Below are 72,089 nucleotides of genomic sequence, written 5' to 3' on the forward strand. Positions count from 1 at the left end.
TCATGTGGAGTTTGGACCAGCTAGGGTTTCATGTCCTGCTGGCTGCCCTCCCCCTCAATACTGCTCCCCAGCCTGTCAAGGAACCAGTTCCCTCCGATGGACTCTGCCCAAGCGTTTCCTGCCTGGAAGGAATTTTAGAGATCGCCACCTTGCCAGTGCTCGTGCGCATTTCTTGGACACAGTCAGGCGACAATACCTTTGTTCCTTGGGATGTAAACCCTGAGCATTGAACCACCTCTGCAGGTGTAGAAGGCCCACTTTGTATGCTATGCCGTTGAATGCAAAGCGCAGGAACTTCCTGTGAGCCGGGTGGATCGGTGTGTGGAAGTAGGCCTCTTTTAAATCGAGAGTGGTGAACCACTTGCCTGGGTTGATAGCCTGTAGGATGCGAGATGGTTGAGAGGCCTCAAGTCCAGGACGGGGCGAAAGCCAGCATCTTTCTTGGGGACTAGGAAATATAATCCATAGAACTCACTGTGCTGTTCTGATGGTTCGAGTTGTCTGATTGCATTCTTCTCCAGCAGGGAGGCAATCTCAGTTGGAGAGCTTCTCTTTCCAAGGAGTCGGCTGTTGTAGTTGACCAAACCCCTCTGAACGATGGTGGCAGGCATTGGGACTGGAGTTTGTACCCCTGTAGTACTGTATCCAGCTCCCAGGGGCACTCCACAAGCTCCTACCACTTTTCCCAATGGGCTTGGGAGAAGAGACCGATGCCGGGGCCACACCCATCAGGATGACTGAGGTGGCCCGTCTTTTGTCTAGGTCATTAACAGCAAGGATGGAGATAGCATCAGGATCCTGTCTTAAGTCTTCAACGGAGCCTGTCGGGCTGAGAGAGCGGACCTGCGAAAACAGAGAGGCTGCCTGGGCCTCCAACTCATCCAGAGTAGGTCCCCTGTCCTTCTTGGACTGCTTGGTGGGAGGGCCCACCGCTGGGGAGGGTTGTTACGCTTGAGACTGCTCCCGGAGCCTCTAGCATTTGTCTCCTTCGTCATAGCTAATCGTGCATCACATAGGCGTCGGCCAAGAGTAGCACAAAACATGCAAGCCAGCATTGCATTTATCGCAAAAGTATGGCATGGATAATCTTCTCCTCGTCTAGACATAAGCAGAAATACAGATGTGTCTTATAGACCAGATAATAGTCTTAATACCACCCATTTAATACTATACCAGGAGTAAGTATAAAGTAGTTCTGCTCTTAGGGCAATATGTGAGTTAAGTAATAATATATTCTATGGATATCAGAATACATTTGAGAAATTCCACTCACAATGCCCAAAATGTATGGATGTGAGGAGCCAAACACAACTGACATAGTAACAGACTGTGTGAGGAGATGTCCTGAGAACAGACTGGCCAACTCTTGCGAGATTACGGAGGCGCCAGCAAGAGAGTATGCTAGCTAGGATGCGAAGCCTGGAAATTAAGGTGCAACTCAGCAATCATCAGTCCTACTTCTGGAGAGCAACTGTGTTTAGCTAGAGCTAGATAACACACAGAGTTTCCCCTATCCTGGGTAGGTGCGGTACCCAGCCTCAATCTCCAGAGAGAAGAGACTAGCATCCAGCTGAAGCTAACAAGCAACAGGTAACGCAATTAGCCAGGAGGCTAACATGCGGACAGACAAGACAACTGAGCCTAGTGCCGTGAACAGGTTGGCCCAACCCGTTCACCCTACTTCGTAGCACGGTGTCGACCTGTAAGAAAAATCTTAACTGACGACAAAACACTGCAGAGCACTCCTGGGAGGATTAAGCTCTTCCCAGAATAGAGTATACTCTACACACTCAACAAAAACTAATCTACAGAGTCTTCATCCACTTCTCACTCTCCTGTGTAGCCGAGGGAAGAAAAGAGGAAGTAACGCTATGCGCCCAGGTATTTATAGGGGGCACGCGCATCACACCCGTGGCACGGAATTACTCTGATATTTATATCTCGCCAGGCGGAAGGATATCCCATGTCCCTCAAGCTGAATAGAACTTCTCTTTAGTATCCATTTGCGTGACGATATACTAGGATATACTATAATCATAATTCATGTCGTTACTCAGCTATCGATGCAAAGTCTTGTCCAGTATAACTTCAATTTCACGAAAATACATTTCACTGCCGGTGCAACCACACATGCACAAAATGTAGCATCCAGGTCAACTTGTGTTCTCCAGCATTACAATGTACACTGAACAAAAATATAAACGCAACATGTAAAGTGTTGGTCCCATGTTTCATGAGCTGAAATAAAAGATCCTAGAAATGTTCCATACACACAAAAAGCTTATTTCTCTCAAATGTTGTGCACAAATTTCTTTACATCCCTGCTAGTAAGCATTTCTCCTTTGCCATCTGTGTGGCAAATCAAGAAGCTGATTAAACAGCATGATCATTACATAAGTGCACCTTGTGCTTGGGAAAATTAAAGGCCACTCTAAAATGTGCAGTTATGCCACAGATGTCTGAAGTTTTGAAGGAGCATGCAATTGCCATGCTAACTGCATAAATGTCCACCCGAGCTGTTGCCAGATAATTTTATGTTCATTTCTCTAACATAAGCCTCCTCCAACATTGTTTTAGAGAATCTGGCAGTACATCCAACCGGCCTCACAACCGCAGGTCACTTGTATGGCATCATGTGGGAAAAGGGGTTTGCTGATGTTAACGTTGTGAACATCAGCAATGTTCACAACGGGGGTTATGGAATGGGCAGGCATAAACTATGGACAACGAACACAATTGCATTTATTGATGGCAATTTGAATGCACAGAGATACTGTGATGAGATCTTGAGGCCCATTGTCATTCCTTTTTTAAGATATCTGTGACCAACAGATGCATATCTGTATTCCCTAGCCATGTGAAATCCATAGATTAGGGCCTAATGAATTCATTTCAATTGACTGATTTCCTTATATGAACTGTAACTCAGTAAAATTTTGAAATTGCATGTTGCGTTTATATTTTTGTTCAGTATACTTCTAATGTTTTTGCAACGACATCTGGATCAAAATACATCTTAGGAGTCTTTTCTCCTCTGAGTCAAATAATAATATTCAACCAGGCGAAATAAAAAAAATGGTTAGTTGAAATTACGCATCAATATTGTATTGTATAGATGTTCAAAATATAGGCTAAGCACAGAGGAGACGACGACCAAGAAAATGATATTGTCCCAATAAATTATTTCTTATTATTGCGGTTTACTCCCACTGCCACAGGGAACTAAGCATGCCACATCCATCCAGCGGCGCAATCAGATATCGTTCAGTTACTGCCTCTCTTCGCGGCGAGTAGGCCTACATCCTATGTGATATGGAGCATTGTGGCCTTAATTAAATGGGGAAATTGACGAGCTATATAATTTCTTATTACTCATTTTTGTAGAGATGCCACTCCATTAGTGGGTGTGCGTCAAATATACGTTTTCTCCAAATAGGACAAAGGACGCGCGCTACAATAATGGCCACGTACAGCTGTGCTGATACTGTTTCAAATCTGCCCGTTCATTGTCGAAGTCACACTGTTGGATTGATGTTAACAGTCGCCCGTGTCGTTCCTCAATTCGGAATGTAAGGACTGACCACGACTTTTGTGGACTACAGCAAAAGTAATATCACAGAAAGATTGGAATAGTCTGCGGGTGGAATCTTTCATAAGGTAAGAATACAACATTATCCTAAGCATCCACGCATAATTCACGAGGCTGGGTGATTAGATTAATTTAGCAAACCTATTTAAATGATTTATGAACCAGATAAGTAGCTACTAATGCTGTTTATTAAACAAAACATAATTGCGTATTATTGCTAATTCAATGCTTAAGGTAAACTGTATTTCTCTTCACTTACATGTTGATGTCATGGCGAAACCAACCCTACAGCAAAAAAAGAGTCATAGACTAGAAAACCAGAGACTAGAATTTATATGCAAACCTCTTGAATAAAATATAGCCTAAACTGTGCCTACATAGGAGGTAAGCCTTAACTGTATTTTATTAAATGGTGATATGCCTAATTTGATGAACAAGACAGTATTCGAAACGAATTAACCGTTATCAATTGACAAGGCACGAGCGCTGTAATCATTGGAGAAGTCATGGCTTACTGTACATTGCCTGCAGTCAGAGTGAAGAAGCTCTATCTATGTATGATTTCATTGCAAAAACTCGGTTCAACTGTTTAAAATTAAGGGCTTGAGAACTTCTGAGTTTGTGAGAAGAAGATAGAAGACAGTTGTATGGTTTTATGAATTACATGTATTATGTATATGGAAATTGGATCTCAGAAAATACAATGCTTTGGCAGCATAGAAAACAGTAAATTACAATACAGAAATGACTAGAAAATGGATGCATCTGTGGTTAGGTCTACAGCCTAACACCCAAAGCTTCTGGCATAACGTGCACATAGCAGGTAGCCTAACTGTTAAGAGCGATGGGCCGGTAACCTAAAAGGTCACTGGTTCAAATCCCTAAGGTGGGCATTCTGCCCTTGAGCAAGGCAGTGAACACTGAACAACAACTGCTCCCTGGGCATTTGATTAAGGCAGCCCCCCCCCCCCACCTCTCTGAATCAGAGGGTTAAATACGGAACTGACTAGGTATCCCCTTTCTTGCACCTCTTCAATGTATCAACTACAATGGTGTCTTATGAACATTATCAATCATTTATATCAGGCACATATTCATCCTCAGGCAGAGACTGTAGTACTTTGTCTCAACTTTTTTAGTTTCCTATTGAATTGCGTAAAACATTTTTGTTGTGTTTTTGTTAAGTTATATCAAGCTTTTGTGTCTAATGGCAGGAAATGATTTTGCATGTCTTGGCTCTGCCGTTGCGTTGCTTTGTGGCCAGTTGTCTGCACCAACCTAATCATTGAAGTATTGTCTAACAGGGCCATAAGGAAAGGGACTGAGGAACTGCTTATTGCCACCACTTTTGTCTGTAGATTACCATATATTACACAACTGACAGGATATTGGAAATTGGTTGTCGGTGTGACTGAAGACCAACATTTGCCTACTGAGCTAAACCTTAGACATTATCTCTGAGAGAGCCAATACACAATTCTTTAGGTCTCTGGCATGGTGTCAGAAGAAGCCCGTCTGGTGAACTGGCTCCACTACATTCACTCTTCCTTTCAATCTTGGCACCAGTGTTACTGACCATGTATCGTCCCGGACTGCAATAACCTGCTAAGCAAAAGCCGAGACGTTGGGTCGTTCAGCCCAAACACAAAATTACAAGTATTCAGGTCTCCGGCAAGGTTACTCATCACATGAAACAGTTGAATTAGCTAACTCATATACCACATCTATCTATAAATCACTGATAGGCCTACATCTGAGCACCAGTACAAACCCTTACATACACACACATGAACATGAGTACATCAATATACTGAACACAAATACTATTTACAAATACACATTCAGGTACACACTTGAATACAATTATACATGCAATCATACACCAAATGACATGTAGCCTATGCATTTGCATATGACTTGAGAATATTCCATATCATACACACCTGAACAGAAATTAGATGGTTCCTAGTCATTCAGTAGTATTAATTAAGGCAGCTTATGAGTCATACACACAAGCTTGTCACCTGCCGCCCCTCTGTTTAAAATATTTTAACTAGGGCATTGCCGACTGGGATTCTTTTTTAGACGTGTGAATTACGGGGTGCAGGTGCACCAGATAGCAAGGTTATTATAGTAAACTAAAACTGAAATTCAAGCCAAAACTAATCATGAAAAAACTATTCAGTAAAATGAAATCAAATAATTAACTTGTTTAAAAAACTAAAACTGTTCTGAAACTATTATCTTCGACTCCAAAATAAACTAAAATACAATAAAAATCATTATGAATTATGTTCAGTTTTAGTTTTCTTTTCTAAACTTTGGGCAAAAATCAAATGGGTTCTCATTTAGGTTTTCAAGCTTTTGGGGGGATTTTCAAGCTATTGATCTGTCTGTCAGGAAAGACGCAGGAGACGAGAAGCAAGTACAGGGAGTGAACATTTAATGAAACACGGACAGGAACAGAATACGGACAGCATCTGGACAGGGCAAAACGAAAACGATAATTCTGACACAGGGATCTAACAGAGGAACAGACAGATATAGGAGGGGCAATCAACAAGGTAATGGAGTCCAGGTGAGTCCAGCGAGCTCTGATGTGCGTAATGATGGTGACAGGTGTGCGTAATGATGGGCAGCCTGGCGCCCTCGAGCGCCAGAGAGGAAGAGCGGGAAGAGGCATGACAGTACCCCCCCTCCCCCTAGGGGCGCAACCCGGTGTCCCACCTGGGCGAGCCTGACGGGCCGGCCGAGATGTGGGCGCTGGACAAGCCGGCTGAGTCGTAGAAGCCCGGCGAGCCAGCTAAGGCGTGGGAGCCCGATGAGCTGGCAGAGGCGTGAAAGCCTGACGATCCCGCTGAGGCGTGGGACCTTGACGAGCCGGCTGAGGCATGATGTGGGATGTGAGCCTGATGAGCCAGCTGGGGCGTGGGAGCCCGACGACCCGGCTGAGGCATGACGTGGGATGGGCACCAGCCGAGCCAACCGAGGCAAGGCAACCTCTCGAGTCGGTAAAGGCGTGGAAGCCCGATGAGCCAGCTGAGGCACCCCCGGTTCCTACGGCAGCGGCACCCGGACCCGACATCATCAACAAAAAACAAAACCCTCCCTGATGCTTCAAATATTGTTGTCAGCATTCTGTGAGGACAGACGCTAGAGACGAGAAGCAAGTACAGGGAGTGAACATTTAATGAAACACGCACAGGAACAGAATACGGACAGCATCTGGACAGGGGAAAACAAAAAGTCCAGGTGAAGTCCAGGTGAGTCCAGCGAGCGCTGATGCGCATAATGATGGTGACAGGTGTGCGTGACACTGTCAGGTCGAGCGCCAGAGAGGAGGAGCGGGAGCAGGCATGACACTGTCAGGTAAATGCTGCTAGGAGATGGTGATGTTTCAAATAGGCCTAGCTTGTGCATCACTATCACTAGCTAATCTCAGTTAACCTGGAACTAAAGTATTGCGTAATTGGTCAGCTGCTAGAACAAGGAGTGGAACTGGAACGAGAAGCTCCACCCTCTCTCTTTGCATGTTTGGGGCCCGGATTTCCCTTCCCCTTCCGAAATTCAAAAGATGCTAACACCTGCGAAATCGTGATTTGTCAAAATAACCAGTGACCAAAAAAACAACATCGGAACTACTGTAGCTCGTCATTAACTTTGTTGATATTTTTATCAACCTACTGCATACCTATTAAAATATACATTTTAGTGTGCAGGGTGTGCTACCAGCATGCTAACACTTATTAAGACAGAGCGGTAGCATCGCTAGCATTCACTGGTTGAAGTTGAAGTAACATTTGAGTGTAATGGAGTTCACTGGTGACTATGACATGAATATACAGGTAACTGCAAAAATAATGGAAACACTTGCGTAAATGAGGGATACAAAGTGTATTGAAAGCAGGTGCTTCCACACAGGTGTGGTTCCTGAGTTAATTAAGCAATTAACATCCCATCATGCTTAGGGTCATGTGCTGGGCAGGCCATTATTTTGCTTACCATGGCTAAGCCCCAATAGGATGAAAATGCCCCCATCCACAGGGCACAAGTTGTCACTGAATGGTTTGATGAGCATTAAAACTATGCAAATCATATGCCATGGCCGTCTCAGTCACCAGATCTTAACTCAATTGAACACTTATGGGAGATTCTGGAGTGGGGCCTCAGCTGAGATAGCGTTTTCCACCACCATCAACAAAACACCAAATGATGGAGTTTCTCGTGGAAGAATGGTGTTGCATCCCTCCAATAGAGTTCCAGACACTTGTAGAATCTATGTCAAGGTGCATTGAAGCTGGCTCATAGTGGCGCAATGCCCTATTAAGACACTTTATGCTGGTGTTTCCTTTATTTTGGCAGTTACCTGAATATCATTCATGACATTTGGACAGGAGCTATAATTACGGTTATAATACAACAAAATCTGTATGTCGTTATTGCTTGAATTCAGGAGTGGCTGAACTGTTTTTAATGGGGAAAGGTTGGTGCGTACCCCGCTTCTGTGATTTTCGTTGAAAGCTCTGCTTCCGGTGCGTGGACCGATTACTGCCGAATATAAAACAAAGAAAAAAACACACAAATATAATAAAGTTGGCGGAGATGACACTTTAGGACAGATGGAAGGTCAAAAAATTAAGCCATGACAACATCGTGGGGAATCATTGTACATGGATGAGGTCTGCCAAGTTTTTCAAATGTCAAAGGAGGGCTCTCACAGAAAAAGTGTGAATACCACTGCCAACCAGGCCACTGGCCTTACCACACGCTACTGGCAAATACTTGACTCCATGATGGTAGTATATGAGTCATTCTACAGAAGTGGTGCAAATATGTCGTCCAACATATATTAGGTAGACATACAGAACCAGTCAAAAGTTTGGACACACCTACTCATTCAAGGGTTTTTTGTTATTTGTACTATTTTCTACATTGTAGAATAATAGTGAAGACATCAAAACTATGAAATAACACATATGGAATCATGTAGTAAAACCAAAAAAGTGTTAAACAAATCAAAATATATTTTATATTTGAGATTCTTCAAAGTAGCCACCCTTTGCCTTGATGACAGCTTTGCACACTCTTGGCATTCTCTCAACCAGCTTCATGAGGTAGTCAGTTATTTGTCACATGCTTCGTAAACCACAGGTGCAGACTAACAGTGAAATGCTTACTTACGGGTCCTTTTCCAACAATGCAGAGTTAAAGATAAAAAATGTAATAAAAAATAGAAATAGTGACACGAGGAATAAATATCCAGTGAATAACGAATAACAATAATGAGTAAAAATAAGATGGCTATATACAGGGAGTATCGGTAGGGGTACGAGGTAATTGAGGTAGCTATGTACATATAGGTAGGGGTTAAGTGACTAGGCACTTAACTTGTCATGCTCTCATCTTGCTAGGTCTGGATCTTGGAAACAATGTCCTGGTATATATATTGTTCTTGGAACCTGGATATAACCTTAGTTTTTGGTTTACAAACCATAGGCAACCCAATTTGAAGAAGACTCCAGCCACCCAAGTCATAGACTGTTCTCTCTGCTAAATAGCTAATCATAAATGGCTATCGGGACTACCTGCATTGACCCATTTTTGCACTAACTCTCTTGCACTGACTCTAGTATGCACACACACTGGACTCTACTCACGCACTCACAGACTTACACTGACACCCCAACACACACATACAGTGCATTTGAAAAGTATTCAGAGCCCTTGACTTTTTCCACATTTTGTTATGGTACAACCTTATTCTAAAATTGATTAAATCGTTTTTTACCCTCATCAACCTAAACACAATACCCCATAGAGACAAAGCAAAAACAGCTTTTTAGAAATGTTTGCAAATGTATACTTTGATGAAGCACCTTTGGCAGCGATTACAGCCTCGAGTCTTCTTGGCTATGACGCTACAAGCTTGGCACACCTGTATTTGGGGAGTTTCTCCTGTTCTTCTCTGCAGATCCTCTCAAGCTCTGTCAGGTTGGATGGGAGCATAGCTGCACAGCTATTTCCAGGTCTTTCCAGAGATGTTCGATTGGGTTCAAGACCAGGCTCTGGCTGGGCCACTCAAGGACATTCAGAGACTTGTCCCGAAACCACTCCTGTGTTGTCTTGGCTGTGTGCTCAGGGTCGTTGTCCTATTGGAAGGTGAACCTTCGCCCCAGTCTGGGGTCCTGAGTGCTCAGGAGCAGGTTTTCCTCAACGATCTTTCTGTACTTTGCTCCGTTCATCTTTCCCTCGATCCTGACTAGTCTCTTAGTCCCTGCTGCTGAAATACATCCCCACAGCATGATGCTGCCACCACCATGCTTCACCGTAGGGATGGTGCCAGGTTTCCTCCAGACGTGACGCTTGGCATCGTGTTTCTCATTGCCTTTAGGTGCCTTTAGGAAAACTCCAAGTTGGCTGTCATGTGCCTTTTACATGTGCCTTTTACTGAGGAGTGGCTTCCGTCTGGCCACTCTACCATAAAGGCCTGATTGGTGGAGTCCTGCAGACATGGTTGTCCTTCTGGAAGTTTCTCCCATCTCCACAGAGGAACTCTGCAGCTCTGTCAGAGTGACCATTGGGTTCTTGGTCACCTCCCTAACAAAGGCCCTTCTCCCCCTATTGCACTGTCAACTGTGGAACCTTAGAAAGACAGGTGTGTGCCTTTCCAAATCATGCCCAATCAATTAAATTTACCACAGGCGGACTCCAGTGAAGTTGTAGAAACATCTCAAGGATGATCAATGGAAACAGGATGCACCTGAGCTCAATTTCGAGTCTCATAGCAAAGGGTCTGAATACTTATGTAAATACGGTATTTCTGTTCTATTTTAATACATTTGCAAACTTTTCTAAAAACCTGTTTTCGCTTTATGGGGTATTGTGTGTAGATTTCTGAATAAGGTTGTAACGTAACAAAATGTGGAAAAAGTCAAGGAGTCTGAATACTTTTGGAATGCACTATACACACACAAACACTACATACGCCCACACACACATAACATATGCACAAACTCACACACACACTTTTACACTCACCACATTTGCTGTTGCTACTGTCTATTATCTGTCCTAGTTAAAGACCACATTTATAGTAGAGTACATTACAGTACAGTACAGTAAAGTACAGTAGAGTAGGTTACAGTACAGTATAGGGGTGTGAACTTTTAAACGTTAAAATGTTTGAGCAAAATTGGGACGTTAACATAAAAATAAATCCTTAACCAATGTTTTATTTAATTTTTTCTCACAAAATTAAAATCCCAGTGCAGTTATTACAAAACTACCACTAACAGGTCCTGATCATCATAATAAAGGGAAAAATGTAAATTAAACAAATGCCTAACACAGCAATACTGTAAAGTTGGCATCTTTCAAATTATTTACCACAGATATGAAGTGCTCTGCACTTTATCACCATTAAGTTGGAGAAGTGGCAGAGAAAGGCAAGCGACAGCAGAGAACAGCCTGCTCTGCTCTGAGTCAGTATATCGAGTCTGCTGCTGCGCTGTGCTTTTATCTGACCCAATGTTACAACGATTGGTGCTTTGTAAACATGCTGAAGTACGGACTGACTACTGGGAACTTCATCAGCAAGCTGTCAAACTATTGCAAATGAGTGACAAGCTACACACTGTTTATCAGTGCAGTGCCAAACATCCTTACACTCTTAGAGAAAAGGTGCTAGCCCCATAGGACAACCCTTTTTTGGTTGCAGGGAAACCCTTTTGGGTTCCATGTAGAACCTTTTCTACAGAGTGTTCTACATGGTACCCCAAAGGGTTCTACCTGGAGCCAAAAAGGGTTCTACCTGCAACCAAAAAGGTTCTCCTATGGGGACAGACGAAGAACCCTTTTGGGTGTAGCTATTGTAGCTCGCTAAAGTTCTATCCCTGTGTACAGGTTAGCGTTTTTCGTCATCAATCTTGTTCTGGAGGCAGCTCTTCAGAGTGGTCACTAGCTGGCACAGCCACAAAATCATAAAACCTAATCCTAACCTTAACCCTGACCTTAACCATAATGCTTAGCCTCCTAACCTTAAATTAAGTCCAAAAAGCAATATTTATAGCGAATTTTGACTTTGCAGCTCGCCTATCTAAGGGGAAGTCACTCAGTTCTGCTTCCAGGACAAGACTCGTGACAATAAATGTCAACCTGCCCCTGTGTTTGTCAGTGAAGCTAGCTAGCTAGCTAGCAGGCAGGCTACAACAAGCTAAATCAGCTGAGGAAATCACTGGTGGCCGACATACTTGCACATATTTTGTGCATGAGTAGAGAGAAGTAATTTTGTCATTTTATTTTCTCACTGTCTATCAGAGTGTGCGTCTGTGTCTGTCTCAGTGCCCGTGTTTCATAGCGAGTGACCTGCACAACAGGTCACGGGAGACAATGCTAACAAATGAATTTAGAATTTTGTAATATTGCTACGTGGCAGTTGGAATGTTGAGTGACCAAAACCACTATCAAACTATTAAACAGGGATCACTATAGAAAGCGGCCACTTGATACTGGACTTAGGGGCCAAGTTTTCGGTTTGAGATTCAGCCTATGACTGAATCATTGCCCCATAGCGGTCAAATGCAATAGGACCATATTTTAATCCCAAAACCGTATTTTACATATTTCTTGATATATTAGATGTTCGGCAGTGACACTTAAAAATACATGAAGATTTACCAACATGCTCACTAATTTTCTCCAAAATGTTTGCAGACAGACTACTCACCATGTGGCGATGCTGGAGAGGGATGCAATCCCATCACCTGGTAATATTTGTAGGAGTGTTGCTTAAGGCACATTCATTCTACTGTCTTTTAATGTGTGTGTTCGGCGTTGATTTCAAAAGGTGGGACAGGATAAAACAACTCCTAATTAGATCAGTATATTTCAATGTAATAACAGAACAACTCAAGATGTTTGATTGAAATAATGGTGTTAAAAAATTGCTATATTTTCAAACAGCCACCTCTCAATAGAAATACGTTTATAAACAATGACTTTGTACTACATTCATTTAACAATGAATATGTGTTTGTTATTGCCTTGGATTGAATTAGAACATATCATGATGTTAATAAATGTTTAAGTTTAGAGACTTTTTTTATACAGTAGTTTGTTTTTATTTACCCCCAAAAATTTGATTTGAATATATCGGTTTTTTTTACAGCACCTTGTACTTTCACCCTATGCATTCTTTTGAGCATGGATTCAATTAAGTATATTATTTTTGCATCTCGACCTCCTTGGGTTATTCCAATTCATTGTTTTGAGTCCGAATACCTTTTGAACTCCCCAAAAATATTTGTCATAATTCGCTCTTTTATGATTTCTTAATCAATAGAGACTACACCAACGCACAGAACATACTTTTGCTCTGTGCAAAGTTGAGGATTTGATCATTCATTTACTGTCAGCGTGTCTTCAGCATGACCTCCAGTCCCTAATGACTCAATCAAGTACTTCATCAACCTGGAATGAAGTGTTGCCGATCACTCTGCATCAGAGATATCATATTGGGATAATTGTTTATCACAAGTTGATTATTCGTCATTCACTGAAGATGAGTCAGATAGATTGCATCTTGGCTTCTGAAGGACTAGTTCATCCCACTTGGTGAGAGTGCTGTGTCTTCACATCTGCTGCCTGCCTGCCTGTGGTGGATGACTCAGCGGGCCACGCCAGCTGTAATTCCTAAACTGTCTCTGACTCCCCCATCCTGGAGACAGGCTTTGTACTCCATGACACTACAGTATTCTGCACTATTCCAAAAGGGGAAGATCAGTTAATACCTCGGAATAGTAAGTCCCACTCTGCTTCCATTCAGGCCCAGTCTCTCACATGGACAATGGGAGTGTCAGATATCTTCCAGTAACAGATCATGCTGATGATGGTAGACTGAAGTGGGCTGTTTGTATGCATGGGAGAATGACACTGTAGTCAGCCATTTGATAGCACTCCAAGAACACTCGCCACAACACTCCGAGGCCTTGTACTTGAAACAGAAAATGTCACCCCTAAAGATGTCACGATTGTACTATGTATGTACATGGTCTGAGAGACCCTATGACCTAACCTGTGTCATTAATAAATTGGAGACCTGTGTCTCTTAAACAACACAGTAAAAACAGGCGAAGGGTAATCTGATCCTAGATCTTTCATTCAGGGCAACTTCTGACTAAGCTCTGCTATATCTGGCTCTTATTTATCAGCTGTTCTCCATTCACTTATAGGAGGCATAGTGTTGCCTTCGTGATAATGTCATAAGCATGTCATAATACTCCATAACGTGTGAATTATGTCAGTAAGCTGCCGTTAGTTTCTAAGACATGTTTGCCAGCGTTCGTGACATTATTCAGACTCATATTTACATTGTATTTACATTTCAGCAATACATGTTATTAACTTCCTAATGGGACCTCCATTATGGCAGTTCACTCACGTCACATAGAATTGCTTGGAAACACAAATGTACTACTCTTTATTGTATTGTTCTGGGTTTTGTGGTTCCCTTTCAGGTTTTCACTCGATGTTACCACAAAATGGGAATACCAGCTTGGAACCACTCCCTGACTAGACAAGTGACTTCTCTTTTTGAGTGTGGCATTTGTGCTATTTTAGCTCACTTCCCAAGCGGTAGGTGAAAACCTCTCTTTGGATGACCAGAGCCTTTCAGTGACTTAATGAGTCTCTCCTGGGGCCAAAGCAAAGTGCTTGTTGGGTTTTAGGGTCGCGAGGCTTCACGGCTACGAGGGTGTGCAGGCGGCGCTTCCGGTTTAGACGCTGGCCTGCTGCGGCACGGAGCGTTCATCTTTTCCGACAGCTCTGGAGAGACAGGCGCTTTCGGCCTAGGCCGATGCATCGTGCTGATTGGCAGCAAGGCACCGGGGGCATGAGCAGCTCTCCCACCCCAACTTACAAACCAATGGGGAGATGTAGGTCAGCTTCACATTCAAACACACACACCTCTGTTCTGTCTCTCCAAACACACTGACCTGTCTATCTGTCTGCATCCTATCCTTTTGTGTGATATGCTGTCTCCATCAATCTACTTTATATTCTATTTATTTATTTCTCTCTCTCTCACTCTCATTAACTCACACACTTATTCACTTACTCTCTCTCTATATATATACAGTACCAGTCAACATTTTGGACACACCTACTCATTCAATGGTTTTTCTTTATTTTTACTATTTTCTACATTGTAGTATAATAGTGATGACATCAAAACTATAAAATAACACATATGGAATCATGTAGTAACCAAAAAAGTGTTAAACAAATCAAAATCTATTTTAAATTTTAGATTCTTCATAGCAGCCACCCTTTGCCTTGATGACAGCTGTGGTAGCCATGCTTGTTAAGTGTGCCTTGAATTCTAAATAAAGCACAGACAGTGTCACCAGCAAAGCACCCCTACACCATCACACCTCCTCCTCCATGCTTCACGGTGGGAACCACACATGATCATCTGTTTACCTACTCTCACAAAGACACAGTGGTTGGAACCAAAAATCTAAAGACTCATCAGACCAAAGGACAGATTTCCACCGGTCTAATGTCCATTGTTCGTGTTTCTTGGCCCAAGCAAGTCTCTTCTTCTTATTGGTGTCCTTTAGTAGTGGTTTCTTTGCAGCAATTCGACCATGAAGTCCTGATTCACACAGTCTCCTCTAAACAGTAGTGGTTGAGATGTGTCTGTTACTTGAAGTCTGTGAAGCATTTATTTGGGCTGCAATCTGAGGTGCAGTTAATTCTAATGAACTTATCCTCTGCAGCAGAGGTAACTCTGGGTCTTCCTTTCCTTTGGCATTCCTCATGAGAGCCAGTTTCATCATAGCGCTTGATGGTTTTTGCGACTGCACTTGAAGAATCTTTCAAAGTTCTTGCAATTTTCCGGATTGACTGACCTTCACGTCTCAAAGTAATGATGGACTGTCATTTCTCTTTGCTTATTTGAGCTGTTCTTTTTATAATATGGACTTGGTTGTTTACCAAATATGGCTATCTTCTGTATACCACCCGCACCTTGTCACAACACAACTGATTGGCTCATACGCATTAAGAAGGAAAGAAATTCCACAAATTAACTTTTAACAAGGCACACCTGTAATTGAAATGTATTCCAGGTGACTACCTCATGAAGCTGGTTGAGAGAATGGCAAGAGTGTGCAAAGCTGTCATCAAGGCAAAGGGTGGCTACTTCGAAGAATCTAAAATATATTTTGATTTGTTTAACACTTTTTTGGTTACAACATTATTCCGTATGTGTTATTGCATAGTTTTGATGTCTTCACTATTATTCTACAATGTAGAAAATAGTAAAAATATAGAAAAACCCTTGAATGAGTAGGTTTGTCCAAACTTTTGACTGGTACTGTATATCTACAGTATCTATCTATCTATCTCTATCTGTGATGATATGATGCATTCTGTAGGGCCCCCCCCGTGTCTCACTAAGCTTCACTGACAGATTTGCAAAGCACTAAATTACTCATCCAAAGAGTAGGAGGACGTGGGACTAAATCTTGGCTCCTTATGCAACACTTTGTTTGAGACCTTCATTGAAATTATTTTGATAGGCTACTAGGCTTCCACATTGCCACAGACAACGCTGGCATTGTATTTATTTGTTTAATGAAGTGAACAACATGTTAGACAGTATGTTTATATTACAGATACAGCATCATTTGATACATCATTTGGCATCACTCTGTATCTGGTTCTTATGTCGGTGCACATCCTGCAATTTATTTAATCTATACTCAGTGATTTTATGGCTCGCCAGCATTTTCCTTGGGACATAGCCATAAGTAAACTGTATATTTATGTAATGAGTTGTTGATTAAGCGGGTCCACTGACTGGAAATATTGATGAAGCCAGACTGATATCAGATGATTTGTGGACTTTGGCTTTGGGGGATGTTTGGCCTGCAGACTTGGGCTGGCGCCTTGCTGCTTTGGCAATGTCGCCGGCACACAAAGGTCTAGAGAAAAACTGAAACATGGACAAAGAGGAGACTTTTAAATAGCACTTTGACAGTCCATCAGAGTTGGACATTTTACCTTAAGCTCCTGAATGGCTCAGACAGACAGCACAGATTGGGAGCACAGATTCAGCTGCAGAACAGCGCCCCTGGAAGATTGTAGGGCTTAAGTGACTCGCTCAAATGCAGGAGAGGCTATCTGTGATCTACCTTGCGGTGGCCAGTTCATCTCCCCTATTGTCCGCACGGGATTCAAACTGGATACCTTCTGGCTTCTGGTCCACTCCTCTAACCTCTGAACTTCCTATTGCCCGAGATCAGAGGAGATGTGAAGGAGGAAGCACCCCACTAAAACTGTCCCGTGTTTGCAACGTCAGGGTTGTGGGTTCGATTCCCACGGGGGACCAGTATGGGAAAAAAAATATATATATATATGAAATATATGCATTCACTACTGTAAGTCGCTCTGGATAAGAGCGCCTGCTAAATGACTAAAATGTAACTGAAGCCACATAATGAGAACTTAGCCAATAACCCATGTGTCTGTCCACTCCCTTCCACATCTCTGAAAAAGCCTGTCAAAAACAGACCAGGCAAAAAAGATTGTAGACAAACAATATGTGTAACTTTGACGAATGACTTACAAACTATCCTGAACAAAAATATAAAAACGCAACATGTAAAGTGTTGGTCTCATGTTTCATGAGCTGAAATAAAAGATCCCAGAAATTTTCCATACTCACAAAAAGCTTATTTCTCTAAATTTTGGTGCACAAATTTGTTTACATCCCTGTTAGTGAGCATTTCTCCTTTGCCAAGATAATCTATCCACCTTACAGGTGTGTCATATCAAGAAGCTGATTAAACAGCATGATCATTATGCAGGTGCACCTTGTGCTGGGGACAATAAATTGCCTCTTTAAAATGTGAAGTTTTGTCACACAACACAATGTCACAGTATGTCCAACCGGCCTCACAACCGCAGACCACATGTAACCACGCCAGCCCAGGACCTCCACATCCGGCTTCTTCACTTGCGGTATCATCTGAGACCAGCCATCCGGACAGCTGATGAATCTGAGCAGTATGTCCGTCTGTAATAAAGCCCTTTTGTGAGGAAAAAAATCATTCTGATTGGGTGGGCCAGCTCCCCAGTGGGTTGGCCTGGCTCCCAAGTGGGTGGTCCTATGCCCTCCCAGGCCCACGCATGGCTGCACCCCTGCCCAGTCATGTGAAATCCATAGATTAGTGCCTAATTCATTTATTTCAATTGACTGATTTCCTTTAATGAACTGTAACTCAGTAAAATTTTGAAATGGCATGTTGCATTTATATTTTTGTTCAGTATAGTTGTAATGTTTTTGCAACGACATCTGGATCAAAATACATCTTAGGAGTCTTTTCTCCTCTGAGTCAAATAATAATATTCAACCAGGCGAAAAAAAAAAAAATGGGTAGTTGAAATTACGCATCAATATTGTATTGTATAGATGTTCAAAAGATAGGCTAAGCACAGAGGAGACGACGACCAAGAAAATGATATTGTCCCAATAAATGATTTGTTATTATTGCGGTTTACTCCCACTGCCACAGGGAACTAAGCATGTCACATCCATCCAGCGGCGCAATCAGATATCGTTCAGTTACTGCCTCTCTTCGCGGCGAGTAGGCCTACATCCTATGTGATATGGAGCATTGTGGCCTTAATTAAATGGGGAAATTGACGAGCTATATAATTTCTTATGACTCATGTTTGTAGAGATGACACTCCATTAGTGGTGTGCACCGCCAGGCGTCAAATATACGTTTTTTTTCTCCAAATAGGACAAAGGATGCGCACACGCGCTACAATAATGGCCACGTACAGCTGTGCTGATACTGTTTCAAATTTGCCCGTTCATTTTCGAAATCACACTGTTGAATTGATGTTAACAGTCGCCCGTGTCGTTCCTCAATTCGGAATGTAAGGACTGAGCACGACTTTTGTGGACTACAGCAAAAGTAATATCAAAGAAAGATTGGAATAGTCTGTGGGCGGAATCTTTCGTAAGGTAAGAATACAACATTAGCCTAAGCATCCACGCATAATTCACGAGGCTGGATGGTGATTAGATTAATTTAGCAAACCTATTTAAATGATTTATGAACCAGATAAGTAAAATTCATTCCTGGCTCCCAAGTGGGTGGGCCTATGCCCTCCCAGGCCCAGCCATGGCTGAGCCCCTGCCCAGTCATGTGAAATCCATAGATTAGGGCCTAATGAATTTATTTCAATTGACTGATTTCTTTATATGAACTGTAACTCAGTAAAATCTGTGATATTTTTGCATGTTGAGTTTAGATTTTTGTTCAGTGTAATATTGCTCAATTGCTGCACCCACAATAATTTCAAATCAAGATTTCGTTAGAATTATGCTCTAAGTGCATCTCATGGGTAAGTTTGGGAGGCAGCTGTGACCTGGGTATTTGGATAAGGCTGGGTTTACATCATTATGAATGTCTGAGCCTTCTGCTTATAAAAGGACTCTAATGGCTCCAGCCTGTCTGTAGACATAACTAACAGCGCATGCTGACTGTTAGTTACCTTTGGTATACTGTTGGAGTGTTGTAATTTGTAGAAGCTTCAGGTAAGTGAAGACATCCCGGGATTCGTCATCATCTTTCTAATGGATAGCAACAATATCTTGAGCAGTATTGCAATAATCTTCCACTTATTTTGCAGGTTAACGTTAATTGGAATGAGTCTTGTCCTGGAGGCAGAACTGAGCAATTCCCGCTAGATGGGCCAATTGCAATTCAAAAGTGGCTATATTGTAAAAAATGAATGAAAGCAAAACAATTGCTTTTTGATGTTAATTTAAGGTTGGGATTAGGCACAAGGGTTAGCAGTGTGGTTAAGGTTAGAGTTAGGGTTAGGTTTCAAATCAGATTTTATGATTTAGCGGCTGTGCTAGCTAGTGACCACTCTGCAGAGCTGCGTCCAGTACAAGATTAACGACGAAAAACGCTAATCTGCATTTATTTCCTGTACCTGGGGCTTCTCCCAATTAGTAACCTCATGCTGTGCCTGCAGTACACTACCATATCGGCTGTCATCAGTAGGGCTGGGAATTGCCAAGGACCTCAAAATACGATATTATCACAATACTTAGGTGCCGATACGATATGTGTTGCGATTCTATATATATCACGATTTATTTACAATTCTATAAGTATTGCGATTCTATGTTCCTAACATATTGCTCACTATATGTCTGCTGCAGAGGGACAAGAGAGAGCCATGAGTAAACAAGTATTGATCAGACATATAGTGCTAAAAACATATTGGCTCATGTTAGGGTTGAACTGGCTATTTGTATGCATAACTTATATAATATACCGGGGAAGCTATGCTACAATATTAAGTATATAAACTACGAGTAAATCAACTGTTGAAGACAAGAAGAACTACAACCGGCAACAGGAAATGCGTCACGACGCTGGGATCAGCCTGCACGCCGACGACAGGAGGAGCAAGTTTAAACCACGCTCCTCCTCCCTCTGACAGGCCAGCATTGAGCAGGAACTAACTCTGTCAGAGAATAAAAGAGAGAACAAAGGAGGTGTCGTTCTCTTCTCTGTTTTGCCCTGCGAGGTAAAACAGCGAGACCGTATATACGAACAACCCATTTACCACACACGTGTTTGCATTAATTAAAGTACAGCTAAATCAGAAGTTACTATGTGCTGACTATTTTGTTCTGATACCAGAAACGAACTGTCGCAACATTAACACTCACAAAAAGATTGAGGCCAAGCTATAAAAGGAGAAATACCAGAGTTTTGGAGTAGGTACAAACGACTAGCCCTAGCTAACGTTAACTACCTACAAGAAGAAGAAAAAAAGAGAAAAAAATGATATACTTTATATATTTATTTATTTATTTTGAGAATCGATACTTAGAATAAATATAATCTCGTCATAAATTATATTGTGATACTCTACTGTATCAATTTTTCCCACCATCATTAGTCATCAGTATAATGACAAGGTTCTGACATTGACTTGCCTGCCTGCAGTGGTGTGCTGTCTCATAACCAGCAGTTATCCAATAAGTGCTTGCTAAATGGGAATTCAGTCAAATATCAACCAAAAGTTGATGTTAATCTGATGTCTTTACCCAGTAGTTTCCCTTAGTGTAGAATGTAGTTGGTTGATTGATTGAATGAGTGATTGATTGATTTAGATTATTAAAAACACAGTACTCTGTATCATAACATACACTATATATTCAAAAGTATGTGGACATCCCTTCAAATTAGTGGATTCGGCTATTTCAGCACAACCCGTTGCTGACAGGTGTACAAAATCGAGCATACAGCCATGCAATCTCCACAAACATTGGCAGTGGAATGCCCTTACTGAAGAGCTCAGTGATTTTTAACATGGCACCGTCATAAGATGCCACCTTTCCAACAAGCCAGTTCGTCCTGCTAGAGCTGCCCCAGTCAACTGTAAATGCTGTTATTGTGAAGTGGAAACGTCTAGGATCAACAACGGCTCAGCCACAAAGTGGTAGGTGACACAAGCTCACAGAACAAGACTGCTGAGTGCTGAAGCGCTTCAAAATCATCTGTCCTTAGTTGCTACACTCACTACCGAGTTCCAAACTGCTTCCAGAAACAAAGTCAGCACAAGAACTGTTCGTTGGGAGCTTCATGAAATGGTTTTCCATGGCAGAGGAGCCGCACACAAGCCTAAGATCACCATGCGCCATGCCAAGCGCCATCTGGAGTGGTGTGAAGCTCACCACCATTGGACTCTGGAGCAATGGAAACGTGTTCTCCAGAGCGATGAATTACGCTTCACCATCTGGCAGTCCAACGGGACAAATCTGGGTTTGGTGGATGCCAAGAGAACACTTCCACTTAATTCCAGTGAAGGGAAATCTTAACGCTACAGCATACAATGACATCCCAGACGATTCTGTGCTTCCAACTTTGTGGCAACAGTTTGGGGAAGATTTTGGAATGAGATGTACGACGAGCAGGTGTCCACATACTTTTGTTCATGTAGTGTATCTTTTTGCAATGCAACCCTGAATGTGAAGCTCATACCGAAAGCTAGCACCACAACAACAATGCAACAGCTGTTGGAGGCAGGAACTCGGATAAGTTGGCTAGCCTTTGTACGAGAGGCCTAAGCGATGACATGTCACTCATTTTGAGTGTCTCTCCTTGGGGTACGGCCCAGAGCACATCACTCTTCGGACAACAAAACAGACAGGAAATAGAAGTGAATTGACAACACTCCAGCTGCGCCAAGTGTTTTACGCTTCACTGTGGTGTGGGGGAAAACGGATCTCCTTTGTGTATTCTCTCTAGCAAGGGCAATTTGACAGAGAAAATAGCTTTGAATGCTGATCAAAGAGCATAATGCAGTGTACACATACCTGCGGATGGCTGATGTGAAAAGAGTGGCAAGTGGATTTTCTGGGGTCATTATGCTGTTCATACAGACATTTTATGGAAAACAGGGAGTTGATTGACACATTGTCATATGTCCTATTACCATACTGGCCGTATCTATTATTGGGAATAAATGTGATAAAAATGTATTCAATGCAGTAGCATCTTGGTATGCTTCTGTATTGAACTATACAATATACTTTACACCACCGCCAGTTTGAATCAGGAGCAAGAATTGGATTTCGTGTTACTGTCACCATTTCATTATTTCCAGATGGTGAAATTCCCCAAGTTGGGGCTAATTGCAGGACATGGCAGTGAATGGTGAAGCCTACCTTATAGCATCCGTAGCCTACCGTAGAGTCTAGTTTTGGATTCATCCAATGAACCTAATAGATGGTCGAAATTGTAAACTCTGCTGGAGTGTGTTGTCAAATTCTCTTTGGTTGCACATGAAATTAACCTGCCTTCGCTTGCACCATGTTCACCATAAGTGTTTTACAATGAGTGGCCTATCAGTTGATTATTAAAATTGAATTGGAATTGTTATGTATTGAAGTAATGTGAATGTAAACTATTACTCCTTTATCATCTCTCTTTGTATCCTTCTCCCCTCCCCTCTTTTCTCTTCCTTTTCACCCTCTCCAGGCCTGTTAGCGACGCTGGCTGGGCTTGGCCACTCCTCCCCAGTCTCTCCCCCTCCTTCACCCTCCCCTTCTACTCATTCTCTCCTGCTGCTGCCACCACCATGCCCTCTGTCCCCTGCTGCACCACCTATCCTGTGGAAAGTGCCTGTCCGCCCCGGTAGGATGCTCGAGTCGCCCTGCCGTGCCCTGCGCCCCCTCCTGCCCGCCTCCACCACTACCAACGCCGTTACCTCCTCCTCCGCTGTGACCTCTCCTCTTGCCGCCGCCCCGCCCCCCGATGGCGTCGTCCCCGCGCTCCGCCATGGATGAGGATGAGGTGAGCGAAGTGATCAGCACCAACGCGCTGGCCTGGCTGGTGTGCTCAGCCGTGTCCATCCTGGCCAACGCCTGGGGCATCCTGAGCGTCAGCGCCAAGCAGAAGAAGTGGAAGCCGCTGGAGTTCCTCATCTGCACGCTGGCCGGCACGCACATCCTCAACATGGCCATCCCCATCACCATGTACTGCGTCATCACCCTGCGCCGACAGCACTCCAGCTACCAGTGGAACGAGGGCCTGTGCAAGGTGTTCGTGTCCACCTTCTACACCTTGACACTGGTCACCTGCTTCTCAGTCACCTCACTCTCCTACCACCGCATGTGGATGGTGCGCTGGCCCGTCAACTACAGGTATGTGTGGGGAAGAACTGGCGTCTAGTTTGACTGCTTCTCTCTTGCTGTGTGTTGTTGCAGGCTGGTGGACTCTCTTGTGCGAGTGGCCCATATCTTTTCCATTGGTTTCTTTTTTTTAAATAATTGTTTTTTTTTCCATTTTATATTTTTCTCACTCCATATACAAACTTATACATACGAACAATAACTTACAGACGCACACAAACAATGACTACGTTTGTTTGTCTGGTTTCTACAGATGCTGTGAAATGTTGCACGTCCAAAAGAAAAGTGGAAAGGCATACAGTGCATTCGGAAGTTATTCAGACCCCTTTACTTTTTCCACATTTTGTTACGTTACAGCCTTATTCTAAAATGTATTCAATTATATTTTTTCCTCATCAATCTACACACAATACCCCATAATGATGGAGCGAAAAAAGGTTTTTATACATTTTTCCAAATGTATATAAAAAAACAGAAATACCTCATTTATATAAGTATTCAGACCCTTTGCTATGACACTCAAAATTGAGCTGAGGTGCATCCTCTTTCCATTAAACATATCATCCTTGAGATGTTTCTACAACTTGAATGGAGTCCACCTGTGGTAAATTCAATTAATTGAACATGATTTGGAAAGGCTCACACCTGTTTATATATGGTCCCACAGTTGGCAGTGCATGTTAGAGCAAAAACCAAGCCATGAGGTCGAAGGAATTGTCCGTAGAGCTCTGAGACAGGATTGTGTTGAGGCACAGATCTGGGGAAGGCTACGAAAACATTTCTGCAGCATTAAAGGTCCCCAAGAACACAGTCGCCTCCATCATTCTTAAATGAAAGAAGTTTGGAACCACCAAGACTCCGCCGCCAGGCCAAACTGAGCAATAGGGGGAGAAGGGCCTTTGTTAGGGAGGTGACCAAGAACCCAATTGTCACTCTGACAGAGCTGCAGAGTTCCTCTGTGGAGATGGGGAAACCTTCCAGAAGGAAAACCATCTCTGCAGCACTCCACCAATCATGCCTTGATGGTAGAGTGGCCAGACGGAAGCCACTCCTCAGTAAAAGGCACATGACAGCCTGCTTGGAGTTTGCCAAAAGGCACCTAAAGTACTCTCAGACCTTGAGAAACAACATTGAACTCCTTTGCCAGAATGCCAAGCATCACATCTGGAGGAAACCTGGCACCATCCCTACGGTGAAACATGGTGGTGGCAGCATCATGCTATGGGGATGTTTTTCAGCGGCAGGGACAGGGAGACTAGTCAGGATCGAGGGAAAGATGAACAGAGCAAAATACAGAGAGATCCTTGATGAAAACCTGCTCCAGAGCGCTTAGGACCCCAGACTTGGGCGACGGTTCACCTTCCAACAGGACAACGACCCTAAGCACACAGCCAAGACAACGCAGGAGTGGCTTAGGGACAAGTCTCTGAATGCCCTTGAGTGGCCCAGCCAGAACCCGGACTTGAACACGATCGAACATCTCTGGAGAGACCTGAAAATAGCTGTGCAGCGACACTCCCCATCCAAAAAGGCACAGCTTGAGAGGATCTGCAGAGAAGAATGGGAGAAACTCCCCAAATCGTAGCGTCATACCCAAGAAGACTTGAGGCTGTAATCGCTGCCAAAGGTGCTTCAACAAAGTACTGAGTAAAGGGTCTGAATACTTATGTCCTGTAAATGTGATTTTCTTTTCATTTATAATACATTTTCAAACATTTCTTAAAACCTGTTTTTGCTTTGTCGTTACGGGGTAGTATGTGTAGATTGATGAGGGGGGAAAATGAATCTATTTTAGAATAAGGGTGAAACATAACAAAATGTGGAAAAAGTCAAGGGGTCTGAAGACATTTTCGAATTCACTGTATATACAGGGCAGCCATTGATTGTGCTTTTGGTCCCACTTTTTTTTAAGTGGTGCATATACCTGTCTTAATGGTAGTTAAATAATGTTGGGAGATCGGACAACAATGTAAAGCAAAAAAAATAAAAAAATAAATAGAAATGGTGCAGTGTAATTGGTAGACATTGTTACTTAGTAATTACAACCATTACACCTGTTCGTGGGATTGCAAAGTTACATTTTGTCACGCATTAGATAAACTACAAATGATTAATGACCTTCCAGTAGTCTAGAATTATTGTAATCTACATTGTGAGTTTATTTGCAAATCTACTAACAGCTAGCTATAACAACAGTTGTACAGTAAATTACGTTTTTCTACAAGACATTCAAGTAATTCAATGCAGCCTCCCTCTGACAAAGCATTCAGCTACAGCGACATCATATAATTTCGCCAAATATAGCCTAGGCTACATTATCTCTCCCCCAGAACACATAGTCATACTCATCCTTTCCAACCATGCCAATCATCATTTCAAAAATCTGACTGAGTGTCTGATGGACTTTGATTCATAGGGTTAGAGAAACGGGAGAGTTAGTGATGCGTTCCCAGTGAATTCACTTTATCCTGGACACATCTGTTGGGTGTGGAATCCAGGTAATCCCGTGTGGGACTAGACTTACTAGACTGTGAGAGCATCCGCTGCATCACTTCCATCCAGCACCATCTGGCTTCCACAACCATCAGAAGTAATGTGATCCTCGTTGGAGCCACTTGAACAACACAGGAACCATGAATTAGGGTCAAAGTCCAACTTATCTGAATGATCTGTTCTGTGCCATTTCTACCTTACGTGCCCCTCAATAAAGATGTTTCAAATCTCAGAACTACAAGTAGGTTGTAGGACTAGGAGAAACCTGGCTGCGTTTTAAAGCCACCATTTGTAACTTGTTTATCAACTGCGGTTTGTTTAAAAAATATATTGTTTTTCTCCCCGATTGGTAGTTACGGTTTTGTCCCATCGCTGCAACTCCTATACAGGAGAGGCGAATGTCGAGAGCTGTGTGACCTCCGAAACATAACTACACCAAGCTGCACTGCTCCTTGACACAATGCTCACTTAACCCGGAAGCCAGCCGCGCCAATGTGTCAGGGGAAACACCCTATACCTTGCGACCATGTCAGCATGCCAGCTTGCGCCCGGCCCGCCACGGTAGTTTCTAGAGTGCAATAGGACAAGGACAACCCGGTTGGCCAAACCCTCCCCTAACAACACTGGGCCAATTGTGCACCGCCTCATGGGTCTCCCGGTCGTGGCCGTCTGCGACACAGCCTGGGATCAAACCAGGATCTGTAGTGACGCAGTTAGCGCTTAGATGCAGTGCCTTAGACCACTGTGCCACTCAGGAGGCCCCAACTGTGGTTCGGTTTTGACAGTTATTTGAATAACAGATTAAAAGTGAAGTTTGTGCTTTTAATTTCAAAATGTTTGAAAGTTATTATTGTTATGCAAATCTGTCCCCATGTTGATCATCAAAAAGTTCATAACAATCATTTTTAGATGAATGCATCTGAAGAGCGATGTAATTGCAGGCCAAGTGCACATGAACAAACACATTTTAGTGAAAAAACCATACTGCAAACCAAATGAGTTTGGGGGTGGGTATCAAACCACCTTAAGAGTAACATTTCAACCACTTTGAAACTGAATGCCATTTTAGAATGTCAGAATCAGCCCAATGAAAACAGGGAGATGGATACTGTGTGTTGATGACAATGAGATGAATGAAATGGTGTGTATTTATAAGGATTCTCTAAATAGCCCTTCCTGTGCACAGATACTAACTTATTCTAGCTCCTATTGTCAAATTGTCTACAGATGTTCAGATCACAGTTAACAAGGCCAATTTTCCAGCCCAGCAGAGACAAGGTTTTTGCCAAAAAATACAATTAACAACATTTTTGTTTACCCAACAACCGGTGCTTGTCCTCAATTATCTTTACCTAATATAATTTCAGAGTAGCTGAAGCTATGGGTTTGTGTCCAAACAAATCATCCCAAATTGTTGTGAAACCTGTGTACAGATTCTCGCTCTCTCAAAAAAGAGAGACGGGGATAGGGAAAGAGCAAGCAAGAGTCAGTTATAGACCTGAAGCTTGATTCACAATAACATTATCCATCTTCTGTCCCCAAAAGTCATCTTTTTCCTCACCCCGCTCCCATAAAGACCCTCACACATTTTTTTCCAGCTCCTTTTAACAATGTAATTCCACATATAACCTCTTTCTATCATGACACAAGGCGAGACCCAGATGCCCACACAGGAAGCAGATGGTTGGAGTCTTACAATGTTTAATAATCCAAAAGGAGTAGGCAAGAGAATAGTCGTGGACAGGGGAAAGGTCAAAACCAGATCAGAGTTCAGGAGGTACAGAGTAGCAGAAAGGCTCGTGGTCAAGGCAGGCAGAATGGTCAGGCAGGCGGGTACAGAGTCCAGAACAGGCAAGGGTCAAAACCGGGAGGACTATAAAAAAGAGAATAGCAAAGGCAGGCGTACGGGGAAACGATGGTTGACTTGGAACATACAAGACGAAATGGCACAGAGAGACAAGAAACACAGGGATAAATACACTGGGGTAAACAAGCGACACCTTGAGGGGGTGGAGACGAGGACAGGTGAAACAGATCTGGGTGTGACACTTTCATCTTTCACCTGAAACACACCCATTTTCCCCTTTTGAATGTACATGGTCGTGTCCTTTACCTGACGTGAGCATACTGAAGGCCTGAATTATGAATTTTGCCATTGTACTGGAAACAAATGCTTCAGCATCTGTTCTCATCAGCCAGTGCTCACTATCTCTCAGGAGTTTTTTTCTCTCTTCTCTTCTCTTCCTTCCTCTCTTTTTATAGTAATAGATTCAAGCAGCTTGATGACGTAAATCTCTCTCTTTGCTCCCACCTCAGGCACTTTGAGGAAAGGCTAGCGATCTGTGACTCGAAGCAGCTAAGAGACCCACTTCTTTAGCACAGCGATAAAGGCAGATTAATGCAAACATGGCAGACCCAGGGCTGCTGCCTTCCTCTATGCGTTGTTCCCATAACCCTGCATACATGTAGCACAGACCAATTCAAAATCTACCATTATATATTTTGTAATACTGTATACTTTACTTCATTTGGTGAGGTTGGTGTCGTTCTCTGTGCAAAGACACACGTACAATGTCTCTGTGAAGCGAGGGAGATTAATCAAAGGATGTGAATGAGGGTAAGAGGAGATGAGAGAAGAGGGGGATGGACGAGGCTGGCTTTGATCTCTCCCCTGAAAGAAAGCTTGGGTTTACCGAAAAACTCCTCTCGGACAGTTGTGGTAGGCTATGGGGGTTGGAGGAGGGGCATCCTGAGCCGGAGTAAACTCTGAAAATCTGCCTGGATACTCTTGAGTCCCTTTATACCATAGCCACTTTCTTAAAACAACCCCCCAAAAATCATACAATCGGGTATCCATAAGTAAGGCAACCAACCAGAGGCCTTTGCAACATAAACCGTCTCTCATGATGTCTTCAATTCTTTCTAGTTTAGTTATTGAATTTCAGGGCTCTGTTTAATCAAACTCGCACTGGTGTATTTAGACAGTGGCTTGAATTATTTTGGGTACATTAAAACCACTAATGCTTCCTGAGACTTGCTTTTCAGTGTCAGGGCTTAGTTCAGTCTGTTAAACTGAAGCGTTACTGATTCTGCCATACAGATGAAAAGGTAATTTCCCATTGAGCCGAGATATGCAGCGTTTACCGTGAATGTGGTCTTTCAATTTCAATCATTCTGTAAATCTGAACTTCTGCGATGCGGATCGAATAGAGCCCTGAGAAGTGCAGCAGTTTTTAAACCATGACACTGCATCAACATTGCAGTTCGATTTGAATTCCAGACTCAGTCTTTGTGCAGTTGAACTTTGTGAATGTGCTTTCATGTGCTGCAACTGTGTGTGTGTCTTAGTTCAGGTAAAGCCTGTGTCGTCTGTTGTAGATTGGGGTGGCAGAGTAGGCTAGTGGTTAGAGCGTTGGATTTGCAACCGCAAGGTTGCAAGTTCGACTCCCCGAGCTGACAAAGTACAAATCTGTCATTCTGCCCCTGACCAAGGCAGTTAACCTTAACTCACTGTTCCTAGGCTTTCATTGAAAATAAGAATTTGTTCTTCACTGACCTGCCTAGTAAAATAAAGGTAATAGATGTGTTAAAAGGAGAAATGCCCCAGCCTCCTGCAGTATTTTTTTTGATGTGTGCCGTGCACATAGCAAATGCATACTTCCAGAGGACACTAACACTCTGAACAAATTGCTAGGCTAAAACAATTAGTTAGAGGTGAGGGAGAACCCTTTAAATAGACCAAGGAGACAAATATACCAAAGGGCATGGCAATGATCTGGGTCATCAACCAACCATTTCCATTGATTTCCTCTCCTACTCTCTATCCAATTGAATGGTGTTATTCATAGAATGATATTGAAATGATGTGCATTAAGTAAGTCTATTCGTGTAATATTGATTTGATTGTAATCAAGTTCTCTCAGACCGATCCTTATAATATCATGAAGCTCATATAGAAGTTTAGATTTTGTGGCAGTTTTATTATCGTGTCCTCTGATGATGTGGAGTAGATCTTCAAACATCCCCCCTCCTCTTCCTCCCCCAAGTTGACTCTAATAATAGGAATCGTGTAGGAATTAGACATCACTTTGCAAGCCACGTGGAGTGTGGTTTGCAGAGCCAGGAGTTTCAGACCACAGTTTAAGGGAATAACTATGACATCAAAGATAGGATTATGTTATTTACAATCCCCCTCTTCCTCCCCCATGTAGGTTGAGTAATACCAAGAAGCAGGCGGTGCACACGGTGATGGGCATCTGGATGGTGTCCTTCATCCTGTCCACGCTGCCCGCCGTGGGCTGGCACGACACCATCGACCGCTTCTATGCCCGCGACTGCCGCTTCATCGTCACAGAGATCGGCCTGGGCTTCGGCGTGTGCTTCCTGCTGCTGATCGGCGGCAGCGTGGCCATGGGCATCATCTGCATCGGCATTGCCCTCTTCCAGACCTTCGCCATCCACGCGGGCCACAAGGCCGACAAGAACAAGTTCAACGTGCCCACCATTGTGGTGGAAGACGCGCAGGGCAAGCGGCGCTCGTCCATCGACGGCTCGGAATCGCTCAAGACCTCGCTGCAGATCACCTACCTGATCAGCGGCATCGTCTTCATTTATGACTTCCTCACCGGCTTCCCCATCCTGGTGAGTTCAGCTTCAAGTTTTAATAGTGATATGCACAGGATACACATGGTATATACCGTCCAATGAAATGCTTACTTGCAGGTTCCCTCTCGATAACGTAACAACAATAAGAAATAATAAAAGATAAAAATAAGAATAACCAGTAAATGGCTCACTGGTAGAATATAATAAAATGTTCAGCATAAGTATAAATATAGGAAAGGCACTCAACAATTGATAGTAGAATATTTACACGTGTGTCTGGAAAGGGGGGATTGGAGAGCAGGTGTTAAAACTGTTTAGCAGTAATAAATAAAAGTCTAGTAGCAGCAGTTGTGATGTGTGTGTTGCATGGGTGTGTATGTGGATGTGTGTGTATGTGTGTGTGAGTGAGTGCATGTGTGCTAAGTTGCGGAGAATCAGTGCAGGTGGTCAGTCCAGTCTGATGTCTTGTAGATAGAAACTGTTTCTGAGCCTGTTGGTATCAGACCCGATGCTCCGATACCATCTGCCCGATGGTAAGGAAGTGAACAGTCTGTGGCTGTGGTGTGTGGGGTCCTTGATGTTGCTGTGGGACTTCCTCATGCACTGTTTTGAGTGGATGTCCTGGAGGGCCTTGCGATTGTGGGTGGAGCAGTTTCCATACCAGGCAGTGAAGCAGGTGGTCAGGACGCTCTCGATGGGTGCAGCGGTAGTATTTGGAGAGGGGGTCATGCCAAATTTCTTTAGCCACTATAGGAAGTAGAGGCGGTGTTGAGCCATCTTGACAAGAGTGGCGGTGTTGTGTTGTTGTGTTGTTTTCACGTTTAAAATTGTGTGTGTTTGTGTGTGTGTGTGTGTGTGTGTGTGTTTGTATGTGTGTGTGTTTGTGTGCAAAACATATGGGTTTTATGGAGCCTTTCCCCATAGTCGCCCCCCCCACATCCTATCTGGCACCAAAATTGTCACATGAACCAATAGAAGACAAAGTCCTTCAGTTCGGGGGGGCAAGTATGCCCCACTTATGCAGCGGTGGGGGAAAAACAGGTTAGATGTATTGGATGGTTATACAGTCTGTTGCTAAAACTATACAATACAAATAATAATACATACAAACTCAGTTATACAAGCCTTGTAGTTGGTGGTTTGAATTATAGAGCTGTTGTGTGCTGTAGCTTAATCAATTTCTGCCGTCGGTAAAGGGTGTAATGGTTCACCAAACACGGTACGTATTGCAATTTTGGGGTCACGGTTCAGTTTTTGGTACAAAGGGAGAATTACATGCCATTCACGATGTTCAGCGTTCACAATGTTCCTGGCATTGTCTGTTGTGACTCTGGCATTGTCTGTTGTTTCCACTCTGCTTTTGTAACCATGTGGGAGGTGGGAATTTACCAGTTGTGAAGTCGTAAATAGCAGTTGGATGTATTCAAGTTATTTTAACTCGTTGAGAAATGCCAATTGGCTATCATGCGTGTAAACAAATTATAGAGTTGAAAAACCACTTTAATAGATTGCTTTTTATGAATAATGTTTTGCTGTTGCATTTAACTGCCAAAAATGCTGTTATAGAGGCCATTTCCTTAGTATGTGACATCAGAGGACACCATGTAGGAGAAGTGGGTGCTCAAGATGAGTTTCCCACAAGTAATTACCAGTTGGAAGGCCGTTCAAGTGGATTTTTCCCAGTTGTATGTGGTAAATACCGACTTGCATCTTGGTTACAAACGCACCATGTCACTGTCAGATGATTCTCATAAAGGGGGTGTGCCTATAGCACAGTACATCTCCCATTCCAGGTTAATGTTATGGGCTGTCACTGTTAAGTAAATGCAACACAGAGTGCATTGGCCAATTAGCAGGTACTACTTGTTTGCTGAAATGGATGCAAGGGAAGTTTGTAATGTGTTTCGAGCACTTTCAAGAGTTGCTGACAACCACCGGAAAACCACAGAGTGGATAAACCGTGGCAAGTGGATAAACCGCCTCTACCCTCCGTTCTATTGGCGAACGTGCAATCACTGGTCCCCACAGTGACCGTACGTACATATCCCAACCAGAAGCCATGGATTACAAGCAACATCCGCACTAAGCTAAAGGCTAGAGCTGCCGCTTTTAAGGAGTGTGACTAATTCGGACGCTTATAATAATTTCCATTACTCCCTCCATTGAACCATCAAACAGGCATAGCGTCAATACAGGACAAAGATTGAATCTTACTACACCGGCTGACGCTTGTCGGTTGTGGCAGGGCTTGCAAACTATCACAGATTACAAAGGGAAAACCAGCCGCTAGCTGCCCAGTGACGCGAGCCTACCAGACGAGTTAAATGCCTTCTATCCTCGCTTCGAGGCAAGCGACGCTGAACCATGCATGAGAGCACCAGCTGTTTAAACAGGTTAGCATTCACAAGTCTGCAGGGCCAGACGGATTACCAGGATGCCTACTCAGAGCATGCGCTGACCAGCTGGCAAGTGTCACCACTGTCATTTTCAACCTCTCCCTGATCCAGTCTGTCATACCTACATGTTTCAAGCAGACCGCCATAGTCCCTGTGCCCAAGAACACCAAGGTAACCTGTCTAGATGACTATCGCCCCTTAGCACTCACATCTGTAGCCATAAAATGCTTTGAAAGGCTGGTCATGGCTCACATCAACACCATCATCCCAGACACCCTGGACCCACTCCAAGTTGGATACCGCCCCAACAGATCCACAGATGACGCAATCTCTATTGCACTCCACATTGCCCTTTCCCATCTGGACAAAAGGAACACTTATGTGAGAATGCTGTTCATTGACTACAGCTCAGCTTTTGGCACCATGGGGCGACAGGTAGCTTAGTGGTTAAGGGCGTTGGGCCAGTAACCGAAAGGTTGCTGTTTTGAATCCCCGAGCCGACTAGGTAGAAAATCTGCTGATGAGCCCTTGAGCAACGCACTTAACCCTAATTGCTCTGGATTAAGTACCTTGCTCAAGGGCTCATCAACTGATTTTTCACCTAGTCGGCTCAGGGATTCAAAACAGCAACCTTTCAGTTACTGGCCCAAAGATCCTAACCACTAGGCTACCTGTCGCCCTATGGTGCCAAAAGCTGAGCTGTAGTCAATGAACAGCATTCTCACATAAGTGTTCTGTTAAATGACCAAAAAAATAAATCTAAATAGTGTCCTCCAAGCTCATCAATAAGCTAAGGACCCTGGGACTGAACACCTCCCTCTGCAACTGCATCCTAGAGTTCCTGACGGGCCACTCACAGGTGGGCCATTGACATCGATGGGCCTGTAGGGGAGCAGGTCAAGAACTTCAAGTTCCTTGGTGTCAACATAAGTAAGGACCTATCCTGGTCCAAACACACCAACACAGTATTGAAGAGGGCACAACAACATCTCTTCCCCCTCAGGAGGCTGAAAAGATTTGGCATGGGCCCTCAGATCCTCAAAAGGTTCTACAGCTGCACCATTGAGAGCTTCTTGACTGGCTGCATCACCGCTTGGTATGGCAACTCTTTGGCATACAACCACAAGGCGCTACAGAGGATAGTGCGTCTGGCCCAGCACATCACTGGGGCCAAGCTCCCTGCTATCCAGGCCCTAAAAATGTTCTAAGACTCCAACCACCCAAGGCTTAGACAGTTCTCTCTTCTACCGCACAGCAAGCGGTACCGGAGCTCCAAGTCTGGAACTAAAAGGCTACTGAACAGCGTCTACCCCCAAGCCATAAGACTGCTGAACAGTTAATCAAATGGCTACCCGGACTATTTGCATTGACACACTTTTTTTTGCACTGGCTGTATTAACACTCACTGTACTCTACCCACACCCTCACACATACTACACTGACACTCCAAAACACACATACGCACACACTTTTTAACTCTGAATAGTTGGGAAAGGGCTCGTAAGTAAGTATTTCGCAGTAAAGTCTACACCTGTTGTATTCGGTGCATGTGACAAATAACATTGATTTGATTTGAATGGGTGCATATCCACGACTACAAAGCAAAGACTAAAAATATATAAATCTGGCCTACCTATTGCTATTGCAATTTCTTTGGCCCTGTCAGAGTCAGCTGCCAAGGGCTGCTTGAATGCAGAGGGAATATGATGCAGTGTTGCTGTTTCTTTGCGTTTCAGTCTTTCTTTTATATATTGGGGTGATGTTGGCGTAAATGTGTCAACATATTTCAGTTGTTGGCTGCATAGGCTATTCTCGTTAAGCGTGGCAACATACTGTTAACGTTTTATCCACAACTCTCTGTCCATCGCTGTTGTAATCTACTGGGAAGCCAACATTTTCCCAAACTGGAGATTTAAGCGATGATGGAGGATCCTCCAATTCTGGTTGATTGACCCCACCATTCGCTATCGTACAGAACTAGTTCCCGGCTGCGTCTCACAAAAGGACAGCACTAATTAAGATTAGAATTTTCATCACAACATGCACATGGATTCTAGTTGTTTAAACGGAATAGCCTGAAATGTTGTTGTTTTTCCAGCTCAGCTTTACCCGAGTCATAGACCTACAACGCAGCGTAGGCATAGCCTATAGGCCCCGTGTTTTCATTATGGAAATATCAATGTTTTTATCTATTCATTTGGGTTCACAGTGCAGCCCGAACCGAGGTCCCTGTATCAAACGGTTGAATACGAATACATGTACCATTACAAACGCAAGCCTAAATATGTAGATAAAGAAGCTGTACAGCATGCTTTCACTCACTCACTCACTCACTCACTCACTCACTCACTCACTCACTCACTCACTCACTCACACACAAACACACACACACTCTCACTCACAAAAGCACTCAAAGACTCCCCTAGCAACACGCCTGTGACATGCTAACTCAACTGCGGATTGAAAGATTTATGTATCATATTCAGTAATGCACTTATGATTTTAGCAGGCAAGTGACAAACTAGGATAAGGCTACAACTCTCAGATAATTCCTCAAGAAATCCTATTCCCGTCACATAGCATTCCACACATTTTAGCATGCTGCTAAGCATTTGCATCTTCTTAAAATGTCATGCAGTATACTGCTATGTAGGCCTTCAATGTTTGCCCACCCCCCGCTGCCCCCTCGCAGTGGTGGCAGCCATTTTGTCTGACATCAGCGGAGCTCCGTCTGTTCGTTGTGCTCCAAAGAGGGAGTAGGGCTGAAGCAGATGGGAAGGAAGAGGATGCACTTTGAGTCAGCACAGGAGGACTTCAAAACACCATAGAAATGAGCTACCTCGCAGGAGAACGGAGCATGAACAGAGTATGCTCAGTGTGGGCCAGTGTGAAGTAAATGCAAAAAGTAAAAAAAAGTGGTCACCATCGTTAATTAGTAGACTAATGTTCCCCGTAGGGCCTCCTATAAGACTAGTTTATTATTTAAATTAACTTTAACGTTTTACCCAGCTCATCTGGGCCTTTAAGTAGCTCTGGAAGTGAGGGAGGCAGGGTGTGTGTGAGTGTGAGTGTCTCTGCTCCAGTGCCCTTCAAGAGTTGCTCCCAAACATCACACTAGGGGGCAGAGAAAAGTGGCTATGCGTGCATATGCGTGCGTGTGGCGGGAATCCCCCTCATCTCATTGTGCAAGACTGCTCTACCCAACAGAGTGTTTTGTAGCATTGCAGGGGACATACAGTAAACCCTTGTGATAATCAATGGTTGTTGCCATTTATCGCCAATGTGTTGCAACAAATGGCATCACATACAGCTTCTGGAGCCATTTCGCTGACCTTATGAGTGTTCCTTCATAGGAGAGAGAAGTCTGTACCCTAGGGTTAATGCTGCTCTATGGCTAATGTACTATGTCATGTACTTCTCGTGGTTTGTTAGCAGTAGACATCTGCGTAGCCTGTCAATTTACTCTCCCTCCTTGCTCGTTAATGACCTTGAATTTTGTCAGCAGGTTTTTTTCTTCTTCTACACACTCTTTGGTTTAGCGCTGTTCTCATCACACAAGTAAGCAGACTAAGCACCATCCATCCACACAACAACTCCGGATTCGAAACCTTTAGGAAATGGGTGGGTGGCACAAGGCCAAATTCGGCATCAACTGTCCCAATCATAATGTCTATTGCGTTGGTTAGCAGCGGCAGTTCAAATGTCGGATCATTCAGTTAGCCGCAGTCGACCTGCTGAGAATCCGTATGGCAATCAAACAGGTAAAAGGTCAGTACAGAGACAAAGTGGAGTCACAATTCAACGTTTCAGACATGAGACGTATATGTGGCAGGGACTCCAGACAATCAAGGATTACAAAGGGAAAACCAGCCATGTCGCGGACACTGACGTCTTGCTCCCGGACAAGCTAAACATCTTCTTCGCCCTCTTTGAGGATAACGCATGCTGCTCCCGAGGACTGTGGGCTCTCGTTCTCTGTGGCCGACGTAAGATATTTAAGCTTGTTAATCCTCGCAAGGCTGCCGGCCCAGACGGCATCCCTAGCAGCGTCATCAGAGCATATCCCAGTCTGCTGTCCCCATTTGCTTCAAGATGTCCACCATTGTTCCTGTACCAAGAAAGCAAAGGTAACTGAACTAAATGACTATCTCCCCATAGCACTCACTTCTGTCATCATGAAGTGCTTTAAGAGGCTAGTTAAGGATCATATCACCTACACCTTACCTGACACCCTAGATCCCACTCCAAACAATCACCATCGCACTGCACACTGCCCCATCCCATCTGGACAAAAATAATACCTATGTAAGAATGCTGTTCATTGACTACAGCTCTGCCTTCAACACCATAGTACCCTCCAAGCTCATCATTAAGCTCGGGGCCCTGGGTCTGAACCCCTACCTGTGCAACTGGGTCCTGAACTTCCTGACAGGCCGACCCCCAAGTGGTGAAGGTAGGAAACAACACCTCCACTACGCGGATCCTCAACACAGGGGCCCCACAAGGGTACATACTCAGCCCCCTCCTGTACTCCCTGTTCACCCATGACTACGTAGTCCCACATGCCTCCAACTCAATCATCAAGTTTACAGATGACACAACATTAGTAGGCCTGATTACCAACAATGACGAGACAGCCTACAGGGAGGAGGTGAGGGCCCTGGCGGAGTGGTGCCAAGAAAAAACTTCTCCCTCAACGTCAACAAAATGAAGGTGCTGATCGTGGACTTCTGGAGACAGCAAAAGGAGCATGCCCTCATCCACATCGACGGGGATGCAGTAGAGAAAATGAAAAGCTTAAGGTTCCTCAGCATACACATCACTGACAATCTGAAATGGTCCACCCGCACAGACAGTGTGGTGAAGAAGGGGCAACAGCGCCTCTTCAACCTCAGGAGGCTGAAGTAATTTGGCATGGCTCCTCACAAACTTTTACAGATGCACCATTGAGGACATCCTGTCGGGCTGTATCACCACCTAGTACAGCAACTGCACCACCGCAACCGCAGGGCTCTCCAGAGGGTGGTGCGGTCTGCCCAACGCATCACCGGGGGCACACTGCCTGCCAATGTTCCCTGGAATGAGCTAATTTCAGGTCTGCTGAGCGCAAACTTGAATGTTGTGAAAATTCTGTGCAACTTCCAACACACGTTTACTGTGAACACTGAGGCTGTACCCGCTAAGTTACAGTTTTAACAGTGGTCAAGTAGGCTACTATGGATATTTGATCATAATGTAGGCCTACCAGAACAGTCTACCATCAAAAACAATGTTGAACATGCATCCCATAACATTTTACCATGGAAATAGCTGTTCTATAATTCAGCCTACAGTAGAAGCCAATGTGTGGTGTTCAATGTAGGTCTACATTCTATGAACCTTTTGGGGGGGGGATACAGGGCTTGACATTAACCTGTTTATCCACTTGTCCTTCAGTCCTCCACTTGTTAAAATACTACATTGCCCCTTTAAGACAAAAAAACTTCTTTACCTGACTTGCTTTTCAAAGATGTCTAGAAATGAACATGTTTTGCGCTCTTGTAAGAAGTAATCACTCCCCAATTGCTGACTACAAATTATCTGTAACTGGGCTAATAACTCACTAACTAGCAAAGGATATGAACAAAATGTGCACATGTGGCTCTTTGCAGCTCTCAGTTTGATCTCAAAACAAGCACATCTACTCACTACCACTCATGCTGTAAACACAGTCCAGTTCAAAGTAAATGGCACAGATCCATATATGGCAATGGTTTATTTTCATATAGGCTGATTGTTTATGCTGCACCGGTCTGTGTAGAATACGACTGAGTAGTGCGTGTCAACGCAATAGAATCCTACTCCGATGCATATTTTTTTGGGAACATGACTTAAAAAACCTATGCCTATGCAACATTAACCAATTTAAAACAGTACTGTAGGAATGACGTTTGTGCAGTAAGATATAGGCCCAATACACCTTCCCTGCATACTGGCTTTGCTTGAATTGCCCTGCCAATGCATTGTTGTTCGGGTCATTTTTTAAGATTATATTTAAAAATTTGAGGTAGGCTATATGATCACACTGTTAATGGATCCGTTGTTGTATTACTTGTGAAGCACAGCTGAATGAGCATACATTTGAATCATTAGCTTTTTAATTTTTATTTTACTGGGCTGATCGTGTCTGCATCTGATGGTCAGTCTCAGTGAAATATTGTGAAATATTCCTTGATATTAAAAAAGAACCAAGCTGCTAATAATAACAACAACACAAGCCTATAGATACCCTTGGTGACCACTGTTCTAGAAAGTTGAATGATGTTCAATCTCGTGCTTCTCTCTGTGTGCTGCTGATATATTCTGTGTGGCAGTCTCGGGGGAGCTGCGCGGCAGTCTCGGGGGAGCTGCGCGGCAGTCTCGGGGCTACTGTGCATACACATGCAGCTTAGAGGGAATATTGCTGCCTCCCCTCCAGGACACCTACAGCACCCGATGTCACAGGAAGGCCAAAAAGATCATCAAGGACATCAACCACCCGAGCCTATGCCTGTTCACCCCGCTATCATCCAGAAGGCGAGGTCAGTACAGGTGCATCAAAGCGGGGACCGAGAGACTGAAAAACAGCTTCTATCTCAAGGCCATCAGACTGTTAAATAGCCATCACTAGCCAGCCTCCACCCAGTACCCTGCCCTGAACTTAGTCACTGTCACTAGCCGGCTACCACCTGGTTACTCAACCCTGCACCTTAGAGGATGCTGCCCTATGTACATAGTCATGGACACTGGTCACTTTAATAATGGAACACTGGTCACTTTAATTACAAACTGTTTACTGTCAATGCCATCCTATTCAACTATTGCTGTATATATACTATTCTATCTTACATATTATACAGATATACTAAATATTCTATCCGCATACTGTCCATAATGTCTATACATCCCATCACATATATATATTTATACTGCGGACTCCGACATTGCTCGTCCTAATATTTACATGTTTGTTAATTCCATTGTTTTACGTTTAGATCTGTGTGTATTGTTGTGAATTTTTAGATGTTATTGCACACGCATTTCACTACACCCGCAATAACATTTGCTAAATATGTGTATGCGACCAGTAAAATTTGATTTGATTTGAGCGGGCGCACACACAGTGGCTCAGGTTGTGTTGTTGCCATGTCCACGGATGTGCCCAGACTGAGTAATTATACAGTGGAACAAAATGGCGTTAGGATGAATGCACCGTGGTCCCTGCCTTACTGACTTTAATGATCTCTTCTTGTGGACTACAGCAGCTGAGGAGACGAGAGTGATTGAATTCATAAGAGCGCAAGTCAAAATGACCAACTCTAAGCCGACTCTCATAATCAGAGAGTCCCAAGTTCCCAAGAAGGCCTGAAGAACCTGGGATGATTGTGGTTGTTTTGGCTTAAAGGAGAGAGGTTGTGGTTAATGCCTTTTTTCTCTAGGAAAACACTCCTCTTTTAAGTGAGTGGGTGTAGGAGTTCTATTACTCTGTTCTATATTCATCAGCTTGCCTGCTCCACTGTCAGGTTCTCATCCATTTTTCAGTGAGCCGTTTTCTTGGGTTATCATGCGGACTTGAGTCGGTGGTGGGTGTGCTCAGAGGGATAGGATAGGAGGGACTGGTGGTAGTAGGCAGGGACCATGCAAGGAGCCAGGAACCAGGAAGGCAAAGTCTATGAGGGAGGTCTATGAGGGAGAGACCCCACCCCCTATCTTTGCCATTAGGACAGTAGGACAATACTTTATTGGTGTTCTTATTGGACAAGTTCAGGTGGCACAGTGACGTTTGAGAATGTTTGCTCCCATTTGGAACCTAATGAGCGTGACTGGGGCTACAGGCTATAGAGGCTGCAGCAGTGTTAGAGCAGCATCTGGTACACATGTGTTTGGGCCAGCAGACAGCTTGTAATATTGTGGAACGATGAAATTGGACAATATACAGTATATTGTGGCATTCATGAATACAGGCATGTACTGTATTGTGAAAATACAGGAATATATTGTGATATCTAAGAATACAGGCATATATCATGACATCAATTAATTACAGGCATATATCGTGATATATATAAACAGGTATTTACTGTAATATCCATAGGCCTATATCCATCAATAGACAGCATAAAGCTTAGACCAAGTTCTTTGGCGCTGACTATTGGCCAGGGCATCCAAGCTTCATCAGTATTTCCAATGTTAATTGGAATCAATTCCATTGTTCTGTTAATAGATTCCTGGTATACTTCCCTTTACTGAATTCAGGTCAGCAATGGTTGGATCACACTGCTTGCTGTATAGCCAGGCAGGCGATGCTATTTGACTTTGCTACCCAATTAACAAGTCAATCCAACTTAATTGATCGTGTGATCAGTTTATAAGCTACAATTGAAGGCTCCAGGACATTGGCTGGTGATGCCAATTGATTGATTTATAATGGCGTTTGTACTTACTAATAGAGATTTAACCAAAGGCATCAGAGTTGGTATATGAGGATTATTGCACATACTTATCGAGGGGACACCTATAGTATTGAAAGATAAACTGGTATAGTATTTTTTGTGACTCTCGGTGGAGCAGTAGACAGAGTTTATGTTTTATCACACACATACACAACAGTATACTGTGTGTGTGTGTGTGTGTGTGTGTGTGTGTGTGTGTGTGTGTGTGTGTGTGTGTGTGTGTGTGTGTGTGTGTGTGTGTGTGTGTGTGTGTGTGTGTGTGTGTGTGTGTGTGTGTGATTTATGGAGGCACTCCATGATATCTGTGTATTCCTCGTTTACTGCGTCACATAATCTCCCCCTGGAGTGAGAGAGAAAAAGGGAGAACGAGAGCGAGCGAGAGAGAGCTAAAGAGAGATACAAAAGAGAAAGAGAGAGATAGCAGTGGTAGTATTTATATGTGTAAACCAGTTGGCCATGTCCAGCTGTTTGAAATCGATAAGAGAGAGCGAGACAGAGAGCACACTTTTGGTTATGACCCATGAATTTATTTATACTAGTGGCTGGGGACAATTTCATGAACACTTTGTTTAAACCCCTCTATATTCCATATGTGACCTTGAATGCTACTGTTCTCAGCCACTTCATCCTTAATGTCATGTGGGATCCATATACCTTCTACACAGTTTCACCCTTTTGACCTGCACCACATACCAGTGGAGACTGGTGAAACACACACATTCGCACAGACACAAACACACACACACACACACACACACAATTCCCCCCCCTACACACACACACACACACACACACATACAGAATAGGCCCAGTTATACGATATGTGAACAATCGTTAAGTGTGCTCTTAAGCAACCTTTAAATGGGATTTATCTGTTGGCTTTATGCCTCTCCTGGTGTCGACACTTCATCTCTGAGTGATGCCCCTCTGCCCGTAACATTTCCTTACAAAGAATTGTGACTAAAGTGTGTGTGCAACAGAAACCCTTAAAATGATTAAAGCGGATCGTATTTCCAGTGTGCCTACTAAAGCACAACAAATCTCCAGCCACTCCCTGGTGACCTGGAATAATGAGCCATTTAAATGCAAGGGCAGTTATAATACAACATTCATCCATTATATTTCTATGGACTTTAACTGAGAAATACATGCATTTAGTAGATTTCCGCAATTGCTATGCTACTGTATTTCACCCCTCCCACTAAGACGGATGGATGGATCCATTGATCCATGTAGAGTGCATGATGATGGTTATCCATGTAGAGTGGGATGCTAATGATAATGATGGTTGTACAAGTAAGAGAGGTGCGGGGGGCTGCCATAATCGACATCCACGTCTTCGGCGCCCGGGGAACAGTGGGTTAACTGCCTTGCTCAGGGGCAGAATGACAGATTTTTACCTTGTCAGCTCGGGCATTAACTCTAGTAGCTATGTTGACTATGACATTAGCTAATATGGTGACAATGCTGTAGGCTGTGTGTAGTGATTATGACATGAAGGTTTGGCTTGGAAAGTTTTTTTCGCCTGGTCACATACAGCTGATGTGTTGTGCATTGAAGTCCTCAAGCGAAGGGAAAAGGTGAGAGGAGGAGTTATCCAACGATCAAAGTGATCATGCTGTTTGTATGTGGCTGCTATGAAAGTGAACTGTGTTTGCGTGTGATCAGGGGTGTATTCATTCCGCCAATTCTGTTGAAAAACGATTCTTAAATGGAAACAAACAGAACAAAACAGGGATAAACATACACTACAGCGACCTTAAGTAGCGAGTTAGCCCGGGTACCAGTCTGTTTTTGCTATCATTCCACTCCTTGTACTCCGTGTCATTGTTTGGCCAGGCTAGTATATAGTATGATGGTACATGCAGAGTGTGTGATGATAGTGATGATGATAGTTATACACTCATGTTGTCTCTCTGAATCTGACTGTATCGCCTTGTGTTGAGATGAACTGTGACTTCCCCACTCAGAGGTCAACCAAGTGTAGACGCTGGAGGGGAGACATGTCGGTACCTTTATTATGGTGCTTAAAGGCACAATCTGTGATTTTAACAGCCTGACCCTGCCACTTTAGTTTGAGTAAGCTTAGAGGGATGGAACTGAGTTTAATGTAACCCCTCTCAAATTCATAGACTGATCTATCGGTGCAAGGAAGGACTGACAGTCCATGAGATCGACATGATGGTTTTAAACGTATTTCAAAGCTATACATTGTGTTGTTTGTTTATAAAAACTAAAATGCCAAAATACAACAACGAAGGAGTAATAGGCGTACATCCTTTGTTTATGATAGGGTATGACAGTTTACTAAGCTCATAGGGTGTTACAGTCTTTAACAATCATTATTTGAATTGAACTGAACATTGAATGGGGGAAATCTCACAGATTGTGCATTCAAAGGCAAATGTGAATTTCATTTTATTAACTTGATTGAGCATTTAGTTGTAAGCCCTAATAAGCCTGTCCTCTGAGGATTTTGTTGACTTGATTCATTGTGATTGGGTGGTCTGTTGGCTTTCGGTGTACAGTATAGGGATTTGTCTGCCATAGAAACCCTTAGGCGGGCCCCCTAAGCATTTTTACAGAACGTCTAAGTCCGAACTGCCAAAATAAAACAGTCAGGGGAATTGAAATTTCCAAAAACAATTCATTTAACAGAATTTAATTTGGTATTAAGTTTGAGAAAAAGAACACAGCATTAGCCATGGCAAAATGCATAGTATTGCAGGAAATTATCTTTAAAACAGCAAATGTTCTCTCAGCTACATTGCAGAATATGTAGAATCCAGGGGCGGTCAGTGCCGTTTAAGAAGAGGGAAGACGATTATTTTTTTTATGAGCAGGGGCTTATTTCTATTACAACATATTGGATGACTGTCATTCACAATCCATTCACCCAGTTCAATGTAACATCCATAGGTTTGGGCTACTACATGATACTAGAATTTCCCCGATACCCATCATGAGGTTGCTACAACCTAGCCTATGAATGAAAGTTTACAGCGTAGGTGCACAGGTCGAGAGAAATCTGAGTAATCAAGGTGACAGACACTGACACATTCAAACCTTCTTGCACAATCTTGCCAGCATCTAGCTGATTTAGGGTATAATCATTAGTCCATCAGTTGCAAACGAGAGTTTCTATTGAACAAATTCAGGTATGTTTATCCCCGTTTTGTTCTGTTTGTCTCCATTTAAGAATCGTTTTTCAATAGAATCGACAGAATGAATACACCGCTGATCACACTCAAACACAGTTCACTTTCATAGCAGCCACTGTCACAAGCGTCGAAAGGATTGGATCAAGGCGCAGCGTGTTGAGTGCTCATCTTCTTTTATTATGAGAGAACACTTAAACAAAATAAACAAACGGCAAACAACAGTTCCGTAAGGTACAACGACTATACGAAAAACAGCCAACCACAAAACCCAAAGGAAAACAGGCTGCCTAAGTATGGCTTCCAATCAGAGACAACGAAAGACACCTGCCTCTGATTGGAAACCATACTCGACCAAACCTGGAAAACGAAACATAGAAAATGAAAACTAGAACACATTCCCCTGGAAACAAACAAACCCCAAAACACACAAAACAACACCCCTGCCATGCCCTGAACATCACTATGGCAAATGACCCTTTTCACTGGTCAGGACGTGACAGCCACATACAAACAGCATGATCCTTTTGATTGTTGGATAACTCCTCCTCTCACCTTTTCCCTTCGCTTGTGGACTTCAATGCACAACACATCAGCTGTATGTGACCAGGCAAAAAAAACTTTCCAAGCCAAACCTTCATGTCATAACCACTACACACAGCCTACAGCATTGTCACCATATTAGCTAATGTCATAGTCAACATAGCTACTAGAGTTAATGCGTTAGTAAACCTGCTACAATCATGCAGTACAGTGTACAGTTAGCAAGCAGTTTAGAAGTTACACTGGCAGGCGCCGGTGGCAATAAATTAATAAAACCAAAAACTTACCTTGACTTGGAATAGTTCCAGTGTTGGATAGCCATAGCCAGCTAGGTAACATAGCATCCTTCTCTGTTTGAGCCGGGTGTTTGAGTAGGCTAAACTAGCTATCTGCATTCGGCTAACTAAGTGAAATTGTAAATATATAAATATTTACAAATATATATAAATATCTCTCTCTCTCTCTTCTCCTTCATTTAAGAAGAAATGAATTTGTTCAAAACTATTTTCTTTCTCTCTCTTTGAGTCAACGACTCACCACATGTTATGCACTGCAGTGCTAGCTAGCTGTAGCAGGTGTCCACATACTTTTGGCCGTGTAGTGTACTTTCTTATATATAGTGTATCTTGGCTCCATGGAAAAATTCATAGAATTGCAGAATTTTTATTTTTAAAAATAAAACATTAAAAAATATATGTTGTTGTGCCGACTGTGCCCATTGCCACGCCCATTGTCACGCTCACCACTTAATCCCCTTTTTATCCAGAAAAACCCTGCAGTATCTTACATCTAATGAAGATGTAGATTAGGTTGAGAGTTATCTAATTGGCCTAATCGAGTGGCTCATTGATGTACCCTCCATTGTGCTCCTGAAGTTGACTCATGACACCAGGGACGTTGCTCAGCAGGGCCTAAAATTTAGCACACGCCACCTGCCAAATGCGGGTAGATTTTGGCATTGGCAGGTAAGATGTGTATTTCGTGAATAAAAATAGTCATGCATGATCACATTTATAGTAAAATAAATGCTGCACTGGTTTTCAAAGTATTTCCGACATTTTGTTTGATAGCTGGTAAATTCATCGTACAAAGTCAAAGAACTATGAGTCCTATATAGCCTATTCCACCTTGCGCTGCAACACTGCCTGGCCGGGGCCTCTGCGCACATGAAGAGCTGAGTGGAAGACTCATTTTTAGAAGTACTTGAAACGAAGTGCGACTTTGTCCTCGTGTTTCTTGGCTATTTACATTGTTTTGTGCACAAGTTAGGTTGTTTTTCTGTTTGAGATTCAACTGCTAGGGAAGAGAAGACACTTAATCAGACACTTAAACTACTAATCAGACTCAACTTCACAAACATAATTGGAGTCACGCTACCACGGCAACCTCCCGCCCATAAAGGGGCAGGTAAAAATGTTTGTGATATTTTGGTTAAAAGACTTATGTCACAAAAAGTATAATTATTCAATATACCACATTAGTTAATTATTACTAGTAATAAATCTTTTTTTATTTTTACTTTACAAAACTTGCTCATCCGTTTATTTTCTGTTTTGTTGGTGGAATTTTAGCGGCAAATAGTATTTTGGCTGGTAAAAAAACTGAGTGGCTGGTAGATTTTTAAATCTACTTAAATCTACCTGCCACAGTGGCTGGTGAACCGAAATGTAAATGTTATGCCCTGTTGCTCAGGCTGGTTAATTAGTTGAATTAATCAATTTGATTATAGTGTCAAGGCAGGGGCGGAAATCCCGGGGGGGACGGGGGGGACACGACCCCCCCATCCTGGGAAAAATATGATTTGTCCCCCCCAATATATCACTGAAACATAACTATGTAATTTAAATAATATTCATAATATACAATGAAAGCAATTGTGCTGATTATAGACACTTAATAGCGCATTTTTAAGTTTCAAAAGATTGCGACACCCCCACCCTTTGCCTCACAATGGTTTGATCCACTGCCAGTTCCTTAGCTTGCTAGGTAACAGAGAGGTCGTATCTACTGTCTGAAAGGCACTCAATGCACGTAACTGACGTGAGGTTAATCCAGTCAATCGCGCACACACACTAGCTGAATATGCAGAGCTAGCGCGCAAATATTAACTATTAAGCTAGCTAGTACCTATTCCATTTATGTGGCGTCGTCAAAGATGGAATCTTTGCTATCGTCAATTTATTCCAAGATCAGCATGCAGATGTAAGTTAGTGCTTCAAAGTCCCTGTGATAAGGTTAGCGATAAACTGAAATACAAACTGAACAGAACTACACTCTCTTCTACCATTGTCTTAAATATATTTAATGGTCTCGTTGCAAAAGCTAAATTGTCGCAAGGGAACTTTTATTTATTTATTTTATTTCACCTTTATTTAACCCGGGTAGCAAAGATTATAGCAAACACCACTGAAACTGAATTGGTGCTCGCTAGCTTTGCAAATTCAGCTATTGTTGGAAGCCAGCCAATATGAAACAAACTATTAAAATTACAAAAGGTTGCAGCATATGTTGTGTAAATGGTGAACTCATACAGCTGTCAACTCTTGACATTTGAATCCGTTTCACATTTGCTAGCTACCTTTTAGATCGAAGCCCAAATAGAATGATTGAAGATGATAGAAGCCCATCTCCTACTGTAAATAACCTACGCACTGTGTGTGTAGCCAGCCAGGTAGAAAAATGGCAGAAAAATAAAAGACGGACATCAGAGTATTTTTCAATACACCAAAACACATAGTAAGAACCCTAGTAGCCTAATATCTCAAAGACTAGTTGATAAAATGTTCATAAGAAAGAAATGAAATTCTAATGGAAATGTTTCACAATGATGTCATTAGGCAGAGCAGGCAACAGATGGCACAAAGACAGCAGAGTTGGGGACAGATATGCAGGGACAGACTGGCAGAGACAGGGAGTCTCAGGTAAGTTTGTTGAGTCTTTGTTTGGCAACATTATGAAAGGTTCTCCATTTTTTTTACTTCTAAAATAGGAACATAATTGGAAAATGCCATGGATACTCCCACTCTCAACTTAAACTGGTGACTGAACTAAGATTTGTTAAAGGCAATGGTATTGCTGTTGTGACTAGTTGTGTAGTTTTGGGTACCGGTAGTTAGGAGTACGGCAAACACCTTATTTCTTTGGTTCCTCAATATACATTTACCATATTACAATGTAGGCTATGTGTTACAGCACTACTTTTGGTGTCCCCCTCAAGAATTGCTCTTGAGAAAATTTCATGTAATTGTCCCCTCCAAAGTTGATATCAGATTTTCGCCCCTGTGTCAAGGCCCAGTGAAAAGGAGCACACGCTTTGGTCGTGGAATACACAATACTATATTATACTCTACTCTAATATGCTATACTATACCATACACTTTTGTTCAGGGAGAGGCACCAAAGACACACTTATCTGCTGGTGTTTCTTGAGATGTAAACATAAACTGCTCTGTTGGAAACACCTCCGCTTGGGTATTGTAGTAGTTTCGCTTTGTACTTGATGTTGACTGGGCTATGCCTTGTGCCCTCCCATCTTCCCTTCCTCCCTCTATCCCTCCCCATGCAGGTGGTGAGCTTTGCCAGTCTGAAGTACGACCGCTCCTACAGCTGGATGGTGCTGTGCGTGCTGTGGTGCTCCATCGCTCAGTCCATCCTGCTGCCCATGTTCCTGTGGGCGTGCGACCGCTACCGCGCAGACGTGCGCATGGTCTGGGAGAAGTGTGTGGCCATCATGTCCAACGACGACGTGGACGAAGGTAAAACAGGCGAGGAGGGGGAGGTGGAGCAGGCCAGGCTCCATCTGTCCACCATCTACCCCCTCCAATCCCTGGCTATGGTGACTTCATAACATGAGGGGGGGTAAGAGGTAGGGGGTAGAGGTCTGGAAGTCTGGTCCTGGAGAACTGGCATAGGACCTGTGGGCATTTGATTAACCGGGGGATAAGGGTAGAGGTCTGCAACCCCCAGTCCTGGAGCCACTGCTGGCATCTCACCTTTGGGCTTGGGCACTATCTTAGCTTGCGCCTTGGTTGATTTATGAATGGATGATTTGATAGTCATCTGTGAATGGATTCAGAAGATATAAAACTGGATTTGAATTCTGAATCGGGCAATTGATTTACATTGGGTGCGCCATGTAGGTCTATGGTGATGTTCTGTCGAAAGTAGTAAAATTCACAAATTGAGCTTGATTGATTGTAGATAAACTTAAACTGAAATAAGCAGACCTAGAAGGTTCTCCGGGAGCAGGGTTGGAGAGATCTTGTTTTGAGAGTGATGTCTGTTCAGCTTACAACGCTAGATTTGATTCAGTATATATCATTTTCCTTTAATGTGGTCATATGTAGCCATCCGGGGGTCCTTATGTGATCGGTCTAATTTGATGTGGTCTAATTTATCATGTGACCTATCATTTGACCTTTTTCTCCAAGTGGAGAGGAAGTGACCAAACAAAAAGTGTCTGTAGGAAGGACTTACAGCCACATTTTGTGGTTTCATTCTTAGTGGGCTCATTTAAAAAGAGTGAATAATATGCTATGCCATCGGACTGTTACAAGATATTGCTGGAAAAGCACATACTTTCCTTGCAGAATTTGACTTTGTTTCCCTTGAATGCGGTCAAACTGTGAAATCTTCCCTGGCCTAGAACACCCTGACACAAGACGCAGAAATAAAGAGAGAGGATTTATGAAGATTACAACCAAACCAATACTGAAGGACTTTAACTAGATAAAAAGCGTAGTACATTTCAGCACGATGGTCATATTTCCAATCCTATGAGATTCTGGTATGCCTTTTTCTTAAATCTATGATATACATCAAGGCATGATTGTGCGCACACCTATCAAGTTTTTTGGACTAATGTCAGCGTATGAGTGTAAACAGATACTGCCGGATGACTCAATAGTCTTTTGGAAATGCACTAAACTGTTCCTGTCCATGTTGTCTGTAGGCCTATTAGACACCACAAGGGATCTCATTCACACTATTCCCTCCGATTATGCAAATGAGGTACTTTTGACAAACCAAAATGGCTTAGTGATCCAATGGATACATATATTTACAATTCAGGAATACACAGACACTTACCCAAGTTTTGGTCCCTAATTAACATTAAAGTTAGGTCACATGATAAACGTAATAGCCCCTATAGTTTGTTAATTGTGGACTGGGTAGATGATGAACTATTCTATATTGATATGAGATCAGAATAAGAAGAAACACGAAAAAAATCCTCAATGTTAAAAATATGCGAATTGAAATGAACCCTGTGAAATAACTTGCCTTTTCTTGCAATGAAATTGTTTAAACTCAACTTGATATCTCCCCTCACCCCTCTTTCTAACTCCCACACCTTTTGATAATCTCCCTTTCTATATGTCCATCCATGTTGATTGTTTAGCATAAGGCAAAAAAGCTCAAATGTAGGACAATGTATTTTCTGTGTGATTTTAATGTTGCTAGCGTTTATTTATCTTTCAGAGGGCTTGCCTTGTATATCACAATACAGTTGTATGTATAAGGGTTGTTTCTTGTTTCCAAAGCTACTGACTTGCATGCTATGCTGCCTGTGCAAATAGCCAATCTCATCCTCCATCCTACCGGCCAACATTTGTCCTAAGATCAGCATTTTACACCGATCTCCAATTGACCTCTCATTGAATCGAATGCAATTCTTCTTTTGATCCTAAATTTGCCTGACAAGTTATACAGTATGTAAAATGATTACTTGAAAGTATTCCTTTGATTTGTAGTATTATGGTTCTCACGATAAGCCCCAGTTTTTGAAAGATTAATATCATTATTTCTGGACAGGGTCTCTGAATTTGGAAGGAGTTGTTTTGTATTTTTCTATTCGGTAAACGCCCACAGTCATGATTTTCAGTCAGTGATTATTTTCAAATGCACTGTTCAACCCTCTGAGCCATAGGGCATTTTTGCCATCTTGTTGCAGAGATAATTTATTCACAATCATTTAGTCACAATCTACACCATAATGACCCACTTAGTGTTATGTTCCCTGTTATTCGAAACACTTCAGACTAAGTTCACAACAATATCGGAAATTATTTTCACAAAAGCATAGATCTGTGATTGCCACAAAGACAAATAAAAAGCCACGAGTTAACTACTAATTTTTAACTACTAAAACAACTAATTTTGTGGCAATAATGCACTTATAATATATCGTGATAGTCTGAATTATTCTGAATAAAAACATATATAACACTTAATGGTTCATACTAGAATATTTTTTTTATTTTAAAAAATTAATTTAAAAAAAATATTTAAGGCTCAAAGTGCAAGAATGTCTCGAGGCCTCGAGGGCTACAGTGACTCCTGTTTGATTAGGAACCCCAGCGGACACCCCAAAAAAAGAGAGAAAAAAAGAGAAAGATGAATTGTCTCTATTATCTATTCGTCTTGTCTGTCTGTCTGTCTGTGTATTTTGAGTACGTTGGTCTTTAATCCTGACGCCGCGTATGCTTTTCTGCGTTTTGCAGAAAACAGCCAAGATGGAGGAATTCATGCGGACTTAATATATGACAGACCATATGACTATAGCTCCGCGGCTGATATCATGACGGTAGACCGTATTGCCAAGTACGAATTCTCAACCTTAGAAATGGGGGTCCCACAAGGGTATCCATTGCAACTACAGGAAGATAAAATGCAGTATTTGCAGGTATATTTCCATTGATTTTTATTATTTCATCAATTGATTGATTTTTCACTTCAAATACAGATAACAATGTGCATGGTGAAAGAGGCCCTTCAGCCTACTATAATATCTATCTTATTGTTTGATCTTGCTGGAATCATTTTACATTTTGCTAACTGATATTTCCTATCTAGACATGGCATTGAAAGGTCAAAAAGCACATATCTGGCTGACTAATGTTTGGCAAATATGACCATCAGTTGTTTTCACCTTCATTGTAGATAAATCTCTCAAATGTTTATAGGTGGGTCTTTCACAGACCTCCAACCTATTCATCGTAGTATCACAAGTTAAACATAGAAATACCAGAATAGTATGAGGTGGTAGGGCTGATCCTGACTTCCAATATCCTTGACTGAACCACTCTGCTAAAACAATGCAAACGCTTGCTCGTGCTAATGCTATTTAGTCCTTTTGACTCCTATTGAGTACCATTGACTCCAATTGAGTCCTATTGACTCCAGGCTCAGAGCAAGTCAGTTGTAGAGCTGTGAAATGCTCCTCTTTGACATATTATTTATGAACCCCAATGCTGCTCTCCCAACATGCAGTCTTCAAGAGCTCACAAACAACCAAACCACAACTGTGTGTGTGTGTGTGTGTGTGTGTGTGTGTGTGTGTGTGTGTGTGTGTGTGTGTGTGTGTGTGTGTGTGTGTGTGTGTGTGTGTGTGTGTGTGTGTGTGTGTGCGCGTGTGCGTGCGCCTGTGCGTGCGAGTATGCGCACAATGTGTGTGTGCGTGCAGTCGTGTGGCCCAGATAAAAATGAACTAAAAGAGCAGCATAATTACAGTATTGGAGAGAAAATAAAGGCTTTTGAAGACTGAATTTGGAGACCTAAACTAAGAATAGCCATGGCCCTTTTACCTGACACAACCCAGATTTACGGTCACCCCCGCAAGACATCTACCACTGTGTCATCTTTGTTCCATTCTTTTTGCAAAACAATCACCCAATTGGGCTCTCGACTACTCCATGTAGCAAATAGCCGCTAGCAAAATCACACGTAACACAGCACAGTGTAATGCTAACAAGAAATTAGCACACAGGAGGTGTAGCCCTTAGATTTAGACATCAAATATTCATGTTATTTTATAAATGGTTTATTTATTATAACAAGCTGCCAGTTGGCAGAAGTTTCTTATCTGGCAACTTGGACTTGAAATTAGTAGGCCCAGCCATGAAATCTATGGGCCTATGATATGATATGATATAGACTGAAATTTGATCTCCTGATTCAGTCTCTTGTTGATAGTCACGCTCATTCTATTCTCTAGTAGGATCGAGTCTATTCTATTTTTGGATAGTTATTGAAACAGAGATGTATACAGTAGCTATCATTTCACCACATTGACTCATTAAACCATTGATTCTGTTTTGTCTAAATAGTACATCTTATACACTGAGTGTACAAATCATTAGGAATTACACCCCATTTTGCCCTCAGAACCACCTCAATTCATCGGGGGATTGGCTCTACAAGGGGTCGAAAGCGTTCTTCCACAGGGATGCTGGCCCATGTTGACTCCAATGCTTCCCGCAGTTGTGTCAAGTTGTCTGGATGTCCTTTGGGTGGTGGACCATTCTTGATACACACGGGTAACTGTTGAGCATGAAAAACCCAGCAGCGTTGCAGTTCTTGATACACTCAAACCGGTGCACCTGGTACCTACTACCATACCCCGTTCAAAGGCATTTAAATATTTTGTCTTGCCCATTCACCCTCTGAATGGCACACATACACAATCCATGTCTCAATTGTCTCAAGGCATCCTCCCCTTCATCTACACTGGTTGAAATGGATTTAATAAGTGACATCAATAAGGGATCATAGGTTTTACCTGGATTTTATCTTCACAGTCTATGTCATGGAAAGAGCAGGTGTTCCTAATGTTTTGTGCACTCAGTGTGTAATTGGTTTCAGCAGTCAATACTGTATAATGGAAAATAATTATCAATAAATAATTATCAATAAAATAAATGTGTTTATTACAACTAAATACATGTCATGTCATTGAAACAGATATATTAACTACACATTGTTGCCTACTATTTGGGGTGCTACAATTTGTCAATACAATTCAATAAATATATATTTTTTTAAATAACATAAACACGTGGCTCCATTTAAGAATTGTTGGTGCAATTCTCAAATGGCTAATATTTACAGAATCAGACGTTTTCACTTGCCATGTTGCATCTCGTTGGGATTATATTCCCCATCCTTCCCCTGTCATTCCTCATTTTCAACTACTACTCGTGCTTTGCTTCCCCCTGTTGGTCAAACTTCTCACTCAACGCTACTGTATAGTCTGCTGTTTCATTTCTGCATTTACCAAAAGAAACCACATGGTGGCACTCTGATATTAGTTTTGTGCTGTGTATCTTCTCATTGACAAACCCATACTAAAAGCTGACGTTATGTCTCTCCTACTTAGTTCTCAGAACAATGTGGAATGTGAGTATCAATTTGGAATAGAATGGCATTTAGCCCGACAAGTTAGTTGTTATAGTAGTGCTGTATTACTGTCATAATAGTTTCAAAAAAAAGATGTGTTAATTGAGTTGTATTAATGACTCATGTTAGAGAAGACAACAGTTGATTAGAAAATAGCCTAATGTTTAACACCAAATAATTGAAAGAACTTTGCATTTGTAGTTTTAGCAGTAAGAGAAACAAAATGTATTGCTGTTGTTTTTTCATTGAGATGTATGAATGTATAGCCATTTTCACATGCATATTATCCAGGCCTAAACTTCTCCATACAAGCTGATGTTATTGGTCTGTGTGTTGTGTTGCGCCAGGTACCCCCTACAAGAAGATTCTCCCACGACGAAACCGACATGTGGACCAGCGGCCAGATCCCCTCCTACCTACACCACTGGGGCTCCACGGAGGACGTGATGGGGTTGGTCCATTACAACTCCAGCTTGCCACGCCACGAGAGGCGCAGGAGCAACCCGGTCTCCTACCACGAGGAGAGCCACCCGCACCGCAAGCGCCGGCGCTCAGAGGATAGCGGGCACATGCTCAAGCAGCTGCCGCGGGTGAGCGGTGGCGAGCGCTACGAGGAGGCGGATTTGCGCTGCTTTAGCCGCGACGAGGTCATCAACTTTATCGATGAGACCCCGCTTCCCAGTCCCATGAAGAGCCCACGCCGCACCTCCACCATTTCCCTCATCCCAGACGTCTACGAGCAGCACATCATCTTGTACCCGCATTTCCCGCTCACCGATTTTGAGCGTGAGCCCCATGCCCTGCGGCGCCTCTCGCAGCATGGCAGGAGCTGTAGTCGGGGAGGGTCACCAGATGGCTCACACAGGGCAGACAGGGCGTGCGGTGGGGAAAGCTCCAGGGCATGCCGTTCAGGTTCCCTCCGTGAGCACCGGCGGGAGGGGAAGCACCAAGGCGAACTAGTCCCCACGGGGCAAAGCCTGCGGACTGGGGAGCACTCGTCTCACAGGCCCAGCAGGACAGGAGCCCACAGAGCTGGGCCCGACTGGGGGGGACACAAGCACCTAACTACGGGAGACAGTAAAGGGAGCACAAATAGTTTTATAAGCTCACCTTCTGCATCAGCCTCGGGATATATCACATTTCACTCAGATTCCATAGGATCTGCCACCTAGATAGAGTAGAGAAAGTTTTTATTGTTAATATTATTAGTATTATTATTACAGAACCATGGCATTGGGGTGGTGGAAAGATTTCATACTGGTAAATCCTAAATAATGGTTGATTTTATTCAATCACACTAAACTCCCAAAGCTAGGACTTATACTCTGTTTTATTGGCCTTAAAGCTTTGTACACATTTCATGACCTGCCTACCTTTGCTTTAGTACCTGGTAGGCTAGACAACGTAGCAACTTTGAAAGAGGCTGTGCAATTCCTGGGAGGCAGTGAGCTCCACCACATAGTGACTCAAACACCTTGCTTTTAGTAAACCCATACTAACGTCTCCTTTTAATCCTGTGCATATTCCACTCTTTTGTTTTGTGTCATTTCTTGTATGAGGATTGGGGGGAAATTGGTATTTTGATATTTTTGTTGCACTTCAAAATCTCAGATATTGTATAAGGTGTTATGAGATGAGAGGGCAAGGCCAAAACATGCCATGTTCATTTTTGTTGTGGTTATGACGTGTCTAGTTGATGGATGATAATTTGCTAGATTTTTGATCAAAATAAACAAGGAAGAGAGGGAATGTTTTTAGGAAATATACACAACTTTATTTCTTCATGAAGGAAGCCCTCTGATGTTGTGTTGTGGCCTACCGTTAAATATCCTATACAAAGACATTATTGCAATTGCCTCACTTCAGTGTAATTTTCTACATGGTTGTGTAAGAAGAATTTCTACCATGACGTCCCTTAGACACATTGAAAAAGTTAACTCGGCGTGGAGTGGATGTGAGGTGTACGTAATGAAAGTTACAGGTACATTGGATGTATGGTTTGGTGTGCTCCTCGTTCTTTCATCGAGGATTTGACTGGGATGTTTTCTTGTTTCCTCTTATAAATACTGTCATTCGATATTTATGATTACAAATGTGTAACAGTGGTCAGCACACGCACAGATATTCATGCAGACATACATATTACGATATACATCAGCCGTTAACAGTAGCTTAACCTCACAAATGGTGCTTGACACTTGGCAGCAGAGTGTTGGTCGATCTGTATATCTCTAGATTGGCCCCAGTGGCCCTTTTAGGAAGCACCAGGATGTGCAGAAGAAAATCCTCCAGACCAGGGGTGCATCTCAATAGTCTGAATTGGTCTCCAAGCCTCCTTGTCTCCTCTCTATCGGCACAGATATCAAATGATAAGGTAAGTCTTGCAATCAGCTTACACCTTTCCCATTCTTTCAGCTCAGTGAGGATGAGGAAAGGAGACAAGGAGAGGGAGTCACTACACAATTGAGATGCACCCAATTGCTCATGTCCAAAACATCTGCCATATCCCAATTTGAAAGATGTAACTCAGACATTCACATAAATCAGTCATTGATGTCAATGTGATATTTGTGGGAGGTAAAATTATGCATGCAGATCTCAAATTAGGATTATGCCTCCTTTTGCCTGAGCTGCTTCTAAATAGTCTAAAATAGTGTCTGTTAAAAAGGATGAGGGCCACATTCAGTCCAGGATGGAGCTCTAATCTGCTACTGGCACATGCTTGAACCATAGAAATAGAATTCCATGTCAGTCATATTAAGGGTACAGTCAAACTGCAATGGTCTGAGGGTCGTACCCGTTCTAGGGATTCTATTTCTATTGCTTTAACTGTGACCAATCAGTGAATCTGGATCGAAGGACCATGAATAGAAGTACAGGTTCTCTGGGTGACCTCGACGAGAACGAGGTGCTTTTACAGAGAATCTTTGACATGCCAGAGGGTGTCCAGTAAGAAGTGAAGCCAAGCACGGCTGAAGGAACGTGAATAGTGTTCATTAAATTCACCACCACCAATGCACTCCAGTGTTTATAGAGTATGTGGTTCACTGGTGGTGTGGTTACACATTTATATTCCCTTTTGCTTTGACATCCTTGGCTGAAATTCTTACAAAACTCTAGATGGTGTTTTGGGAAACACTTGAAATCGGCGCCCATCAGGTGTATAAGACTATTGAGGCATGATGGACCAAGGCAACTGAGTCTTCCTCATGCTGGAAAGCTTTGAATTATATTGATAATTGTTATTACAAATGTTTTAAACTTTAAAATGTAATATTCCCCAAATATGTTAATTTGGCAGTTCTAAAATCTTAAGTTTGACATTTGACATGAATGTATTTAGACAAGTTTTGTGTAGGTTTGCAGATCAATTAATTACATGGAGTGATAGTACTTTCAACTCGCAGTGTGCCCCAATTAACCCTTTTATAGCCTTATTATGTTGTAAAAAATTCTAGACTTTCTATGAGGCACACACGCATTGGTATTATAATGCATCATAGTGATGTATTATAAGGATGTTATAACTACTTGGAGTTATGACAGCTTATAATATGCATTATAATGCACTGTAAGTGTATGGAGTTAAATGCTAGCCTGGGTACCAGTGTCTTTCTGCAAACATTCCACTCCTTGTACTCTGTGTCATATGCCAAACATTTGGCATATAAGCTAAACATTTGGCATATGACATAAATGCAGTTAAGAGGTCAATGGAACGCAGACCATGGGGTATAGAAACATGCTCGACTGGTGCACATTCAACAAAGTGGATATATATACAGTACCTGTCAAACGTTTGAACACACCTTTTCTTTATTTTTACTATTTTCTACATTGTCGAATAATAGTGATGACATCAACTATGAAATAACACATATGGAATCATCTAGCAACCAAATAAGTGTTAAACGAATCAAAATATATTTTATATTTGAGATTCGTCAAGTAGCCACCCTTTGCCTTTTTGACAGCTTTGCACACTCTTGGCATTCTCTCAACCAACTTAATGAGGAATGCTTTTCCAACAGTCTTGAAGGAGTTCCCACAAATGCTGATCACTTGTTGGCTGCTTTTCCTTCACTCTGCGGTCTAACTCATCTCAAAACGTCTCAGTTGGGTTGAGGTCAGGTGATTGTGGAGGCCAGGTCATTGATACAGCACTCTATCACTCTCCTTCTTGGTCAAATAGCCCTTACACAGCCTGGAGGTGTGTTGGGTCATTGTCCTGATGAAAAACAAATGATAGTCCCACTAGGCGCAAACCAGATGGGATGGCGTATCTCTGCAGAATGCTGTGGTTGCCATGCTGGTTAAGTGTGCCTTGAATTCTAAATAAATCACAGACGTGTCACCAGCAAAGCACCCCCACACAATCACACCTCCTCCTCCATGCTTCACGTGGGAACCAAACATGCAGAGATCATCCGTTCACCTACTCTGTGTCTCACAAAAACACCGGTTGGAAACCAAAATCTCAAATTTGGACTCATCAGACCAAAGGACAGATTTCCACCGGTCTAATGTCCATTGCTCGTGTTTCTTGGCCCAAGCAAGTCTCTTCTTCTTATTGGTGTCCTTTTGTAGTGGTTTCTGTGCAGAAATTTGACCATGAAGGCCTGATTTACACTGTCTCCTCTGAACAGTTGGTGTTGAGATGTGTCTGTTACTTGAACTCTGTGAAGCATTTATTTGGGCTGCAATCTGAGGTGCAGTTAACTCTAATGAACTTATCCTTTGCAGCAGAGGTAACTCTGGGTCTTCCTTTCCTGTGGCGGTCCTCATGAGAGCCAGTTTCATCATAGCGCTTGATGGTTTTTGCGACTGCATTTGAAGAAACTTTCAAAGAACTTTCAAAGAATTGACTGACCTTCTTGTCTTAAAGTAATGATGGATTGTCATTTTTCTGCTTATTTGAGCTGTTCTTGCCATAATATTAACTTGGTATGTTACCAAATAGGGCTATATTCTGTATACCACCCCTACCTTGTCACAACACAACTGATTGGCTCAAACGCAAAAATAAATTCCACAAATTAACTTTTAACAGGGCACACCTGTTCATTGAAATGCATTCCATGTGACTACCTCATGAAGCTGGTTGAGAGAATGCCAAGAGTGTGTAACACGTGTCATCAAGGCAAAGGGTGGCTACTTTGAAGAACCTCATATAAAATATATTTTGATTTGTTTATCACTTTTTGGGTTACTGCATGATTCCATATGTGTTATTTCATAGTCTTGATGTCTTCCCTATTATTCTACAATGTAGAAAATAGTAAAAATAAAGAAAAACCCTTGAATAAGTGTGTGTGTCCAAACTTTTGACTGGTTCTGTTATGTATATATTTGTACCTCTATTTTATCAGGAAGTGATACTGACACCGAGGTCTCTTTTACAGAGGAGCCATGAATTACTACATACAATACAGAAAATACACAAATCAAAATATAAATACAAAATGCAAGCAGAAATAAATAAATAAAAACACATTCATCAGTAATAAGCAATAAGGATATTTGTCAAATCCGTCATGATTGATGTATTGTAACAGGCCCACAATGTGATTACTCAAGTCCGATGTATATATATTTGGCTCTTTTCGCTGCATAACATTTAGGCCAGTTGTCCCTTTTCAGGTTTAGAAGTGACTACTAATTGCTAAATGGCATTCCTAAAAACTGGTAGTATAGCTAAGTTAGCATACAGAAATCGGTGACATTAGTCAAAGTCGTTTTGAACTGTAATGCAGTTGATTTATGATCATGACATGATGGACATGTATTGGGGTTGACATCCATACAAGCATTATACTCCGATTTTTACCCCAAACATAGTGTGAAATACACATATAAACAATAGCCTAAATGTAGACAAATGTTGCTGTTGGACAATGAGGAGATTAGGGATCTTTCCCCCACAGCATCTTTCCCCCACGTGTTTCCATGGCATTCCCATTGTTTTGGTCGAGTTCAAATGACCTCAGAAACTGGTACCCAGGCTAGATAAATGCACTTATAAGGTATAATGTGTGTGCGCCTCATAGAAAGTGTGCTATTATCATAATACTTTGCTAACAAATGTTTTGCATACACTTTAAGCTAATTTGTTTCTATAGCATAAGTCATGCTCCAAAGTCCAGGTTATAAATTTAGGTTAGCCTGTTAATTGTGCACCTCTCACCCCTTGTTCAATATTCAAATGAATATCATAATGTGAACACCTTTCTTTGAAAGTATTACCGTTTTTATATTCCCTTTTCGAAATATGCCACGTCATTGACTTTTTCTGCATTTTGTTTTTCTCTGTGTTTACAGTAGCCTACCTATTTATCAGAATCTAATTTTGTAACATATCCTTCTCTGTTAAAGCTTTTATGACTGTCAATCCTATGAACAATATTTGGTGTTTTTGTTGCTCAGATGATGGTTTTGTTAAAAGGATAAAGATCTATTTCGAATCAAAGTTGCAGTGGAAAAAAAACACTTTATTAGTTTGAAATCGTTGAAAGTGTGTTTTGCGTTTGTATTTTGAATTGTTTTTTTGTTTTTGTTTTTTCGGTGAGGTGCACATCAACCATATTAGAGTTTGATTCACAACTCGGTTTTATTGAATTGATGTTCACACTTCTTTGAGATAATTCGAGATATTATTCTGTAAGGACCAGAAAAAAATAAAGCAGATGTTTCGACATATATTGTTTTTGACATATTTCTTATGCACTCACATTTCTTAATGGGCTCGCGGTCCAGATGTGGCCGGCAGGCGCCATTTGAGTATCACTGATGTAGTCTATTCAATAGAGAGTTCTAGCACTCCAACTTCATGTGATTTGTTTCAGGACTAGCTCTATATGAGGCTGACTAACATCCTCAAGTTGCCCCTGAACACTGCCATTTCACGCATGCAGTCATGTCTGGTGCATAATTCACGTATCGTAAGCCTAACCCCTTAAAAACTCAAGTAGCCTAAATTTACACTATCATAATTTTTTTAGCAGGTGTTTTAAAACGCTTGACTGCAGATTCAGTGACGTCTAGCCCCTCCTAGCCCCTCACCATCGTTTCCGTGGAGAATGCCCACACCTTGTTCACAAGTTACCCGCAGCCAGTGAGCCTCGACACGGGTCTTTATCCAGCTCTAAGGGAAATTCCACGGTATTGTGGAGGTCTCATGGTTAATACACCCAATTTCAACGATTATACATACGCCTAATTATGATACATTTTCGTTGGTGGAATGGGGGTAGTCGAGTATTTAACCCATGTTAGTCCTATCACTTAACGCTAGAATAATTTTATAAATTAATGATATATAAGCCTACCCATTGATTCTTGAAGAATGTAACCTATAAATGAGTTTAGTTCAACTGTCGTACCCCACCACAACCCAATAATAAACTTGTTTTACTCCAATGTTTGTAAACAACTTAAACGTAAACGGACACTGTATAGCCTCAAATCATGGTTCAAATGTGACATTGTATATCATGGATGGTCAGTCCTTGCAGCCATAGCTCTGACTATGAATTTAAGAGTGGTTACATTTCTTCACCCCATTCCTTAGCTTTTTAGCGAAACAGGGGCGGGGACTATGCTTTGTTATTGTTTCAATAAAGGATTCTATCATTAAAATAGATAGGATTTTATCCAGTTTCTCTCAAATTAGATGATTTGAGGCTATTTTGCACTCTACGTTTTAGTGTAGTCTTATAAAAAAAATTGGCCAAGAGAATATCGAATATGCCTCACCTTGGTCTTAGACTAAATGTTCCACCTGAAAAAACATCTCTCTAGTCCACCACAGGGTGTTGAAAGGCTCGGTGGACACGGGGCATGGCTCTTTGCATCGCTGTATATAGGCCAGGCCTACACGTCTGCCTCTTATGGGCGCTTGACTGGGCACAGTCTAATGCAAATACGTTTTATTTTCCTTTCTCTGTGTTTCAGCTCTGATGCACCACTATTATGGTGCAAACCAAACTAGCTTATTTAAACAACGCTGAGACGAGTTCATAGAAATTCTTAAAAGTTTCAGTGCATTCAGGGTGCACATCACGTGGCTTGGCTTTTCTTCAGTAAAACAAACTCAAGGGCTTTGGTAGGTTCTTTAGCCTATACATCTCCATGTATTCGCTTCACTAAAAGCGCAACAGCGGGACTGTTGGGCCCATATGGTTGCAGTGGGTCTGCCTATATTGAAAACGGCTTGCTCTAAATAGGCTACCCTGATCACAATCGTCTAAAACCCAACTCTAAGTTTATATATAAACGAACATTTAGTACAAAATGTAGGCTATAATTATGACGACCAAAAACGTGAATCCATGGTGTAGGCCTGCTAAGAAAAGGCATAGAGATATAGGCTATTAATGTGACCCACACAGTCTACAAATATCGTGTGGGTCAGATTTTGCACACGAGCAACTTGAACCAGGCATAGCCTTTTTTGTCTTCTTTTTCTCTCACATTGCTAAAAGGCGCCCTTTTCTTCGGGAACCCATGCCTAGTCAACGTCCCCAGCATGCAGCAGGCCGTCAGTACCATCTGAAAGAGCGATGGGCGTTTCAGTGATTCTCCTCGCTGCAAGGTGCCATCCTCTCCAACCTTAGTCGACATGAAAAGAGAGCCATTTTATGATACTGATGCCAGACCTCCAGCCCACTATAGCAGCGGAAACGCTGTTTTCCATCCAGAAGAAACCAACTTATTTTAGGGGTCAGTTTGGGCCGGGTATATCGATACATCTTTATGCGTAGCCTGTTATCTTTAGGATATATAGGCCTACCCAAACTGACTAAATGAAAGTGAAATTAAACGACTATTCTTATATGTATGAGCTTCCAAAACCAACGTCTGGTCCACAATGAATCCCAAACCTCCACAGTGAATGTGGATTCACAAGCGTTTAAGATAACATAGGGCCTATGAGACGAGAAAGCAGATAACGTGCATATAAATAATTAGGAGCAGAAAATTGCTGTGCTGTTCAACAAGAATCTAATTTGCGCGCTGCTGTTTCGGTAGTTATGCGTAAAACTGGAGAACAATGAGATGAATGGCGCGTCATGGGATGCGCCCTAGGCGGTTGACAACCCCCCAGATTTGTTTCCTCGCTGGTTACTTAGGCCAATGTCTTAACATTGCCAATGTAGGAAAGGGACTAATATAGGCTATAGCTTCATTGACAATGTTAATACATAGCAGCTTGAGCTTTATCATGGATGTGTCACTACAGGGAACATGGGGGTACCCCTGGGAACCAAATGCCAAGGTTACCGTCACCCGATGCCAATCGTTTCAGCAACAGGTGACAGCCATGTTTGTATCTTTACCTGCAGTCGAAATAAAGAAGAAGAAAAAACAACAATAGAATATAAAAGGGTCAATTTATAGATATTAAAATAAATGTAATCCCCTGGCCAGTCCCAATGTTGCTTTTTCGAACGAAGAAGCTGGTGAGGTCCGCCACCATTTGAATGCATGTTCTAAACCTGCATCAAGCACCTGGTGGCACAGCTCCCTGTGCAACTTCATACACGAATTTATTGATATGCTTTTGGACTTTGGTACAGGATGACACACCCCTGTTTAATAATAGGCTAAATTAATTTAAATAAATGTGCGACCTATAACTTCCCCCCACCAGCCACTTATATCTGAGCTTACTAACTAGGCCTACTGCAGATTCGAAACAATTTTCATTACAGATGTAAGATGTTAATGTGAGACAGTTTTGTTTGCTACAGCAGGAAAATAATCCTGCAGAAAATGTGGAAAATCAAGTCTGAAATGTCAAAGTGGAAATTACTAACTTCAGAAGCCTTTTTAAATCTCAAATACACTACAAGTTTAAAATGTCCTGCATTGCAGCAACGTTCTCTTGCAACAGGATGATCAAATTAGGATTCTACATCTGTATAAAACACTATTTTAACCATGTCAGTGACAAGGATGAATAAATCACTCCATGTGAGCAACCATCGAGAGGTTAGAAGAATGACTCCAAGTTCAAAAAGGGGGAGCGGTTTTTGGAATTTTGCAATGCATTTGTATTAACATTTGCATTGGTGTTATCTATTCTAGTCTATTCAGCAGCCCAATGAAGCCAGCTAAGGTCATGGCTGCTTCAGAGACTGAAGCTAAATATTTAGATGATGAGGAATGGCCTATTTGGCTTGCAAGATGAGTTTAGGTGAATAAATGCATTGTTACTATTGCATTTTATTCTGTATTGTACAAATTGGTTACTTAATTACTTATTACTTTCATAAAGAAATGTGTGTGTGAATTTCCCACCCATTCACTTTCCCAGTCCACTACCAAATAAGACAACAAAAGGCTTATTTAGTTCTTTCAGTTTTTTTATTTTATTGAAGAAAAAAAAAATAATCTGTACAATAGTAAAAACAGTATTTAAAAATACAAATCTACACCGTGCAAATACTACACAAAATCTCTATTCAACATGTTACCAAGGACGCCAAACATTGTGCATGGTAACTGCATGGCTGTATTGACCATTTGAGAGACACTTGTTTCTGTAGCTTGAGCTAAGACTGTTATTTAGTGGAATCTTATTTGTGGATACGATGACTTGACTGGTCCCTGCGGAGAGTTTAGTAGGTTTGGATTCGGACACGCGCACTGTGGCGCTGTAAGGTTTGAGCGCCCTGATGCACCGGGCGAGGGGCACAGTGGTCGGTGCCTTGCTCCCTTCGTGCCCTACTGTCGAAGGAAGACGTCTTTGCATCGGGCAGCACACAACAGTTTCGGGCAGCAAATGTTTTGCTACCGTGTCGCTGTCCGCGGTGCTGGAGTTCTGAGCCTGTCCTCCGGCGCAGTGCAGGCTGCTTGAAAGGTGCGTCAGCATGGTCAGACGACTGCTGCTCCCACTCGAGTTGTCTGTCAAGTACTGGTTCACGCCTGCTAGGCAGCTCCTGAAGCCAGCTTGGTATTCAGCATACTCGGAGTTCATGGAAAATCCTGTAAAAAATGAGAGGAACATTTTGAGTAAATATGGCACCATGCGTAAAACCCAGCCTATCGAGAATTTCACTTGACAGTAGATCGAATAATTGCTGGTAGAAGCTAATAGTGATAGGCCAGCCTATCTAGGCAAGGCCTAGAACGAGATAACAAATAGTTCTGATGGATAACGCACCACTCTGGATCTTCTGAAGATTTCTCAGATGTTTTACAGTTAGTTCCAAGATGTCCGCTTTCTCGAGTTTGCGTTTTCGAATCTGAAAAGGAGCAAACATTTAGCCACTAAGCACGATTGGTTTGTATCAATTGACCTAATAGATTCGAAGTATTACTTACATTGCTGGTGTAATAATTCTCCAGCAGAGATTTTAACTGATCCAAACATTTATTTATGCGCGCTCGTCTTTTCTTCTCCATCAATGGTTTGGATACCTTACAAAAAAAAAGAGAAATAAAGCATTAACAAACAATACATCAGTTACTTTACAATCTTCGTTGTTGACATTCATTTGTTTGAAAGCTATTATTATTTGCCAATTAAGCATGCATGTAGGTAACATAGGTTACACACCTTTTTCCCATTTATGATTTTGTTCTTGATTACACAATCGGATGTCGACACCATTCTGAAGGTAGTTTCTGGTTTGCTAACAGATGTTGTTGACCTACTGCCTGAACTCTTCCTGGCGCACGAGTGAAGGAATTCTGCCTCCGGAGCCGATTTATAGCGTCCCCCACTTAACATCTCAATGCAACAAATGCCCCGTGGGTCGCGCGCGCCGAGATGAGCGCTGCTTTGACAGCCCCCAACAACCAATCAGCCAAGAGCTCTCAACGAATAATCTATTGAACGCGTATCATCTTGGACCTCTAACAGCGTAAATATACTCGAATATTGCTGTCTAAATCTTAATATATTATTATAACGTTATGCTATTAAATGGAAAGAAGCACAGTCATTACGAAAATTACACTGTCTCCAAAAAACAACTAGCCTATATTATCTATAGGCTTTAACTATATCAACACGTTTAATGAATTAATAAATAAAGGTATATTATAGCCTTCCATATATGGAACATAGATTTTTTTTTTTTGTTTTTTTACATTTTAGGGCAAGTAGGCTTATAACTCACTCAATGCTGCCTTATTATTTTAGCTATTTTCATAGCCTTCAATTAGTGTTTGGTAAGCTAATGTCAATGTTCTGTCAACTAAATTATAAAAAACGACTACATGTTCATTGAAATTTGATGCAATTTCCATAGGCTAAATGTAAACCTATACCGACACGCCTATAGACATATCAGTAGGCTTCAACATTCAACGTGTGAGGTGAGATTTTACAGAAAAGCGTAGAAAATCACCTCATAATGTGTTGATGTTAATTGTGTTTTGCTCGGTTTGGGGACTCGTACCAGGTCTTGCTATTGATTCTTTTATATCGGAGTTTCACGCCAATGAGGTTAAAGGCAGCACCGTGGAAATTCTCTCCATGTCTCCACAACATTTCGATTTTCTGGTGATACAAGAATCTGAGACACCTGTTGCAAAAACCTATGGTCACACACTAAATCGTCTTGCGACCATAAAGCATATCTAGGCCTATCTCAACGATATCCACCCTTACATTATAAAGAAGTGAATATGTGAATATGTGTTCCCCATGTTTTTGTTTTCTTCAGAAATAATGCATTGCCACTTTTGTCTTCGCAGGCACCGAGGAGAATCGGTGGGCCGCCCCCTGTCTTGAGGCCCTTGCCTCCGGATTCTTCACACAGCGCCCTCAAAAGGCACAACCCTTGGGAAAGTCATGCCAGCTGAACCGCCTGAACTAGCCCACCTGCACTGCTTTGCGCATCACAGACATTGACAATATACGGAGACCTTCTGGAGAATCGGGGACTTTTCCTTGAAGTACAGCCAACCCTGAAGAAATATACATTATAGCCACAACATTAGACAATTTCTATCTTCAGCTTTTTTCTTCTTCTAAAAATCTAAAGGTTTTAAATTCTTGTGACGTTAAATAAAGTGGCAGCGGAAGTATCGTGCAAGTAGGCCATATATTATGCAACCTATAATTGTGGTGTAAATTATTGATAACAGCCGAAGTGAAAAATGTAATGTGAAACGGGACCATGCCATTTGCTGGACACGCGACATGCTCAATGGAGATTCTATAGACTACTTTCAAAGTTGCTTAAGTCCTCTCAAGTTTGATTCCAGACACAATGGATGTGTTCAGATGACAATAAGCGCGCGGGAACAAACGGCGGGGAACGGGAGAGGGTTTCGGCATTAACATCTCAGTGTATTCAGTTCAGGGACAAGGCGCCCCTGAAAAGAAGGCAGTATATATGCCTACTGAGAGGCCATGGATCTTTTCTTCTGTCCGTTTTGTGTCCACAAAAAGTGGGCCGTATCAAAGATTCCTCTCACTTTCAACCACAAAACCACATTGTCCCGTAAGTCTTTGAAAGGGAGTTGTTAAAGAGAGTTGCGAAAGGCAGTGGTTTAAAGATAGGCCTTGCTAGGCCTGTGTCGGAATATTTCCTAGGCAGTTTTTTCAGGAAAAGTATGTTTTATTAGAACAGTAGCCTAATAGCGTAATAAGGCCTACGCATAGGCCTATATACTTTCCACGGGTGGTATAATTTTCATAAACTTACTCAAAAAAAGTTTTTAAGTAATCTTAATTGTAGTGTTAAAAATACATGCAATGTAGCCCGCAGTTGGCCTGTATAATAGCCTGCATAATGGGTAGGCTACACATGGACAATGCACAAATATTAATGAGCCTCGCAGACTAATTTGTATGTTTAATTACTCCAATCGGACATGCAATAAGCCGACAATAACGGCTGGAAAACAATAACCTATAAGCCTATGTTGTATTAATCATTGAACTCAAATTATTAATCCTCGATATTTTCTGTTTTGAGTCAAGGTGATTACATATCATGGTCAAAATAAAAAATATAGCCTATATTTATAAAGCTATGCCTATGTCTACAAATTGTACCTTAAAGGCCATATACAGTGCATTCAGAAAGTATTCAGACCCCTTGACTTTTTCCTAATTTTGTTACGCCACAGCCTTATTCCAAAATTGATTAAATGATTGTTTCCCTCAATCTACACACAATACCCCATAATGACAAAGTGAAAACAGTTTTTTAGAAATTGTAACAAATGTTAAAAAAAAATTACAACAGAAATAGCTTATTTACATAAGTATTGAGACCCTTTGCTATGAGACTCGAAATTGAGCACAGGTGCATCCTGTTTACATTAATCATCCTTGAGATGTTTTTCAACTTGATTGGAGTCCACCTGTGGTAAATTCAATTGATTGGACATTATTTGGAAAGGCACACACATGTCTATATAAGGTCCCACAGTTGACAGTACATGTCAGAGCAAAAACCAAGCCATGAGGTCGAAGGAATTGTCCGTAGAGCTCCGAAACAGGATTGCATCGAGGCACAGATCTGGGAAGGATGTCAAAACATTTCTGCAGCATTGAAGGTCTCCAAGAACACAGTGGACTCCATCATTCTCAAATGGAAGAAGTTTGGAACCACCAAGACTCTTCCTAGAGCTGGCCACCCGGCCAAACTGAGCAGTCGGGGAGAAGGGCCTTGGTAAGCGAGGTGACCAAGAACCCGATGGTCACTCTGACAGAGCTCCAGAGTTTCTCTGTGGAGATGGGAGAACCTTCCAGAAGGACAACCACTAATCAGGCTTTTATGGTACAGTGGCCAAACAGAAGACACTCCTCAGTAAAAGGCTCATGACAGCCCACTTGGAGTTTGCCAAAAGGCACCAAAATGACTCTAAGGCCATGGAAAACAAAGATTCCCTTGTCTGATAAACCCAAGATTGAACTCTTTGGCGTGAATGCCAAGCGTCACATCTGGAGGAAACCTGGCTCCATCCCCACGGTGAAGCATGGTGGTGGCAGCATCATGTTGTGGGGATGTTGTTCAGTGGAAGGGACTGGGAGACTAGTCAGGATCAAGGGAAAGATGAACAGAGAAAAGTACAGAGAGATCCTGCTCCACAGCACTCAGGACCTCAGACTGGAGCAAAGGTTCACCTTCCAACAGTACAACGACCCTAAGCACACAGCCAAGACAACGCAGGAGTGGCTTCTGGACAAGTCTCTGAATGTCCTTGAGTGGCCCAGCCAGAGTCCGGATTTGAACCCGATAGAACATCTTTGGAGAGACCTGAAAATAGCTGTGCAGCAATAGATCTTGAGAGGATCTGCAGAGAACAATGGGAGAAACTCCCCAAATACAGGTGTGCCAAACTTGTAGCATCATACCCAAGAAGACAAGAGGCTGTAATCGCTGCTAAAGGTGCATCTACAAAGTACTGAATAAAGGGTCTGAATACTTAAGTAAATGCGGTATTTCAGTTTTTCTATTTTTTATACATTTGCAAAAATGTCTAAAAACCTGTTGTTGCTTTGTCATAATAGGGTACTGTGTGTAGATTGATGAGAAGAAAACAACTATTTAATCTATTTCAGAATGAGGCTGTAACATAACAAAATGTGGAAAAAGTCAAGGGGTCTGAATACTTTCCGAATGTACTGTATGCTGTTCAAATTGCGTAAAATGTACCGAAAAATTGGTGCCGCAATTTCGATGCTATGTTTTCAAGTGATAATGCAACGTTTAATCAGTATGAAATCTGACCGCTCTGCTTTGGTGTATGAAGGCTGGTTCTCCTCCTTTGTTCTGGTCTCTGCATTATGTCGTCGCTTTCACGCTCTAAGTTAACATGCACCGTGTAAAACCTGATTTCAGCATGGCAAGTTGGCAACATGGCAAACTTTGTTCTTTTTTGTTGTTGTTGCAAGCGCACACTGGAATGATTTCACGTTAATTACGCGGTGTGTTATATCAGTTATCACTGGTTATAGGCGAGTTCAGAATATGGAGGCTACTCACAATATTGAATACAAATATTTATAGAATTAATATAATGTTAAACGAATTGAATGAGTTACAATTCACAAAAGTTCGAGATTTTTCCCCCCTGCATGGGCTTTAAAAATGTCTTTAACTGGGTTATACCGTCACTCCCTTTCTTGCAGCTCTCAAAATAATTGGTTACCTCTCCATGATAATAGCTCAACAAACGACTTGTGTCCAAAATGGCCATGATAATGACGTACCATTAAATAACAAGTTAAGTGTATGTTTATAAAAGGACCTCAGACTTTTTCCCTCCACTTTCACTTTTCTCCCTCGAGTAACTCATTAACCACGACAGTCTATTGTCATGTATGCCTGCCAGGGGGACCTGACAAAGAGTGCTGTAATAATTGGAGTATTCGAGAACTTGTTAACAACAATTAGTGAAGCAATTATACAATTACCTGCAATAAACTGTTTTTCTCCAGAGGAAAACTCGCCCCATTAGCAAGAGAATGGCTATACATTACACAGCAAAGTTCAGGTAAATTGAAAAGAGGACTTTTGGCAAAGTAGACATGTATAGTGTGAATTGCCACATGCATATTCCAGAATTGTATTAGGCTCAGCCATTGGATCGTATACATGTTAGCTTTTAAAATGCTTCACAATGCATCTAATAACCTCCACTCTTAAAAGAAAAGTTAGATATAGACCCAAAAAGGGTCATATCGCTTGCTTCATATTGGCACCCCTAAAAGTTCAATATAGAACCCTAATGAACCCCCTTTAAAAAAAAACATATGGGTTCTATTTAGAATATTTAGGGCTGCCATATATGAAGCAAGCTATATAACCATTTTAGAACCATTTTTTTCCTGAGTGTCGCCTACAATAAATTGTCCAAATATAGGCGTAATATTTGGAACTGAAAGTTGCCAAAATGAAGTTGCCAAACATAAAGCTTTTGGGCAAGAAAAAAAACGATAGACTTATTTAAAGATGTGAAGGCAATTTCACACATAGAAACTGCAACGGGTCTCTGAGAGCGAAGCAAATCGAGGAACCGCCTCTTAACTATTCAGGGATCTGACGCAAACTGGAGGATGCAAAACCTTTATGGGCCTACACTTGGGGAGTTCGAAACGAAATCATTCAGGTGCTGACGCTGGTGCACTGTTAATATCGAATAATCTACATCCTTCGAAATTGCGGAAGGGGGATAAATAAAAGCCACGCGACGGGCCTGTTGGCGAAGCTCTGATCAAACATCAAATATCATGAATTTCTATAGACTGGTCTCCAGGTTATTTAAGGCTCTTTACTTTGGTTAAGACTCACAATAGGTTGTGTTTGGCTATTTGCACCGGGGTTACCGTCTGAATAGAACAGAGGTCTACATTAACATCGCTTAGGGTTTTCTCAAGGGCCGAAATGAACTAGTGGAAAGTAACTTTATAACTCGCAGAGGATGAACCCTTTGTCAAGCGCTCCACTGAAAGACACAAGCGCCTAACAAAAGAGAGACGTCATTGTTAAACACTATGGCTCATGGGTATTGATGCGCCTTGAATTGCTAAACATCTGCCATTTACTTTGCAACCACTTCAACCGATTTGAATACGAATAAAGTGTCTGTGCTTCTTAGTAGTCTGCACTATCTTTGCCCGTGCGTAAAACAACAGAGTTGCCAAGCGTATGAGCGGATTAGAAATCGAAACTTTTGAGCTAGGCCTAAACATATGGCTCCCCTATGGCATCGAAAAAGAACTAACTGCTAAAAAATGTTTTATTGGAAACTGACTGAGAGAAGAAGGATATGATCCACCAGTCAAACAATAGGAATCCTTGATATCAGGCCTGATTGTCAAAACGTTCTTCGTTTCTTATTTATCTGCTCACAAAAAGGGACACTAAACGTTACTTGCGCTATTAGTTAAGCCTGCATGAGACTATTCAATGAATATGAATCCAGTTTCACTCTTTCTTTTTAAACCTGAAA

General features: G+C 42.2%; 2 protein-coding genes across 3 annotated transcripts; one reads left to right on the top strand and one right to left on the bottom strand.

Annotated features, from left to right (window-relative positions):
- The first annotated feature begins 3,223 nt into the window (after positions 1-3,223).
- Positions 3,224-57,186, top strand: gpr153 (G protein-coupled receptor 153). 2 transcript variants are annotated; one of them, XM_014146172.2, is made up of 7 exons: positions 3,224-3,657; positions 22,672-23,336; positions 30,029-30,458; positions 48,556-48,745; positions 50,472-50,501; positions 54,148-54,167; positions 54,515-57,186. In XM_014146172.2, the coding sequence occupies exons 2-7, from the start codon at positions 22,948-22,950 to the stop codon at positions 55,337-55,339; spliced, it is 1,884 nt and encodes a 627-aa protein (XP_014001647.1). In that variant the 5' UTR covers positions 3,224-3,657; positions 22,672-22,947; the 3' UTR covers positions 55,340-57,186. The 2 variants fall into 2 exon arrangements, with proteins under 2 accessions (XP_014001647.1, XP_014001646.1); XM_014146171.2 differs by lacking the exons at positions 50,472-50,501; positions 54,148-54,167 and adding an exon at positions 51,494-51,675.
- Positions 57,187-64,541: 7,355 nt separating this feature from the next.
- Positions 64,542-66,043, bottom strand: her3 (hairy-related 3). The gene is made up of 4 exons (XM_014146358.2): positions 65,728-66,043; positions 65,493-65,588; positions 65,332-65,413; positions 64,542-65,153 (listed from the first exon to the last, which is right to left on the bottom strand). Exons 1-4 carry the CDS (start codon positions 65,899-65,901, stop codon positions 64,639-64,641), a joined length of 867 nt encoding a protein of 288 aa, XP_014001833.2. The 5' UTR covers positions 65,902-66,043; the 3' UTR covers positions 64,542-64,638.
- Positions 66,044-72,089: the final 6,046 nt, after the last annotated feature.

Source organism: Salmo salar, chromosome ssa15, assembly GCF_905237065.1.
Source record: "Salmo salar chromosome ssa15, Ssal_v3.1, whole genome shotgun sequence".
NCBI lineage: Eukaryota > Metazoa > Chordata > Actinopteri > Salmoniformes > Salmonidae > Salmo > Salmo salar.

Bases quoted from the DNA above. Each gene is read 5' to 3' on its own strand.
- gpr153 (XM_014146171.2), top strand. From the start codon at position 22,948: ATGGCGTCGTCCCCGCGCTCCGCCATGGATGAGGATGAGGTGAGCGAA. The intron at 48,746-51,493 runs GTAAAACAGGCG...TGCGTTTTGCAG, and splicing joins CAACGACGACGTGGACGAAG to AAAACAGCCAAGATGGAGGA. The intron at 51,676-54,514 runs GTATATTTCCAT...GTGTTGCGCCAG, and splicing joins ATAAAATGCAGTATTTGCAG to GTACCCCCTACAAGAAGATT.
- her3 (XM_014146358.2), bottom strand. From the start codon at position 65,901: ATGTTAAGTGGGGGACGCTATAAATCGGCTCCGGAGGCAGAATTCCTT. The intron at 65,589-65,727 runs GTGTGTAACCTA...TTTTTTTGTAAG, and splicing joins AAATCATAAATGGGAAAAAG to GTATCCAAACCATTGATGGA. The intron at 65,414-65,492 runs GTAAGTAATACT...GCTCCTTTTCAG, and splicing joins AGAATTATTACACCAGCAAT to ATTCGAAAACGCAAACTCGA.